Consider the following 72,089-nt stretch of genomic DNA (forward strand, 5'->3'; position numbering starts at 1 on the left):
CGGTTTCAGGCTCTGATCTGCGCTCTGCAGATCAGAGCCTGAAATCGGTAAGGTGTCCTCGTGCCCCCCGATCCTCCAAGCCTTTGGTGTGCCCCTCTGTGGTCCCCCCATCTGTGCCCCGCTGACCTGTGCCACGGAGATCTGTGCCTCCTGCGCAGCTGCGCTGATCTCCTTCCTGCCCTGATGCGGTCCGCCCCCTGCATTCATTTTCTGGCCGCCGGCATCCCCCCCCCCCCAGCGCTGCCCCCGATTCCCCATTCTGTGTGCGATGGCGGCGGCTCCATTCCTGAGCCGCCGCCATCAGCAGAGAGTGTCAGCTCTATGCTGACACTCTCCTGTAACCCCATAGATGCTGCGGTTGCGGCATCCATCGGGTTAACAGAGGGAGGGGGCTCCCCCTCTCCACCATCGGGGCTGCAGCGCTGTGATTGCAGCGCCCGATGGTTGCCATGGCAACCGGACGCTTTGCAAAAGCGTCCGGTTGCCATGGCAAAGGCGTCCAGTGCTGCCACCTACAGGCAGTCTGGAAGTATTATACTTTGCAATGCAAGAGCATTGCAAAGTATAGTACAACTATCAGCCCCACTGGATCTTCAAGGTCCAAGAGGGAACTGATAAAAAAAAGTGAAAATAATAAAAGTAAAAATAAATCAATAAATAAATAAAAATGTAAAAAAAAAAAAAAAAGACATTGCCTTTTCCTATAAAAAAATGAAAAAATAAAATAAAATACACATATTAGGTGTCACCGCGTCCGTAACGACCGTCTCTATAAATATATCACGTGATGGACCCCGTCCGATAAACACCATAAAAATAAATTTAAAAAAAACTGTGCCAAAAAAGCTATTTTTGTCACCTTACATCACAAAAAGTGCAACAGCAAGCGATCAAAAAGGCTTATGACCCCTAAAATAGTATCAATCAAACCATCACTTCGTCCCGCAAAAAATGATACCCTATTTAAGACAATCGCCCAGAAAATAAAAAAGCTATGGCTCTCAGACTATAGAGACACTAAAACATCATTTTTTTGGTTTCAGAAATGCTATTATTGTGTAAAACTTAAATAAATAAGAAAAAGTATACATATTAGGTATTGCCACGTCCGTAACGATCTTCTCTATAAAACTATCACATGACCTAACTCCTCAGATGAACGCTGTGAAAATAAATAAATGAAAACTGTTCCAAAACAGCCAATTTTTGGGTCACCTTGCCCCATAAAGTGTAATAATGAATGATCAAAAAATCCTATGTACCCAAAAATGATACCAATAAAAACCTCAACACTTTCTGCAAAAAACGAGCCCCTGCACAAGACGATCGGCAAAAAAATAAAAAACATATGGCGTTCAGAAAACCAATCCAGCACAATCTGCCTTCCAAAAACCGTATGGCATTCCTTTCCTTCTGCGCCCTGCCGTGTGCCCGTACAGCAGTTTACGACCACATGTGGGGTGTTTCTGTAAACCGCGGAATCAGGGTAATAAATATTGAGTTTTGTTTGGCTGTTAACCCTCAATGTGTTAAAGAAAAAAAATATATAAAATGGAAAATCTGCCAAAAAAGTGAAATTTTAAAATTTCATCTCCATTTTCCTTTAATTCTTGTGGAACGCCTAAAGGGTTAACAAAGTTTGTAAAAATCAGTTTTGAGTAACTTGAGGGGTGTAGTTTCTATAATGGGGTCATTTATGGGGGTTTCCACTATGTAGGCCCCACAAAGTGACTTCAGACCTGAACTGGTCCTTAAAAAGTGGGTTTTGGAAATTTTCTTAAAAATTGTAAGAATTGCTTCTAAACTTCTAAGCCTTCTAAGGTCCTAAAAAAATAAAATGACATTTCCAAAATGATGCCAACATAAAGTAGACATATGGGGAATGTTAAGTAATAAATATTTTATTAGGTATGACTTTCTGTTTTAGACGCAGAGAAATGGAAATTTGGAAAATTGTGAATTTTTCCTAATTTTTGGTAAATTTGGGATTTTTTCATAAATAAAGGTGAAATATATTGACTCAAATATATGACTATCATGAAGTACAATGTGTCACGAGAAAACAATCTCAGAATGGCGTGGATAAGTAAAAGTGTTCCAAAGCTATTACCACATAAAGTGACGCATGTCAGATTTGTAAATTTTGACCTGGACATTGGGGCATCAATGACCCTTGGTCATGAAAGGGTTAAGCCCTTAGCTAATACTTTATGCTGTAATGGAGTTAAAACATGTGAACAAATATTTACCACGGTGTCCATATTGGTTAATTCTTCTGTTTCTGGGCTTTCTGGCTCCTGGTTCTTTTGTTGTCGACATCTTCTCCTCCCACCTCTTATGGTTGGTTTCTTCTTCTTTTTGCTGTATTTGTCACAACCCCTTAAAAAAGAAGAGGAAGAATCTGCTCCTATATAGTTGTTGGTTTCAGATGATGATTTGTCCCTTCTCACAGGCTTAGAAAAAGATGAACCAGATTGTTGGTTGTTGGTTTTCCAATTATATACGGTGTCATTGTCATAATCAAAAGTGTTGCATTGCCATTAGTTGCGCCTGGTGTCTTGAATGTCTTTCCTCATCTTCTCCAATAAGGATGTAGATTTAGAGACATACTCCTGGTATTCGTCCCCTGACATCAAAGAGGTTAAAATAGTTTCCAGTTCTGTTTTTCTATCCACCATGATATGACAGGCTGGTTAAAACTGTAGAAAAACAGATGTGCGCACCATAGGGTAATTCTGTGAGTATAAAATTATAGGCAGAGAGAACTTGCAAGGCTCACCTTACGTGGTTGTGCAAATGTAGGCACAACACTAATGAGGGGTTATCTGACAAGCCTGGACGTCTGGATATAGCGGTCTGCAGCCACGGGACCACGGGAAATCTTCAAATGGAGAATCCTGGAGCCCCCAAGAAGATGATGAATGCAAGAAAACAAAATACGTCCCACGGCGCGAAATACCGTCAACCAGTCACCAGGATCAAGAAGGAATCTTTTATTGCAGCGATACAAAGCGTTTCGGGGAATCACTCCCCTTCATCAGGTACAGCTTGGTGCAGCTTTTTTGTACCTGATAAAGGGGAATGATTCCCCGAAACGTGTTGTATCGCTGCAATAAAAGATTCCTTCTTGATCCTGGTGACTGGTTGACGGTATTTCGCGCCGTGGGACGTATTTTGTTTTCTTGCTTTCTATCCACCATGTCAGATAAGTCCTTTTGCAAAAATTCAATATTAAGCAAAAGAAGGTCAAAAGAAGACTTATTCGCAATTGACTCATATTTAGATCGAAAGTCATTTTCAGTCATATACATAGTGGGTTGAGAATGTGTTAGAAATTCCCCTTGGAATGCGTTGCGCTTTGTGATACTCCGCTGTGCATAAACATGACAAAGTGGTTGCCGACGGCGATTTCCTTTTCTTTTTCTTTTATTTGCTTTGGCATAGGGAACACGTTTATGGCTGGCATCTTAGACCGGGAGGTCAGCAGTGGCTGTTTTTCCCTTTTCACGGCGGTATTATGTTGCGGTTGCCGCACAGTCTCCGCCCAGTGTTGCCTTTATTATAATGGGGCCCATAATGTTGTCCTCTATTATTAATAACTACAGTAAGTTTATAAAGTGAAGGTTCTGATGACTGGACAACTGCGCATGTCATTGTATCATGCTATGCTTTATTATAACACCCCATATATGTTTTCTTCTAGTTGTTTCCCCCTCTTTGATGTGGTGGCTGCCCTCTGTCGCTACGGTGATCAGACGCCCATGGGTAATGGGGTCTGTCCGCTCGATTGGGCTCCACCAGACACTGAGATGGCGGACTTAATGTTATGCATCAGATTGTTAGGGATTTGTTTCCAACACATAGGGCCAAATTTATCATTAGCTCAAGTCAAAATAATAGAATGAAAAAGTCCAAAATTTTTGCGCAATTGCTAAAACTGCGCAAAAATTTGCGACTTTTATTGGCGCTGCGCTATGCTCACCAGTTTTCTGAAAGTGGGCGTGTTTTCTTATGTAAATGAATCTCTAGACAGATTTACTATTCCGACAATTTAAAAAATTGCGCAAAAAAATTACGCAATTTCACTCCAGTAAGGACCATGCTTATCTTGTGCGACTTTTTAATAGAACATGGAACTTTTTTGCAAAGGCGCTCACTGAAGGATAAACTGCTACCGTCAAACCACATTTATCACAGTATTAGTTCACACGGGCGAGATTTCCGTGCGGGTGCAATGCGGGAGGTGAACCCATTGCACCCGCACTGAATCAAGACCCATTAATTTCTATGGGGCTGTTCACATGAGCGGTGATTTTCACGCATCACTTATGCGTTGCGTGAAAATCACAGCATGCTCTATATTGTGCGTTTATCATGCAGGCCCCATAGAAGTGAATTGGGCTGAGTGAAAATCGCAAGCATCCGCAAGCAAGTGCGGATGCGGTGCGATTTTCACGCAATGTTGCTAGGAGACAATCGGGATGGAGACCCGATCATTATTATTTTCCCTTATAACATGGTTATAAGGGAAAATAATAGCATTCTTAATACAGAATGCATAGTACAATAGAGCTGGAGAGGTAAAAAATTTTTATTTATTTAACTCACCATAATCCACTTGCTCGCGCAGCCGGCATCTCTTCTGTCTTCTTCTTTTCTGTGTACAGGAAAAGGACCTGTGGTGACGTCACTCCGGTCATCACATGGTCCATCACATGATCTTTTACCATGGTAATGGATCATGTGATGGACCATGTGATGACCGGAGTGACGTCACCACAGGTCCTTTTCCTGTACACAGCAAAGAAGAAGACAGAAGAGATGCCGTCTGCGCGAACAAGTGGATTAAGGTGAGTTAAATAATATATTATTTTTTTTAACCCCTCCAGCGCTATTGTACTATGCATTCTGTATTAAGAATGCTATTATTTTCCCTTATAACCATGTTATAAGGGAAAATAATGCAATCTACACAACCCCGATCCCAAACCCGAACTTCTGTGAAGAAGTTCGAGTTTGGGTACCAAACATGGTGATTTTTCTCACGCGCGTGCAAAACGCATTACAATGTTTTGCACTCGCGATGAAAAATCGCGCATGTTCCCGCAACGCACCTGCACCTTTTCCCGCAACGCCCCGTGTGAACCCAGCCTTAAAGGACCATTAATAAATTTGACTTAGACAAAAGTGACTTTGGACATATGTAAAAGTGGAGTAAGATGTAAGTGTAATGACAAATCTAGCCCATAATGTTTATATTGCTCCCTTGTGGAGATTGCGATTGCGTGATCTGAACGTGTCCCGTGATCGCTCTCTCCACATACAATGAATTACCTAGCTGTGATTGTATACAGCGTCTCCATAGTGATTGCGGTATTGCGGTCATGTGACCTACTTGGATCACGTGATCGCTCTCCTGTGACGCGTTTACTTCCTGACATACGCAATCTCGGCACAGAGACGCCAAGCCACATGCAGGACTCAATGCTGGTCAGGTATTGTCCTTCCTCCCTCTATCCATCAATTATGTTTTAATTCAGCACATATGGGAACTAACAAGTGTATGGATTTTATTAATAATGAGTCATTATTCGCTTTTGTATGTTTTGGATATTTTTACCATATTTACAATGGATTTTATGGATGTCTTCACTATACAGTTGTAACACTAGTGATTGTTTGCTATACGTTTAAATTGTTATGCAATATTCTGAGCACTACTGCACTTTATATGTTAATTATTTTAATTATTTCATTACCACGTGGGCGGTACTTATACATGTACTATGCACCATTATTGCACCATTATTGTCACTGCTTGAAAAAGGTTCCATTGAGAGGACCGAAACTTCTCATCTGGTGTAATAAAATAGTTACGCTTTTTTTGGAAGAGCCATGGAATTCCCTCCTTTTTTATCTATCTATCTATCTATCTATCTATCTATCTGTCTTTCTATCTATCTATCTATCTATCTATCTAATATCTATCCTCATATCTATCTATCATATAATGGATATGCAATATACAGTATTTTTATATTTTTTTCTACATTGTTACAATTCACATTGCCAACATTAAAAACTTAATGGAAGTAATCTTTACTTCCGCCTGGAACAGATGATCAAAAAATCTTGACCGTTTGTAAAATGAAGCAGCCTGCGCCACAACAGAATATAATAGTCTTTGGTGCCAGAAATATTTATTATTTCTGTACAAATAATCCATAAAAATAATCCCAAGAACAATTCTCCAGGAGTCTCTGGAAGCGGCGGCTAGATTTGAGTGGATTCTTTCACACAGATGTTGTGTATAAAGCAATCCGTGCTGCGTCCTATCAGCCTGTGTGATGATGAGCCCTCCATGGATGTAATCTTTAAACCTCCTTTACTGAATAAAGCAGCATATGCGGTTTATGTGAGATCCTCACTAATGCTGACATATCACAGCAGAACTCTACAATGTCCCTTTCAACTCTCGAAGCAGGAAAGGAATGGTCCACCGTAGTTTCAAACGGGCATATTCAGGACCGGATATACTGTAGGCAAAAAAGGCCCGTGCTTATGAGCAGCCGTGGTGGAAAGACGTGTGCAGAAGTGAAGATTGAGATGGCTGCGTGACCTGTCACGTCATCTATACAGGGACAAGGCCCTACCCATTCTTGTGACCAATGATGGTCCTATCAGTTGGAGCCCCACTGATCAGATGCTTATCTCTTCTTGTATGGATCGGGAATACGTTTGTATTGTGGGAAAACCCCTTCAAAATGTGACCTACTTGATTGGTGGAGGCTAAGGTACTAGACTGTCTGTGTGTACCTACAGACGTAGTTGCCAACTGTCCCGAAATTGACCGGGACTGTCCCTGATTTTCATAGACAGTCACAGCAAATTTGTGCAGTCCACAAATGGGTGTGGCTAATGCAAACCATACCCATCAGTGGGTACTCCAGGGCGGGTTAGGGTGGGCCTACATGTCCCGATTTTATTTGGACAAAGATTCTGATACTGGTCTTATCGCACCTGTATTTAACAGTCTGAATTGAGACCTAGCCTTGTGTTGATTTAAAGGGGTTGGCCTGCAAACATTTAGCACTTATCCACACTGTAGGTGATAAGCAGGGTCGGCCTGGCTTACCAGAGTACTAGAGGATTCTCCGGTGGGCCCAGGCTCTGATACCATAGTGGGCCCCAAAGTTCCAGGAGAATAAAATCCATTTGGCGCTGATCACTTGCCACTAGGGTCTATTTCCTTGACTCAAAACCTATTAGACTTTACCAATATATGGGGTTGGGCCCTGAGAGTAATTTCCTTTGGTGGACCCAAGGAACCCCAATCTGACACTGGTGATAAGTCTATGATCGCTGGTGGTCTAATCCCACTAGTCATGAAAATAAGGGTACCAGAGTCCCTTTTGTAAATGGAGAAGTAATGCATATGTGACCTACTCCATTCACTGTCAATGGGACTGCCGGAGATAGCCGAGTGATTATGGTGGATTTATATGGGGTAATAATCGGGGAAATTATCAGGAATGAACGTTCCTGCAAACACTCATTCCCGACAATCTGCCCGTGTAAACGCTCGTTCATTGGGTGATCCTGTCGTTTGTGCAGGCACCTAATTTATCGTTTCTGGGCAGCAGATCATGGAGTCTATACAGAGATCTGCTGCCCAGATTAAATGCAGCTGTATGAGGATGCATACTGTAGAGGAGATCTCTGCATGTAAATCCGCGGTCTTCTCCACTGAATGAAGAGCTGACTGTCAGGAAGGAACACTTCCTTCGTGATGATCTGCTGCTGAACGGCGCATATGAATGCGCCTTAACTTGCCGATTCCACACATGTGCACGACAGCTCCATTTACACAGAGGACCCCTATTCTTGTGATTGGCCGTGGTCCCAGTGGCTGGATCACCATTGATCAGCCCTTGATATCTATCCTTTGACAGATGATAAATGTTGTTTGTGGGCCAACCCCAGGGGCATACTGAGAAATTAAAGTGGCCCTGGAAAAAATACTAAAAGTGGCCATGTTTTGTATCTGGGTCCAATTAATGGAAGGCAGAGCCAGCAATACCATATTGTGGCACATTATCCCACCCCAACAGAGCCAAATACCACAGTCCATCACAAAATACATCCCTAAAAACTTCAACTGGCCGGCTGTGAGGAGGGCTCAGGTGGCCCCCTGGGCGTCGGCCTACCGGTAAATTTCCCTGAAAGTTCTATGACCAATCTGCCCCTGGCCAACCCCATTAAGTTCAGTTCAGTAAAACCGTGCAAAGTCCTGATGTCGCTGTTATACTGATCCTTAAATGCAGTTGTATTATACTAGCGTTAAAGGGGTACTCCCAACACAGACAATGGAGGCATATCACTAGGACCCGCACCTACAATGAGAATGGAGCGGTGAAATGAACAGAGGGCACACTGCGCATGTCAGCCGCCCTCCATTCATTTCTATGGGGCCAACGAAAATAGCCGAGCGCTGGCTCGGCTATTTTCGTCTGCCCCATAGAAATTAATAGGAGCAGGGGCCTCGCGGTGCACTTCCATTCACTTTTATGTTTGCCACAGCTCTCCCCGCTCCGTTCTCATTGTAGGTGCGGGTCCCAGAGGTTGAACCCGCACCTATCAGACAATGGTGGCATATCCTAGCGATATGCCCCCATTGTCTGTAATGGGAATGCCCCTTTAAGCTCACTTGCCACAAAATGAACCTTTTAATTTGGGGCCTGTTATAGTTCTACTAGTACAGGGAAGTGAGTGCCTCTGTCAAACCCACCACATGTCAAAAGCTATAAGAGCCGGAGGAAATGGAATGACTTTGCTGGGGCAGACTTTCAAAGTGCAGCGAACCGGACTGCAGGGACAATCTGCGAGCTCACGGTGGGATGATGGGGGTAGTAGTCATATTCATGATTTTTGTAGCTCCCTGGGCTGGCGTGCAGTGATGGGGAAGACAGCACTAAATCCTCTGGGGCACTCTCTAGTACAGGAATCACCAGCCAGATGGTAGTTGAGGTGCCCTTGATGGTATAGGTGTTTAGGGTGCTTTTGAGGCTGGGACCCCAGTTGTTCGCAGCAACCCGGTCCGCAGGGGCAACACGTGAGCTACGGTGGGCCGATGCGAGTAGTAGTAGTTTACTTACAGTTAGCAGAGCATCCCTGGGACGGCGTGCAGTGATGGGAAGGATAGCACCAGTTCCTTTGGGGCAATCTCTGTTTGTCCAGGGATTCCCAGCCAGATGGTAGGGAGGTGCCCTTGGTGGTGTAGGTGTTTAGGGTGCTTTTGAGGCTGGGACCCTGGTTGTTCATGACGCCAGTACCGTTAGATGCCAAGGGTAGGTGGTGGAAAAGATGAGGAGTCGGTTGTAGTAAAACAGTTGAACTTTTACTTAAATCACTTGTCTCCAGGTAGTCTAAAATTAATACAAATAAGTCACAGGGGCCTGATGTGATACACTCAAAGCTATTAAAAGAGCTTTGTGGTGTACTAGCAAAACCATTAACAGATTTATTTAACCAATCACTGGTAACAGGAGTCGTCCCACAAGATTGGAAATTAGCAAATGTTGTGCCCATTCACAAGAAAGCTGGTAGGGAGGAATCGGGCAACTATAGGCCAGTAAAATCCCATGGATTGAAAGATGAAAAACAGCATGGGTTTACTTTAGGGAGATCATGTCAAACTAATCTTATTGATTTTTTTTATTGGGTGACTAAAATAATAGATGGAGGAGGTGCAGTAGACATGGCTTATCTGGACTTTAGTAAAACTTTTGATACTGTCCCACATAGAAGGCTTATCAATAAATTGCAGTCTTTGAGCTTGGACTCCCATATTGTAGAATGGATTAGGCAGTGGCTGAGGGACAGGCAACAGAGGGTTGTAGTCAATGGAGTATATTCAGACCAAGGTCTTGTTACCAGTTGGGTACCTCAGGGATCTGTTCTAGGACCGGTATTGTTTAATATTTTTATCAGCTAAATTGCAGAAGGCCTCGATGGTAAGGTGTGTCTTTTTGCTGATGACATAAAGATTTGTAACAGGGTTGATGTTCCTGGAGGGATACACCAAATGGAAAAGGATTTAGGAAAACTAGAGGAATGGTCAAAAATCTGGCAACTAAAATTATATGTTGATAAGTGCAAGATAATGCACCTGGGGCGTAAAAACCTAAGAGCAGAATATAAAATCAGCGATACAGTCCTAACCTCAGTATCTGAGGAAAGGGATTTAGGGGTCATTATTTCAGAAGACTTAAAGGTAGGCAGACAATGTCACAGAGCAGCAGGAAATGCTAGCAGAATGCTGGGGTGTATAGGGAGAGGCATTACCAGTAGAAAGAGGGAGGTGCTCATGCCGCTCTACAGAGCACTAGTGAGACCTCATTTGGAGTATTGTGCTCAGTACTGGAGACCATATCTCCAGAAGGATATTGATACTTTGGATAGGGTTCAGAGAAGAGCTACTAAACTGGTACATGGATTGCAGGATAAAACTTACCAGGAAAGATTAAAGGACCTTAACATGTATAGCTTGGAAGAAAGACGAGACAGAGGGGATATGATAGAAACTTTTAAATACATAAAGGGAATCAACAAGGTAAAAGAGGAGAGAATATTTAAAAGAAAAAAAAACTGCTACAAGAGCACATAGCTTTAAATTAGAGGGGCAAAGGTTTAAAAGTAATATCAGGAAGTATTACTTTACTAAGAGAGTAGTGGATGCATGGAATAGCCTTCCTGCAGAAGTGGTAGCTGCAAATACAGTGAAGGAGTTTAAGCATGCATGGGATAGGCATAAGGCCATTCTTCATATAAGATAGGGCAAGGGGCTATTCATAGTATTCAGTATATTGGGCAGACTAGATGGGCCAAATGGTTCTTATTTGCCGACATATTCTATGTTTCTAGTCAGTACAGTTAATTTATATGGCATAAAGATATGACTCATATATTGGTTTAGCTATAATCCTTGTAACAGGCTTGGCGGCAATTGTAATGTAAGGAGTTTTCCTTCTTACTACAGTATATCTGTCTACAGTCGTGGCCAAAAGTTTTGAGAATGACACAAATATTAGTTTTCACAAAGTTTGCTGCTAAACTGCTTTTAGATCTTTGTTTCAGTTGTTTCTGTGATGTAGTGAAATATAATTACACGCACTTCATACGTTTCAAAGGCTTTTATCGACAATTACATGACATTTATGCAAAGAGTCAGTATTTGCAGTGTTGGCCCTTCTTTTTCAGGACCTCTGCAATTCGACTGGGCATGCTCTCAATCAACTTCTGGGCCAATTCCTGACTGATAGCAACCCATTCTTTCATAATCACTTCTTGGAGTTTGTCAGAATTAGTGGGTTTTTGTTTGTCCACTCGCCTCTTGAGGATTGACCACAAGTTCTCAATGGGATTAAGATCTGGGGAGTTTCCAGGCCATGGACCCAAAATGTCAAAGTTTTGGTCCCCGAGCCACTTAGTTATCACTTGTTGGAAGAAGTTGCTGTTGGAGGGTGTTTTGGTACCATTCTTTATTCATGGCTGTGTTTTTGGGCAAAATTGTGAGTGAGCCCACTCCCTTGGTTGAGAAGCAACCCCACACATGAATGGTCTCAGGATGCTTTACTGGTTGCATGACACAGGACTGATGGTTGCGCTCACCTTTTCTTCTCCGGACAAGCCTTTTTCCTGATGACCCAAACAATCGGAAAGAGGCTTCATCGGAGAATATGACTTTGCCCCAGTCCTCAGCAGTCCATTCACCATATTTTCTGCAGAAGATCAATCTGTCGCTGATGTTTTTTTTGGAGAGAAGTGGCTTCTTTGCTGCCCTTCTTGATACCAGGCCATCTTCCAAAAGTCTTCACCTCACTGTGCGTGCAGATGCGCTCACACCTGCCTGCTGCCATTCCTGAGCAAGCTCTGCACTGGTGGCACTCCGATCCCGCAGCTGAATCCTCTTTAGGAGACGATCCTGGCGCTTGCTGGACTTTCTTGGACGCCCTGAAGCCTTCTTAACAAGAATTGAACCTTTTTCCTTGAAGTTCTTGATGATCATATAAATTGTTGATTGAGGTGCAATCTTAGTAGCCACAACATCCTTGCCTGTGAAGCCATTTTTATGCAACGCAATGATGGCTGCACGCGTTTCTTTGCAGGTCACCATGGTTAACAATGGAAGAACAATGATTTCAAGCATCACCCTCCTTTTAACAGGTCAAGTCTGCCATTTTAACCCAATCAGCCTGACATAATGATCTCCAGCCTTGTGCTAGTCAACACCTGAGTTAACAAGACGATTACTGAAATGATCTCAGCAGGTCCTTTAATGACAGCAATGAAATGCAGTGGAAAGGTTTTTTTGGGATTAAGTTAATTTTCATGGCAAAGAAGGACTATGCAATTCATCTGATCACTGTTCATAACATTATGGAGTATATGCAAATTGCTATTATAAAAACTTAAGCAGCAACTTTTCCAATTTCCAATATTTATGTAATTCTCTAAACTTTTGGCCACGACTGTATACTTTGTCCACATTCTGGCACTCAGGTACTAGATATAATATCTATGCATTTCAAGAAAGGTTGGGACTTAACGTATTGATCACTAAGATTTTATATGGGCCGGTATGTTAATATCAGATGCTATTAAATTCATAAAAAAGATACATTTTCTGAAAATAGCATAATTGGTGGAAATACTTAGTCATGCATGTATTTTATGCACCTATATTGCGCATCGCTTTACAGATATTAGCATGAAGCTGTCATCAATGGAGCTCACAATCTATGTTCCCTAGTATGTCTTTGGAGTGTGGGAGGAAACCCTTGCAAACACGGGGAGAACATACAATATCCATGCAGATGTTGTCCTTGGACAGATTTGAACCTAGGACCGCAGCATGGTAAGGCACCAGTGTTAACCAATGAGCAACCATGCTGCCCACATTCCTACAGGATCTTTAAAGGGATTGTCCCATGAAAAATATTCTACATTTTTCAATCCAGCATCTGTATCTGAATACTTTTGAAATTGCATGTAATTAAATATTTAGTATAGCCACTGAGATATTCAATAAAATGTATCTGTATAGCTCGCTGAGATGGTCGCACATGCTTAGTTCCATCCTTCAACTGTCACCAGCTATATCTTCTGTTAGAAACTGTGACACTTACAGGGAGAGAGATGCAGCAGAAAGGACATTCAGCCTGAGCTATTATAGGGAAAGAGCTTAGGGTGGCCACTAGTGTTGATCGAGCACCAAGGTGCTCGAGTAGAACACTTCACGATGCTCGGGTGTTCTACTGAGCACCCAAGCACAATGGAAGTCAATGGGAGAACCCCAGAGCCACCCCCTGCTCTGGAGAGGGGAGGGTGTCAGGACTCTAGTTCGGCTTAGGAGTTCCTGCTCTGATTCCATATATAGCTATATCCATATATGGAGTCAGTGCTTGGGGGACACCCCAGTGTTTTTAAATCTAATTTCTGAAAAGTTTCTGCTCCCAACATTGTACATTAGAGGCAAGTATCTTTTCCACCCAGCTATAAAGCTGAATGCTAAACTGTGTCGGAAAAACCTCATAGTAGTTTCTGATCTACTGAGTATTCCTATTCAGCAGAAGACTTATTTTATATTTTTGTGCAGGTTACCTTGTAGATGTACAATGTAGTGGTTAACATCCTTTCCGCTAATGTACAAGGTAGAGAGTTCGAATTCGAGCAGAAATATTTATTTATATATATATACATATAATTTTTTAGCCATAATATATTTACATATATTATATATTTAGAATATATAATATATTATAATATATTTAAATATATTATGGCTAAAAACATCAGTAGTAGTTTCCCACATATTATGTATTCATATATATCAGAAATATGATTATATATACAGTTGCAAGAAAAAGTATGTGAACCCTTTGGAATGATATGGATTTCTGCACAAATTGGTCTTAAAATGTGATCTGATCTTCATCTAAGTCACAACAATAGACAATCACAGTCTGGTTAAACTACCGTATTTTTCGCTTTATAAGACGCACCTGATGATAAGACGCACCTAGGTTTTTGAGGAGGAAAATAAGAAAAAAATATTTTGAACCAAAAGGTGTGCTTTTGGTAGGTTTTGAACTAATGGTGGTCTGTGGATGACGCACTGTTATGGGGATCTGTGGATGACGCACTGTTATGGGGGGATCTGTGGATGACGCACTGTTATGGGGGGATCTGTGGATGACGCACTGTTATGGGGGGATCTGTGAATGACACTGAGGGGGGATCTGTGGATGACACTTATGGGGCTCTGTGGATGACACTAAGGGGGGCTCTGTGGATGACACTGAGGGGGGCTCTGTGGGTGACACTGAGGGGGGCTCTGTGGGTGACACTGTGGGGGGCTCTGTGGATGACACTGTGGGGGGTCTGTGGATGACACTGATGGGGGATCTGTGCATTACACTGATGGGGGATCTGTGGATGACACTTATGGGTCTCTGTGGATGACGCTTATGTCATCTACAGATCCCCCATCAGATGGTTCAGTGTGGAGGGAGGAGGCGGGGACACTCATGACTCTACTCTAATACACCGGGCCCCGCAACTGTTAAACATTCAATTTGATCTCTATATCTAATTGTATACGCGCTGTATGGTACTTACTGTAGTACCAGATGTATAACATTAAGACGGCGCAGACCGGCATCTCCCTCGGTCATGCGCCGCCTGTCGCAGCTCCCTCCTGATGCGCCGCCTGCCCCAGCTCCCTCGGTCATGCGCCGCCTGCCCCTGCTCCCTCCTCATGCGCCGCCTGCCTGCTTATCTCACTTTATGAATGAACAGGCAGGCGGCGCATGACAGAGTGAGCTGGGGCAGGCGCCGCATGACAGAGGGAGCTGGGGCAGGAGGCGCATGAGGAGGGAGCTGCAGCAGGCGCTGCGCCGTCTTAATGTTATACCTCCGGTACTACAGTAAGTACCGTACAGCGCGTCTACAATTAGATATAGAGATCAAATTGAATGTTTAACAGTTGCGGGGCCCGGTGTATTAGAGTAGAGTCACTGCACCGGGCCCCGCCATAAGTGTCCCCGCCTCCTCCCTTCACACTGATTCTTCGCTGGCCGCGCTGTGCAGCATAGCGGCCAGCGAAGTATTCGCTTTATAAGATGCACGGCCATTTCCCACTTTTGGGGGGGGAAAAGTGCGTCTTATAAAGCGAAAAATACGGTAATAACACACAAATAATTTAATGTTACCATGTTTTTATTGAACACACCATGTAAACATTCACAGTGCAGGTGGAAAAAGTATGTGAACCCTTGGATTTAATAACTGGTTGAACCTCCTTTGGCAGCAATGACTTCAACCAAACGTTTCCTGTAGTTGCAGATCAGACGTGCACAACGGTCAGGAGTAATTCTTGACCATTCCTCTTTACAGAACTGTTTCAGTTCAGCAATATTCTTGGGATGTCTGGTGTGAATCGCTTTCTTGAGGTCATGCCACAGCATCTCAATTGGGTTGAGGTCAGGACTCTGACTGGGCCACTCCAGAAGGCGTATTTTCTTCTGTTTAAGCCATTCTGTTGTTGATTTACTTCTATGCTTTGGGTCGTTGTCCTGTTGCAACACCCATCTACTGTTTAGCTTCAGCTGGTGGACAGATGGCCTTAAGTTCTCCAGCAAAATGTCTTGATAAACTTGGGAATTCATTTTCCTTCGATGATAGCAATCCGTCCAGGCCCTGACGCAGCAAAGCAGCCCCAAACCATGATGCCCCCACCACCATACTTCACAGTTGGGATGAAGTTTTGATGTTGGTGTGCTGTGCCTCTTTTTCTGCACACATAGTGTTGTGTGTTTCAACTCAACTTTGGCTTCATCTGTCCACAAAATATTTTGCCAGTACTGCTGTGGAACATCCAGGTGCTCTTGTGCAAACTGTAAATGTGCAGCAATGTTTTTTTTTGGACAGCAGTGGCTTCCTCTGTGGTATCCTCCCATGAAATCCATTCTTGTTTAGTGTTTTACGTATCGTAGATTCGCTAACAGGGATGTTAGCATATGCCAGAGACTTTTGTAAGTCTTTAGCTGACACTCTAGGGTTCTTCTTCACCTCATTGAGCAGTCTGCGCTGTGCTGTTGCAGAAATCTTTACAGGACGGCCACTCCTAGGGAGAGTAGCAGCAGTGCTGAACTTTCTCCATTTATAGACAATTTGTCTTACCGTGGACTGATGAACAGCAAGGCTTTTGGAGATACTTTTAAAACCCTTTCCAGCTTTATGCAATTCAACAATTCTTAATCGTAGGTCTTCTGAGAGCTCTTTTGTGCAAGGCATCAATTACATCAGGCAGTGCTTCTTGTGAAAAGCAAACCCAGAACTGGTGTGTGTTTTTTTATAGGGCAGGGCAGCTGTAACCAACACCTCCAATCTCATCTCATTGATTGGACTCCAGTTGGCTGACACCTCACTCCAATTAGCTCTTGGAGATGTCATTAGTCTAGGGGTTCACATACTTTTTCCACCTGCACTGTGAATGTTTACATGATGTGTTCGATAAAAACATGGTAACATTTAATTATTTGTGTGTTATTAGTTTAAGCAGACTGTGATTGTCTATTGTTGTGACTTAGATGAAGATCAGATCACATTTTATGACCAATTTGTGCAGAAATCCATATAATTCCAAAGGGTTCACATACTTTTTCTAGCAATTGTATATATATATATACTGTATATATATTTTGTATTTACACATTTATTTTGTGCCTTACATTTTTCACAACTACAAAAAAAAAAAAAAATATATAGATTTAATCTCTATTTCTGAAATGCTTCTGCCAGGATTTGAACTCCCAACCTTGCACGTTAGAGGCAAGGCCTTTATCCACTCAGCTATAAAGCTGAATGCTGAACTGTGTTAGAAAAACCTCATAATAGTTTCTGATCTAGTGAGTGTTCCTATTCAGCAGAGGATTTATTTTATATTTCTGTGCAGGTTACCTTGTAGCTGTATAGTGTAGTGGTTAACATCCTTGCCTCTACTGTACAAGGTTGGGAGTTTTGAATCCTGGCAGAAACATTTCAGAAATAGAGATTCAATTTATATTTTATATTTTTTTTAGTAATTGTAAAAATTGTATGGCACAAAATAAATGTGTAATTACTAAATATAAATATATATATATATATAATATATAATCATACTTCTGATATATATGAATGCATAATATTTGGGAAACTATTACTGATGTTTTTAGCCATAATATATTTACATATATTATAATACATTACAAATATATAATAATATATGTAAATATATTATGGCTAAAAACGTGTATATGTATGTATATATATATATATATATATATATATATACATACAGTACAGACCAAAAGTTTGGACACACCTTCTCATTCAAAGAGTTTTCTTTATTTTCATGACTATGAAAATTGTAGATTCACACTGAAGGCATCAAAACTATGAATTAACACATGTGGAATTATATACATAACAAAAAAGTGTGAAACAACTGTAAATATGTCATGTTCTAGGTTCTTCAAAGTAGCCACCTTTTTCTTTGATTACTGCTTTGCACACTCTTGGCATTCTCTTGATGAGCTTCAAGAGGTAGTCACCTGAAATGGTCTTCCAACAGTCTTCGAAGGAGTTCCCAGAGATGCTTAGCACTTGTTGGCCCTTTTGCCTTCACTCTGCGGTCCAGCTCACCCCAAACCATCTCGATTGGGTTCAGGTTCGGTGACTGTGGAGGCCAGGTCCTCTGGTGCAGCACCCCCTCACTCTCCTTCATGGTCAAATAGCCCTTACACAGCCTGGAGGTGTGTTTGGGGTCATTGTCCTGTTGAAAAATAAATGATGGTCCAACTAAACGCAAACTGGATGGAATAGCATGCCGCTGCAAGATGCTGTGGTAGCCATGCTGGTTCAGTATGCCTTCAATTTTGAATAAATCCCCAACAGTGTCACCAGCAAAGCACCCCCACACCATCACACCTCCTCCTCCATGCTTCACGGTGGGAACTAGGCATGTAGAGTCCATCCGTTCACCTTTTCTGCGTCGCACAAAGACACGGTGGTTGGAACCAAAGATCTCAAATTTGGACTCATCAGACCAAAGCACAGATTTCCTCTGGTCTAATGTCCATTCCTTGTGTTCTTTAGCCCAAACAAGTCTCTTCTGCTTGTTGCCTGTCCTTAGCAGTGGTTTCCTAGCAGATATTCTACCATGAAGGCCTGATTCAGTGGCGTAGGGATCGCCATAGCAACCATAGCAGTGGCTATGGGGCCCTACGCCACTGGGGGCCCGTCCGGACCGCATAATTATATATATTTTTTAATTAACACACACATGCACTGGCAGCCAGGCCCGCCCGCCCGCCCGCCCAGTGTAGTGGGCGGGGCGTGGGCGGGCGGCAGTAGCGTAGCTATAGGGGGCCCCCCAGGAGATAAGCAGTACAGCCCTGGCACGGGTAGTTTACAACACTTGCGCGCTGCAGGCGGCGCCGGCGGCTAAGTTCACAGAGGGGCGGAGGCTCAGCCAGAGGAGGGAGGTCCCGCTCCAGTGGCAGTACTGGCCGGACGTGGAGGAGAAGATGTGACTCGCAAGTGAGTGAGGTGGTGGCCTCCACTGCTCAGTGTCGATGGAAGGGCGGTCCGCTGCTCGGGCCTGGCTGGGGATTGGGAAACAAAGGAGTAGTCAGGTCATGTGCTCCGCCTCCTTGTCTAAGACTCCCGGCGGCCGACGTCGTAACGTCACTCACTCCGACGTCACGCGCCTGCTCCGCCTGCTTCTAAAGTGGGAGGAGCATGCGCGTGCGGCGTGACGGAGTGAGTGACGTCACGCGGCTGCCGGCTGCCTATTTTGAATGTGGAGAGTGGGAGCCTGCCTGCCCGCCCGTGCCCAGTGTGCTGGCATTCTGATGATCTTCTTTTCTGCACTGCCAGCAGTCTGCCACAGTAAAAAGAAAAAGTCTGGAGTGGAGAGGAGTCCTGACTGTCCCCGACTCCCCAGTAAGTTAGTGAAGTGTCAAGTGATAGATAAGGATTATTAGATAGTAGTATACATACTAGTACATACTTTGCACAAGTTTATTATTTACAACTTAAAGGGAACCTGTCACCAAAGAAATCGCTTATTAAGCTGTTAATACTATTAACAGCTTAATAAGCGATTTTTTTGGTGACAGGTTCCCTTTAAGTTGTAAATAATAAACTTGTGCAAAGTATGTACTAGTATGTAGTACCTTATAGTGCTGCAGAGTAGTTTCCTAATGCACTTTTTCTTCGTTTAGCCGCATTTAGCCTCCTTGAGAAATCAATGTTTTATTCAGTCGCTGCCCCGTGCTTCAAGTCAGGTTTAAAGTCAAGGGGGCAGCGGCCTAGGTGTCTCCAATGCTGCTCTCCCCGCCTCCCGCCGCCTTTATTGACAAGCCGGATCTCAGTGCTGGGACCGTTCTCCCAGCCCGCATGCGCAGTAAAGGGCTGCTGTAGCCTGTAGCGCGATCCCGGCTCCAGCTCGTACACTCAGCCGGCTTCAGTTTCGCTACTGTGCATGTGCCCGGCATCTTCTGTAACTGCGCTAGTATGTAAGGCTGGCGGGCGCATGCGTAGTAGCGAAACTGAAGCCGGCTGAGTGTACGAGCCGGAGCCGGGATCGCGGTACAGGCTACAGCAGTCCTTTACTGCGCATGCGGGCTGGGAGCGCGGTCCCGGGACTGAGATCCAGTGTGTCAATAAAGGCGGCGGGAGGCGGGGAGAGCAGGATTGGAGACGCCTAGGCCGCTGCCCCCTTGACTTCAAACCTGACTTGAAGCACGGGGCAGCGGCTGAATAAAACATTGATTTCTCAAGGAGGCTAGATGCGGCTAAACGGAGAAAGTGCATTAGGAAACTACTATGCAGCACTATCAGGTACTATTTACAGCTTAATAAGCGATTTTTTGGTGACAGATTCCCTTTAAGATCACTTACATAAGGAACGCGGCGTCCGTCTTACAATAGTTGCCGGGGTCAGTCACTATCAGGGACACTGTTATTGGGGGGGGGGGGGGGGGCCCATAATTTTTTTTTGCTATGGGGCCCATGCATTTCTAGCTACGCCCCTGGCCTGATTCACACAGTCTTCTCTTAACAGTTGTTCTAGAGATGTGTCTGCTGCTAGAACTCTGTGTGGCATTGACCTGGTCTCTAATCTGAGCTGCTGTTAACCTGCGATTTCGGAGGCTGGTGACTCGGATGAACTTATCCTCCGCAGCAGAGGTGACTCTTGGTCTTCCTTTCCTGGGGCGGTCCGCATGTGAGACCGTTTCTTTGTAGCGCTTGATGGTTTTTGTGACTGCACTTGGGGACACTTTCAAAGTTTTCCCAATTTTTCCGACTGACTGACCTTCATTTCTTAAAGTAATGATGGCCACTCGTTTTTCTTTACTTAGCTGCTTTTTTCTTGCCATAATACAAATTCTAACAGTCTATTCAGTAGGACTCTCAGCTGTGTATCCACCTGACTTCTCCACAACGCAACTGATGGTCCCAACCCCATTTATAAGGCAAGAAATCCCACTTAATAAACCTGACAGGGCACACCTGTGAAGTGAAAACCATTTCAGGTGACTACCTCTTGAAGCTCATCAAGAGAATGCCAAGAGTGTGCAAAGCAGTAATCAAAGCAAAAGGTGGCTACTTTGAAGAACCTAGAATATGACATATTTTCAGTTGTTTCACACTTTTTTGTTATGTATATAATTCCACATGTGTTAATTTATAGTTTTGATGCCTTCAGTGTGAATCTACAATTTTCATAGTCATGAAAATAAAGAAAACTCTTTGAATGAGAAGGTGTGTCCAAACTTTTGGTCTGTACTGTATATATATATATATATATAAATTATTCTGCCGGGATTCGAACTCCCTACCTTGTACATTAGAGGCAAGGACGTTAACCACTACACTATACACAGAAATATAAAACAAGTCTTCTGCTGAATAGCAATTTTCACTACATCAGAAACTATTATGAGGTTTTTCTAACACAGTTTAGCATTCCGCTTTACAGCTGAGTGGATAAGGTCCTTGCCTCTAATGTACAATGGGGGGTTGGGAGTTCAAAGCCTGGCAGAAACTTTTCATAAATAGATGCTAAATTACATTTAAATACACTGACTTGAGCATCGCATTCGAGCACACGTGGTGTTCGGCCGAGCATGCTTGATCAACACTAGCAGCCACTGGCTTCACCCCAGAAAGCTGGACCTCACTGGCCACGCCCCCAAACAGATAAACCACACCACTGGCTCCATGAAGCTACATCCCCAATCGCAGGACAGGGAAGAACTTTCTGAGGGGAAGGTGAGCTGGGGGCAGCCGGGGGGCTTCTCTCCCCCTCAGTCAGCCACAGGGAGCTGACAGAGAAACCTCAGTCAGTTGCTGCAGCTCACGCTTAGACAGCAAACTGCTGCTGTCTGAACGTGAGCTACTGAAAAGGTGGATGTTCCAGGCCCTGTGCCGGACGGAGGACAGGGAGCCTAAAAACCGGACGTCTGGCCACCAGCTGCAACAGAAAGGAGGCTGTCAAAGATAGAGAGCTTCAGCAGAAAGGACATGTCCCTTGAGAAAGGACATGCCCCTTGAGCTGGCAGCTTGAAATAAATGTAGCGAATCAATGAATGGGGAGATCTCTGGATCCACGTGAGGTACAGGGTTGATTCTAGCTTTGTTAGTAAGAGATTGTCATGTACTACATTTCATTCTTTACATTAATCATGGAACTAAAGGAATTCCGGCATTACCTTTTCAGTATGCAATATTACACCAGCTAATGTAAAATGTACAGAACATGTACTCTGTGGGCTGCGTGCTACAGGCTATAGCAAGCCTGCACAGATCATACTGGTGTATCAGCTCCTAATTATTATCTATACATAAATTGCTAAAACTCCTTATTACATGGCTGCAGACTGGTGGCGGCTCACAGCTGGACCTAAATATATAATGAGCGACAATGGATATTAATATTTTAGTGGAAATAATGCCATAGTGCCATGTCATCGTGTAGGTAGCAATAGAGACAGAAACTCCCTGTGTCTGGGAAACCTGCCGCACCATTCTCCTGCCTAAAATCGGCTTTTATCATCCTTATAGTGTGCGTTCGGTCTGTTCAGCTGGTGAACAGCTGCCGCCCCCCTTATGTTCTGTCTGCTTTACTTGTTAAATGTTTTCATTTTACTTTAGATTGAACTCCGAGAATACATATTTTTCGTGTAGTTTAGTTGGGACATAAATTCCATCTTGTTTGAAGAATCCCCCTAAGGAGAAGTCATTAGCCATGCGTCACAGACAGTAGAACTAAAAGGGTCCTGGAAGTTGCTGCAGGTGACTCATTCCATATTTATTAAAAAAGCAGAGATACTTTTTGAAACTGCTAAGAATAGTCATGATTTTTGTCTTTTTCTAAAGGGGTGTGACCAGTGTCGAAACTAGGGTCCTACGAGCCACCCCGAGGGGGTCCATCCTCCATCTGTACAGAACATGTCCTCTATTAATGGCATTGTAATCTTGGTAGTTGTCATTGTACACACAGTATCTTCAATAAAATCTAATAGCTTATTCGTGACTATAGTGGTAAGTGGTTGCCTCCATTGTCACTTCCAATTGGGGTTGTCCTATTCTTCTTCTTTTGGGACCTTTTTTGTATCATACAGAGACACTTCTCAAGCATCTGACTCCTATGCATGGCCAGCACTGAGTGCCAGATCTTTGGTCAGAGACACGGGAAAGGATATTTGTCCAGGACCAGAAGTGGGTAACGAGGGTATGGAGTGTGGTGGAGCAGCCTGGCCTTAGAAAGTCACCTTCGGTGCTCTGGGAGAAGTACTATAGTTGGTAGTAGAGACCACACACACCCTAGTTGTGCATCAGAAAGTGAGTTGGTTTGATACCGGAGTTCTGAGCAGTTACAGGGACCAGCATGGGTTCATAGGAAGAATGGAAGTGGAGGCTAGAATAAGGGCACCTGGTCTATGGAGCCTCTTATATACAAGGAAGTATAGAGAGATCTAAGGAAATATTAAACTTGGATGTTTGTTAAAGTTTTTAACAAAGTTTCATTTTATATATCATTCGATCATACATTTTCAGCACAAAATTAAAAAAGCAACAACTTTGTTTGCCAGATTAGATGTTAAAAATGAGCAAATGACCAATGGCCTCTACATTGACCTGTGAGAAGCCAGAGCAGAGGATGGGAGTAGTAGCGGCTCCTTTTATAACTCAGTCTGTCACAGTGGCTGTTTTCTCACTACAGGGCAAGTGCAGCATAAGGAAGGTGCACACTTTCTTCTCTCAGGACAGAACCTGGTTCTGGGGATTCTGCGTGATGATAGCTGGGGTGCCCTTGATGGTGAGTTACTGGATGGTTGCAAGGCAGGGTAGCATGCAATGGCCAACGTATAGTGCAAGAGTCAGTAACCAGGCCAGAGTAAACAGACTAAATAACTGAGGGCAACTTCCTAAAAATTTACTTTTAATCAGTATATCAAAAAATACATGAAGTAAGACGGGTCCCACCAGGACCAATATAGGCGTAGTACAGTGAAAAAAATCAGAAAGCTGTCAAAACAAGGACTGTTAGCAGCTAAGTAGGCCAGGTAGCACAGATGGAACAACACATCAGAGAGACTAATGCCTTTCCCTATGCTTACCCTAAAAAGAATCTGCTCAGCCCAGAGATACACCTTGATGGTAGGAGTACTCTGTCCACGTGCCTCGGCTAGCCTGTCCTTATGCAGCCCTATCACCTATCTGATACAATATACAAAGTTCCAATGTGTTTCTCGTTATAGTAAACAAGGCTCATCAGGGGGCAAATGGTGTCAGTCTGGTAATGGTATACCAAAGTAACCGATAAAGATACAAAACATAGGTAACACGAAGCTGGAGCGCCCCAAACCTGCAGTAGTCTGTGATGAGATAAAGAGACTATGATTGGCCTTTGATACAGAGACACAATGTGAAACTCAACTGTAACGAATATCGCACCTTGCTGCCTCCGGACGTTAACTACGTAGAGCCAACAAGATACAATATGGTCACTGGTTGCCAAGGCGTGACGTTACGCCCTCCTGGAAGAGCAGGTAAGGTCAGCTTGATACAGTTTACACAGACACCTCCATAGAGGTCATAGAGAGGCAACAAGCTGAGAGAGCCTTTTCACTGCCTCAGTCAAACAGCGCTTTCTTAGCCCGGGTATACTGCCACCAGCTTCTCGTTTGATATAAGCGCGGTCCGCTAATGGGATTATATAGGGTGAGAAACCAACCTGCAGTAGCGTATAACTAGGCCGAAACACGGACGTGGGGATTTGTGATCGAGATACAGAAGATTAAATTATATATTTAATCGCCTTAAGGGCTCACTAGAAATAACACTATACACAAAGAATATATACAGTGGTCTGAGGTTACAAGTAGAGATGGCGTGGTACAAACAGGGTTAAGCAGAACAAAAGTCAGTTTACCAGGTATACAGTAGGAGTCCTTTGAGTTGTGATTAGTTCTTAGCTGTGGTCCATGGGAAACAGTGATGTCAGCTGATTGCAGGTCCCTCTAAACACATGGCACGATGTGACCTCCCTGCAGAAAAAGACACGCCCGCTTGCTGGCACAAGCCTTTTAACCTGTAGCCTGCCCCTCCTCTCCCGGCCTCTGGGAGGGGTCCAGTCCCCCTCTGCTGGGCTGCCAGCACATGAGCAACAAAACCGATTAGGGATCATGGCTTCAGACCAGAATGTCGCAGGGAGGTGGTTCTGGGACCAATGGATCCGCCTCCGACTACCAGTAGAGTCCAAGCATGGTATCATTATTTGGTTTCCCTGGCATCCCACCACCAAACTATGACCACGTGCCTGTTCATCGCGGCCACAGGGACACAAATATGCATCTAGTTTATGTCTGTGATGGACGGGCGATTCATAATTCCCTATAAATCGCCGGTTGCATGATGTCTGATAATGTTCATTGAACTGGGGAATGGCCTAGACCTCTGCAGAGAGGTTTTTCCTGTTCCATTAGCTGGGTTCCTGGCTGGCTGAATGGAGGTGAGAAATTGTAAACAAAGGTGGCCTGCAAGAAGTTCTTTGTCATTTGGCTGGGCTTTGAAGCAGGGCCCCCCTGTGGAGTTTAATACCTCTGCTATCTGACATAAGATGGCTGGTGTGGGAACATGGCTGACATAAAATAATAATCCATATTCCTCACATCAACCAATTCAGAAATGACCAAAAAGACCACTAATTAAGAACAGTTAACTTATCTGATAAAAGTAGGAGTGGATGTCATCCTCACACAGACCAGCCATGCACGGTTGGAGGGCTCCAGGGGGCTAAAGCTGCATATTTGCCCCCCTGGAGCCCTCCAACCGTGCATGGCTGATCTGTGTGAGGATGACATCCACTCCTACTTTTATCAGATAAGTAAGGCTACTTTCACACTTGCGTTTGGTGCGGATCCATCATGGATCTGCACAGACGGATCCGCACCGATAATATAACCACATGCATCCATTCAGAACGGATCAGTTTGTATTATCTTTAACATAGCCAAAACAGATTCGTTTTAACCACGTCAGCTCCCCTAGCTTAAACCCCCTTAATGACCAGACCACTTTTTACAATTCTGCACTACACTACTTTAACGGTTTATTGCTCGGTCATACAACTTACCACCCAAATGAATTTTACCTCCTTTTCTTCTTACTAATAGTGGTTTCATTTGGTGGTATTTCATTGCTGCTGACATTTTTACTTTTTTTGATATTAATCGAAATTGACCAAATAAAACTACATTTCTATATACATTTTTCTCTAAATTTATTGTTCTACATGTCTTTGATTTAAAAAAATGCAATAAGTGTATATTTATTGGTTTGGGTAAAAGTTATAGCGTTTGAAAACTATGTACAAACTATGGTGCAAAAAAATTAATTTACGCACTTTGACTTTCTGAGCACCTGTCATGTTTCCTGAGGTTCTACAATGCCCAGACAGTAGAAACACCCCACAAATGACCCCATTTCGAAAGTAGACACCCTAAGGTATTCGCTGATGGGCATATTGAGTTCATGGAAGTTTTTATTTTTTGTCACAAGTTAGCGGAAAATGTTTTTTTTTTTTCTTACAGTCTCATATTCCACTAACTTGTGACAAAAAATAAAATTTTACATGAACTCAACACACCCCTCACACCCTTGGGGTGTCTTCTTTCCAAAATGGGGTCACATGTGGGGTATTTATACTGCCCTGGCATTTTAGGGGCCCTAAATCGTGAGAAGTAGTTTGGAATCCAAATGCCTAAAAATGCCCTGTGAAATCCTAAAAGTACTCATTGGAATTTCGACCCCTTTTCGCACCTAGGCTGCAAAAAAGTGTCACTCATGTGGTATCGCTGTACTCAGAAGAAGTGGGGCAATGTGTTTTGGGGTGTATTTTTACATACATGTATTTTCCAGCCACTGATGAAGGAGTCGTAGTTAACTCCGAAACATGTTTGGTAACTACCCCATGGAATAAAGCATTATACCGGAGGACCTAAAGCGCTAAAAGAAAAAGGAAAAAGGAAATATAAAGAAAAAAAAGGGATCGCTGATTTTCCAGCTTGAAAAATCCAAGACAAGCCGGATACCTGTTTGTTTGGAGAGTCGGCCTTGTGGCAGAGTCCACTCCTGTAAAGTATCTATCCAAAGACAGAAGGAACATATCACCGACTGATCCCCAAACACAGTACGGCTATATGAATAATATCAAGGATCCCAAAGCCGCATCACTCTTATTTGCTGCAACTTGTGCAATTATCGTTTACCACACGTGGGACGCCACCTGTGATTGACCAAAGCCGACAATACTACACTACAAACTGTGAGTATAATTGCTTCGGCTCTCTTGTACTATCAAGCAGCAAGAGTGTATCGATAATATAGCGACCATTGAGTCGCAACAGCCGCAGTGACTATTCAAAAAAGCCCTCATTCAAAAAGACTTTAGAAGCAGGTGTAGCCCCGATTCCATCTTTGGGGTATCGATTGGGTGAAAGCACCCATCTGGAAGGACATTACCTACCATACAGTTGAATTATTGAAATTATACAAATATCCAAATATTATTCAATTATTATTATATTGGGTTTTATTGTATTCAATGCCTTTTTAGTATTTTAGTATTTTATTAATTTTAAGAGTGTTATATTTTATGTATGTTTATTCAACAGTGTATATCACAAATAAATAAAATATTGGTATAACCATCTGTGTGGTACCGAATATTGGTGTGCCCTACCATTTTTTGCTCGTATTTTTACATATACCCATGCTGGGTGAGATAAATATCTCTGTAAAAGACAACTTTTCCCATTTTTTTATACAAAGTTGTCATTCTACAGAGATATTTATCTCACCCAGCATGGGTATATGTAAACATACACCCCAAAACACATTGCCCTACTTCTTCTGAGTACGGTGATACCACATGTGTGACACTTTTATGCAGCCTAGGTCCGCAAAGGGGCCCAAATTCCAATGAGTACCTTTTAGGAGGGCATTTTTAGGCATTTGGATTCCAGACTTCTCACGCTTTAGGGCCCCTAAAATGCCAGGGCAGTATAAATACCCCACATGTGACCCCATTTCGGAAAGAAGACACCCCAAGGTATTCCGTGAGGGGCATGGCGAGTTCATAGAAGGTTTTTTTTTGGCACAAGTTATCGGAAATTGATATATATTTTTTTTTCTCACAAAGTCTCTCTTTCCGCTAACTTGTGACAAAAAGTTCAATCTTTCATGGACTCAATATGCCCCTCAGCGAATACCTTGGGGTGTCTACTTTCCGAAAATGGGGTCATTTGTGGGGTGTGTTTACTGTTCTGGCATTTTGGGCGGGGCTAAATTGTGAGCAACCCTGTAAAGCCTAAAGGTACACATTGGACTTTCAGCCCCTTTACACACCTAGGCTGCAAAAAAGTGTCACACATGTGGTATCGCCGTACTCAGGAGAAGTAGGGCAATGTGTTTTGGGGTGTATTTTTACATATACCCATGCTGGATGAGAGAAATAGCTCTGTAAATTGACAACTTTGTATAAAAAAAAACTAAAAAGTTGTCATTTACAGAGATATTTCTCACACACAGTATGGGTATATGTAAAAATACAGCCCAAAACACATTGCCCTACTTATTCTGAGTACGTCAATACCACATGTGTGACACTTTTTTGCAGGCTAGGTGCACAAAGGGGCCCAAATTCTAATGAGTACTTTTAGGATTTCACAGGGCATTTTTTACGCATTTGGATTCCAAACTACTTCTCACGCTTTAGGGCCCCTAAAATACCAGGGCAGTATAAATACCCCACAAGTGACCCCATTTTGGAAAGAAGACACCCCAAGGTATTCCGTGAGGGGCATGGCGAGTTCCTAGAATATATATTTTTAGGCACAAGTTAGCGGAAAATGATTTTTTATTTACAAAGTCTCATATTCCACTAACTTGTGACAAAAAAATTTAATTTTACATGAACTCGCCATGCCCCTCACAAAATACCTTGGGGTGTCTTTCCAAAATAGGGTCACATGTGGGGTATTTATACTGCCCTTGCATTTTAGGGGCCCTAGAGCGTGAGAAGAAGTCTGGAATATAAATGTCTAAAAAAATTTACGCATTTGGATTCCGTGAGGGGTATGGTGAGTTCATGTGAGATTTTATTTGTTGTCACAAGTTAGTGGAATATGAGACTTTGTAAGAAAAAAATAAAAAATAAAAAAAAAATTCCACTAACTTGTGCCAAAAATAAAAAAAAATCTTCTATGAACTCGCCATGCCCCTCAAAAGTGATCTTTATAGCGCCGCAGCGATTTTAAAGTGTTTTTGCAGTGATCAGAAAAAAAATTCTGTCACTGCGGTGGGGCGGACTGAACGCAAGTGTGCGCACAAGATCAGGCTTGATCGGGCGAACACTGCGTTTTTTGTAGAGCCTATAGAACATGTCCTATTCTTGTCCGCAAGTGCAGATAAGAAAAGGCATTTTCTTTATAGTTCTGGCAATGTGCGGATCCGCAAAATGCGGAAAGCACATTGCCGGTGTCCGTGTTTTGCGGATCCGCGGTGTCCGTGTTTTGTGGATCTGCGAAATATGCAAAACACATACGGACGTCTGAATGGAGCCTTACAGGGGGGTGATCAATGACAGGGGGGTGATCAGGGAGTCTATATGGGGTGATCAGGGGTTGATCGCCGCTGGCAGGCTGTAGATCAACTCGTTTACCTTGCGATCCTGTGAACGCGCGCTCCTGTGAGCGCACGTTCACAGGAAATCTTGCGTCTCGCAAGATGACACGTAGATGCGTCAAGGAGTAACAAACTGACCGCCAGGACGGATCTGTGTGCCAGGACGGATTTGTTTGCCTCCGCATCGTCAGGCGGACACCAAAACGCTGCAAGCAGCGTTTTGGTGTCTGCCTGCAGAGGGGAATGGAGGCAGAACGGTGGCAAACTGATGCATGCTGAACGGATCCTTATCCATTCAGAATGCATAAGGGCAAAATTGATCCGTTTTGGACCGCTTGTTAGAGCCCTGAGACGGATCTCACAAACGGAAACCAAAACCCCAGTGTGAAAGTAGACAACTGTTCTTAATTAGTGGTCTTTTTGGTCATTTCTGAATTGGTTGAATATCACATTGTGTATCTGTATCAGAGGCCGATCATAGTCTCTTTATTTCATCACAGACCACTGCAGGTTTGGGGCGCTCCAGCTTCATGTTACCTATCTTTTGTATCTTTATCGGTTACTTTGGTATACCATTACCAGACTGACACCATTTGTCCCCTGATGAACCTTGTTTACTATAACGAGAAACACGTTGGAACTTTGTATATTGTATCAGATGGGTGATAGGGCTGCATAAGGACAGGCTAGCCGAGGCACGTGGACAGAGTACTCAAGGTGTATCTCTGGGTTGAGCAGATTCTTTTTAGGGTAAGCATAGGGAAAGGCATTAGTCTCTATGACGTGTTGTTCCATCTGTGCTACCCGGCCTACTTAGCTGCTAACCGTCCTTGTTTTGACAGCTTTCAGATTTTTTCGCTGTCCTATGGCTATATTGGTCCTGGTGGGACCCGTCTTACCTGATGTATTTTATGATATACCTATTAAAAGTTAATTTTTAGGAAGTTACCCTCAGTGATATTTGTATTGTTATAGCAACTGTCTGTGAGATATTATTTTCATTGATTTTGTTAAACAGAATAAATGTCTCTCTTTACTGTAGTGAAAAATAGGAGTTGCAGTGCATCCAGCTATAGCAAAACACAGTTGAAATTGTACACAGTGCAATTGCAGTGGCCAGGTTTCGGGTGGCCCCAATGCTACGCTGGGTCCCCCGGACACCGTTGAGGTGTCACAACGTGTTGCTTCTCTCTGGAAGGTTCCTCAGTGGGAAATAAGAGAGTCTAGAGAGTCAGGGTCTGCAGTAAACCAGTGTGCTTTTTTACTGGAGGAATTCAGGTGTAAAACAATACAGGCAAGGCATAGGGCTGCCTTCTCCAGTCTCTTCCTGGCAGAAGAAGGGTTGATGCTAAGGAAAGGCCTGAGCTAGCTGTCCCTCTCTCTCTCTATCAGAAGACTGGTACCCTGGCCAAAACATGCTTCTTTAAAACGTATAGTAGCTGTGGAAAATTACCATATCCTCATTATTAGCTAGAAATTCCCAAAAGTCTCTTAGTATTCATTAACCTTTTCCATAATGCTGTGGAAACACAGTGGAAATGAGCAGGATATATATCACAACAAACATATATAATGCAGTTACCTTTTAAAGTGAACTAAAGTGAGGAGTTAATGACTTTGTATAGGAGAAACAAGGGCAAATGTCCAGACTTCAAAGTATCCCTGCTTCAGGGCACTACACAATTCTCTGCCAGATAGCAGTGTAAGGCCCCTTGCAGACGAGCGTGTCCGGATTAGGTCCAGATGCGTCCCGGTGCATTGAGGCAAACCCGCGCGAGTAGGAACGCAATTGCAGTCAGTTTTGACTGCGATTGCGTTCCGATGTTCAGTTTTTATCACGCGGGTGCAATGTGTTTTGCACACGCGTGATAAAAAACTGACTGTGGTACCCAGACCCGAACTTCTTTACAGAAGTTCAGGTTTGGGTTAGTTGTAGTGTAGATTGTATTATTTCCCCTTATGACATGGTTATAAGGGAAAATAATAGCATTCTTAATACAGAATGCATAGCACAATAGGGCTGGAGGGGTTAAAAAAATATCAATAATAATTTAACTCACCTTAATCCACTTGTTCACGCAGCCGGCATCTTTTCTGTCTTGTTCTGTGAGGAATAGGACCTTTGATGACATCACTACGCTCATCACATGGTCCGTGTTCATGATTCATCACTATGGTGGATTAAGGTGAGTATTTTTTAACCCCTCCAGCCCTATTTTACTTATATACTTACCATGTTATAAGGGAAAATAATAATGATCGGGTCTCCATCCCGATCGTCACCTAGCAACCGTGCGTGAAAATCGCACCGCATCCGCACTTGCTTGGCAAGGATGAGAGTTAAGCCCTCTTGGTGCACTATCCTGCTAAAGTCTCTCTCTGTAGAATCTATTACAGGTGAATTTACTTTTGCAATTATACCTATGATGCACATATCTGCATACAGGCTGAATGATACGACTGGCCAGGTCGTTCCTTAATTGTGTAGCGTGTCCCAACTGTAGTCTATCCATAGCAGCAAAGTCTGTATTGCCCTCAACCAGGGATGCACCTAGCCTTTCTGCTGCCTGAGGCGAAAATTGAAATGGGGCCTGCCCCTTGCCAAATTCCCAACCTAACCTCTTCCCTCTGAACATTTTATACAGCACTACAAAACATACAGGGTAGCACAGCACCACATACTTCATACATCCAGTGAAGTCTCCTCTAATGTAGATATTCTCTTTCGTCATCTTGTCCTTCAGACCAGACTGCCCTGATTTCTGTCACCCATGTCTCGTCTCTGCAGAGTTTGACAATCAGAAATCTTAGCTTCCTACTTTTCCATCATCCTCCCACCTTCTGAATACCCCATCCTGCCACCCTCAGTACTGTGCTCACTGTGCTCCCCAATACTATACTGCAGAAAAAGATAATCTACCAGAAAATATTAGTATCACACTTATAGCACCCCCTTCAATAATTATTGGCACATAAGACCCAAAAAATAACTGCGCCCAGCAAATAGTGTTCCGGAATAAAATTACCCTATATAGTGCCCCCAGTAGATGCCCCCATAATTCTCCATCCCCCACCTTCCCGATTTTGACCAAACAGCATAGTACCATAGTACATAACATAGTACATAAGGCCGAAAAAAGACATTTGTCCATCCAGTTCGGCCTGTTATCTTGCAAGTTGATCCAGAGGAAGGCAAAAAAAAAAAATGTGAGGTAGAAGCCAATTTTATAGTGTCAAATGAAAAAAAATAAACACATATACTTACCTCCATGCGGCTGTCAGCTATGTGGTGCAGTCCTCTTCCAGCCTATGTCCCGTTCTGTAGGCTGCCCGGCTTAGGCAACACGATGATAAGGACTAGAGATTAGCGAATCAAAGCTGACGAAGTGGAATTCGTTTAAAATTTCAGGAAAAATTTGATTCGCAACGAATGCTAATTTCCTCACGCTTCATGGTAACGAATTGCAATTTTCCTAAAATGGGAACGTTAGCTTAACTGGGGGCATTACAAGGGGGTATGTTTTGCACATTATAAGGATAATTATTTCTACTGGGGGGTATTATGGTGGGCTTTATTACTCCCCCATGGCATGACCCCCTAGTAGCAGCACCAGGCTCTCCCTGCTCTGATATCCCTCTGCCCTTTCTCCAAATCCTTATTATTAAATCTTTCTCATTAGGATAAAACACAACATCAGCTCCACCGAGCCCCCGGCCAAAGTGTGGAAATGGTGCCCGAGATCCCCAAGGGCCAAGCCAAGAAATTGTAAGTTTTCATGTGAAATATGTTTATGTTATGCACATATAGCCTACACTGTGCCCCACAATATACAGTATACCTCTACACTGTGTAGGGGTTATACTGTTTATTGTACAGCATGGCGCAGGAGTTATATTGTCCGGCATGGTGTAACCTCCATACATTTTATGTACAGTATACAGTAATCGGCCTTGCCATCTATGCTTTGAATCTGGTTTTATATGTTACTTGGTTTTTGTACATTTACTTGCGTGTGCTAGTTGAGACCTGCTGTGATTGAGTTTTAGTCATTTATTAAATGCTAACATGAATTTTTTTTGGTTTTGCACATTATTGATGATTGTATTTCATGACTACTCTTCTAAGGGTATTGCCTTCCTTTATACTGCAGTTCTCCTGTACCACTCTGCCTGCGACTTTTAGCAGTTTAAGCAGTAGTTTATGATTTTCTTTTGCTCTCAATAAATCTTGTGTTAAGCATAAAAAAAAAAAATAATAATATGGTGAGACGGTTGCAAGAACTCTTCTGATATGATTTCATCGAGCAGTTTTGATGGGGGGGGAGTTTTTTTGACACTCGCCCTCAGAGAAATTTTACCTAGAAACTGCACTGACTCTAGGAAGGCAGGATCACCCAGATTGACATGCCTGCATGCAGCCAATAAGCAGCCAGCCAGCCCTGTGATGTCACAGCCCTATAAATACAGCAGCCATTTTAGATTCTGCCATTTTCCAGCGTTCAGAGTGCAGGGACAGACATGTAGAGGCACTAGGGACAGCTATTGGAACAACCTCTCTGCTTAAAAAATTAAATAAAAAAGGATTTATAAGTGCGGGGAAAGGATAGGGAGGAATCATTTCACAGCATCTTAGTTTGCAGGGAGAAACATCAGAAGGCGCTAGGGACATTGATAGGAAAGTGATTTACAAGTGCAGGGAACGATTATTTGGGGATCCAAATAGTCATTAGACAGCTCAGTAATTCCAGCTTTTTGTTATTGGACTGCAAGTGTTATGTTAGAAAGCCATTAGTGGCTTATATCTTATTATCTTATGCAGTTATTTCTGTTGAAAGCGTATAGGGGCGTATTACAGTGCAACAAGAAAAATGTATATGCACTGTTGCAATTATCTCTGGTCAAAGCATATAGGGGCTTATTACAGTAAAAAACGAAAAATATATTCTCAGTGCATTTCTGCAGTTAATTCTGGTGAAAGCGTATAGGGGCATATTTCAGTAAAATAAGGAAAATATATACGCACTGCACTATTTAATTTTTTTCTGGTTAAAGTGTATAGTGACCTATTTAATTCAAACTTTTGCAGTTATTTCTGTTAAAAGCTTATAGAGGCGTATTACATTAAAAAAATAAAAATATATACGCCTGCACAGTTGCAGTTATTTCTGGTGAAAGCGTATAGGGGCGTATTTTAGTAAAATAAGAAAAATATATACGCACTGCACTGTTGCAGTTATTTCTGGTGAAAGCGTATAGGGGCGTATGTCAGTAAAATAAGAAAAATATATATGCACTGCACTGTTGCAGTTATTTCTGTTGAAAGCGTATAGGGGCGTATTTCATAAAAAAAAGGACAAATATATATGCACTGCACTGTTGCAGTTATTTCTGGTGTAAGCGTATAGGGGCCTATTTCAGTAAAAAAAGAAAAATTTATACACACTGCACTATTTAATTGTTTTCTGGTTAAAGCGTATAGTGGACTATTTCATTCCAACAAGAAATATACTGTATATTCTCAGTTCACTTCTGCAGTTTTTTCTGTTGAAAGCGTAGTGGGGCTTATTACAGTAAAAAAAGAAAAACATATACGCATTTCACTGGTGCACGTATTTGTGGCAAAAGGGTTTAGTGGCCTATTTCAGTACAGAAAGAAAAATATATACGATACTTCACTGGTGCATTTATTTCTGCTGAAAGCGTTTACTGGCCTATTTCAGTAGAAAAAGAAAAATATATTCTCAGTTCACGTCGGTGGTTATACAGACGTGGACAAAATTGTTGGTACCCTTTGGTCAATGAAAGAAAAAGTCACAATGGTCACAGAAATAACTTTAATCTGACAAAAGTAATAATAAATTAAAATTCTATAAATGTTAACCAATGAAAGTCAGACATTGTTTTTCAACCATGCTTCAACAGAATTATGTAAAAAAATAAACTCATGAAACAGGCATGGACAAAAATGATGGTACCCCTAGAAAACACAGAACATAATGTGACCAAAGGGACATGTTAATTCAAGGTGTGTCCACTAATTAGCATCACAGGTGTCTACAACCTTGTAATCAGCCATTGGGCCTATATATATGGCTCCAGGTAATCACTGTGTTGTTTGGTGATATGGTGTGTACCACACTCGACATGGACCAGAGGAAGCAAAGGAAAGAGCTGTCTCAAGAGATCAGAAAGAAAATTATAGACAAGTATGTTAAAGGTAAAGGCTATAAGACCATCTCCAAGCAACTAGATGTTCCTGTGAGTACAGTTGCACATATTATTCATAAGTTTAAGATCCATGGGACTGTAGCCAACCTCCCTGGACGTGGCCGCAGGAGGAAAATTGATGACAAATCTAAGAGACGGATAATCCGAATGGTAACAAAAGAGCCTAGAAAGACTTCTAAAGAGATTCAAGGTGAACTTCATGCTCAAGGAACATCAGTGTCAGATCGCACCATCCGTCGTTGTTTGAGCCAAAGTGGACTACATGGGAGACGACCAAGGAGGACACCATTGTTGAAAACGAATCATAAAAAAGCAAGACTGGAATATGCCAAACTACATGTTGACGAGACAAAAATCGAAGTTTTTGCCAAGGCACATCAGCTGTATGTTCACAGACGAAAAAATGAAGCATATCAAGAAAAGAACACTGTCCCTACTGTGAAACATGGAGGAGGCTCTGTTATGTTCTGGGGCTGCTTTGCTGCGTCTGGCACAGGGTGTCTTGAATCTGTGCAGGGTACAATGAAATCTCAAGACTATCAAGGAATTCTAGAGAGAAATGTACTAGCCAGTGTCAGAAAGCTTGGTCTCAGTCGCAGGTCATGGGTCTTGCAACAGGACAATGACCCAAAACACACCGCTAAAAACACCCAAGAATGGCTAAGAGGAAAAAATTGGACTATTCTAAAGTGGCCTTCTATGAGCCCTGACCTCAATCCTATTGAGCATCTTTGGAAGGAGCTGAAACATGCAGTCTGGAAAAGGCACCCTTCAAACCGGACACAACTGGAGCAGTTTGCTCATGAGGAGTGGGCCAAAATACCTGCTGAGAGGTGCAGATGTCTCATTGACAGTTACAGGAAGCGTTTGATTGCAGTGATTGCCTCAAAAGGTTGCGCAACAAAATATTAAGTTAGGGGTACCATCATTTTTGTCCATGCCTGTTTCATGAGTTTATTTTTTTACATAATTCTGTTGAAGCATGGTTGAAAAACAATGTCTGACTTTCATTGGTTAACATTTATAGAATTTTAATTTATTATTACTTTTGTCAGATTAAAGTTATTTCTGTGACCATTGTGACTTTTTCTTTCATTGACCAAAGGGTACCAACAATTTTGTCCACGTCTGTATGTGTTGAAAGCATGGCTGGGAGTCAGCAGGGTGACAGCAGTGGGAGGTCGGGAGCCACACGTGCCGGGGTAGAGCACCTGCTTCGCAGCAGCCTACCTTCCCGGGAAGTAGTGGTGCAGGGGTTCACGGAAGTAGCGGCTGTAGCAGTCAGTCAGTGCGGCGGTTATATGTGTTATTTTGTATTTCAGTAAAAAAAGAAAAATGCATTCGCAGTTCATGTCGGCAGCAGTTATATGTGTTGAAACCGTTTAGTGGCCTATTTCAGTACAAACAGAAAAATGCTTTCTCAGTTCACGTTGGCGGTTATATGTGTTTAGTGCTATAAAATTCTAAATGAAAGGTTGGAGGGCACTCAGATCTCTAGAGTGCATTATATTTCTATTAAAATATATTTATTATTAAAATTTAAATTAAGGGTCAGCAACATTCAGAAAAAAGCCGCCGGGAAGCAGAGATTCCTGCAACATAGCAAGCTTCCACGGAGTGGTAACGTACATACCATTATATTCAAGCGTGGCTATATGTGTTCCGAACTGTCACAATTGCGAACCCTATTTTGTACTCAGCTATATGGAATTCACACTCAGCTTCATTAAGCTTGCCACATAAACTTTGTACTCAGCCATACTGAGTTTATTATACTAACTTTGTACTCAGCTATACGGAATCTGCCACATCTTGCATTCAGCTACATCGTGCCCACCATATTCATCTTTGTATTCAGCTATACTGGGCCTGTCGAAAAAGACTATAAGTCTATTATAGCTTTGTTGTTGAATCATACGATTAACTATCTGCAAAAAGGACTTCAGTGTTGCTGCCGATAATTCAAAGGGTTGACCTTATGATCATTAACTTATATGTTTTAATTTTACCACTTTTTATTAATTTTATTGTTATTTTTATTGATGTGGATTTGTGAGCCAACATTCAGTAACCTTTTGGCATATTTAGCCAATGATAGCGGACCATCATTAGCATAGGAAGCTGGGTGTTTACATTATTTACATTTTCTCCACAAATCGATAACGGGTGTATCGAGGAGTATGCACCTTTTTGTATTTGTTATAACTTTTGGGGAATATACACCCCTAATTGAATAGTATAGGTGGAATAGGAGATTATAGTCTGAAAACACTGCATTGCAGATACATCACATAGTGTGTACCGTTGCACCAATTTCCATAGGGACTATTGAAATTAGAATATATTGTATTGTATTTGTGCGTACCACATTTTATGCTTGTTTCTAGATGTTGTTGACCCTTAATTTTAATTTTAGCAATAAATGTATTTTAATAGGAATATAACGCACTATATCTCCCTATGAAATATAGAGATCTGAGTGCCCTCCAACCTTTCATTTTGACTTTTGTAGCACTAATTTCATAGGGCTTTGGGTGTTGCCCTTGGAGAGAGCACCTTCCAAGATAACACCTACTGGTGATCCACTGTTATTTCATTCACTCTTCAAAGGTTATATGTGTTTAAAGCATGGCTGGGATTCAGCAGGGTGGCAGCAGTGGAAGGTCGGGAGCCAAACGTGCCTGGGGTAGAGCACCTGCTTCGCAGCAGCCTACCTAACCGGGAAGTAGCAGGGGTTCATGGAAGTAGTGGCGGTAGCAGTCAGTCACTGCGGCGGTTATAGATAGATGCCGGATGACCGGGACGCTCCATGACCTTCCCAGGAGCTGTTGTCAGGAGCAGCGGTTCATTTCTGAGACGTCCGTATAGTGTAGGGGGAATACGAAGACCCTTTCCATCTCCGTGCTCCGTTATATGTGGTAAAATCTTTATTTAAGTATTTTGGTGGAAAAATAAATTTTATTCAGCGTTCAGCGCTGCACTTATATGCGTTAAAATCTTTTGTGAATTATTTCGGTCGAAAAACAAATTTCATTCAGTGTTCAGCGCTGCAGTTATATGTGGTAAAATCGTTTGTGACTTATTTCGGTGGAAAAAAAATATTGTATTCAGCGTTAAGTGCTGCACTTATATGCGGTAAAAATTTTTGTGAATTATTTTGGTGGAAAAACAAATTTCATGCAGCATTTAGCGGTGCAGTTACATGTGGTAAAAGTCAGTTGGCCGCTGCCTATCTGCGCCATCGTCCATCCTCTCGCAGGTCTGACCGGGGGGAAGGGGGCACATTCCACTGCCATGGTTGCTGGGGAGGGGTGGGGTGGCAGGAGCAGTACCAGCTATATCAGCAGCAGCCTGAGTCTACAGTCGCTGATTAGTAGCTTTCTTCACCTGCATAGTGAAGAAACTACTCACCAGCAGCAGCAGGTAGACCTGGAGCAAGACCTGAATCAGCAGGTGGTGGCATACTTGGACAGCACTCTGCCACCCCACATTGAAGATCCGCTGGACTACTGGGTAGCCAAACTTGATTTGTGGCCATAACAAGCAGAGTCTGCCCTGCAAAAGCTGTCTTGTCCGGCTAGTAGTGTGGCATCAGAGCGGGTGTTTAGTGCGGCGGAGGCCATAGTTACCCCAAAGAGAACTTGCCTGTCCACCCAAAATGTGGAGAGACTGATCTTTGTCAAGATGAATCAGGCGTGGATCAGTCAGGATTTCCAAACACCAATTCCTAAAGCATCAGACTAAATCATCCATGATGCTACACCAACACTTTGATAAAAGAAACCGGTTTCTTCTGACTACCTGTCTGAACTACTACTCTGATGCTGCAACCGACCTGATGCCATACATCTGATGCCAAGTGCTCCTTCTTGCACCCACCTTTGTCAGCGGGTACTGGTATTGCCACCCAGTGCACCACTCTGTTTCCAGGTCAATTTGTGGTCTCCTGATGCAGCTGCTGCTGCCATCTCCAAACGATGTCACCTTGCCACTCTGCTGCCATATTCACGCTATGTCACCTTTTCACTCTGTGATATCCTGATGCTGCTGCTGTTACTGCGCTCTCCACATTATGTCATCTTGCCACTCTGTCGCCTCGTGATGCTGCTGCTACTGCCATCTCCATACTATGTCACCTTGCCACTCTGTGGTCTCCTCATGCTGCTGCCATCTCCACACGATGTCGCTTTGCCACTCTGTGGTCGCCTCATGCTGCTGCCATCTCCACACTGTCACCTTGCCACTCTATGGTATACTGATGCTGATCCTGCCATCTACACACTATGTCACCTTGCCACTCTGTGGTCGCCTCATACTGCTGCCATCTCCACACTATGTCACCATGCCACTCTGTGGTATCCTGCTGCTGCCATATCCACACTATGTCACCTTGCCACTCTGTGGCCTCCTGATGCTGCTGCCCTCTCCACACTATTTCACCTTGTCACTCTGTGGCCTCCTGATACTGCCACTACCTCCAAACTATGTCACATTGCCACTCCGTGGCTATCTCATTCTGCTGCCATCTACACACTATGTCGCCTTGCCACTATGTGGTCTCCTGATGCTGCTGCTACTGCGATCTCCACATCATGTCACCTTGCCACTCTGTCGCCTCCTGATGCTGCTGCTACTGCCTTCTCCACACTATGTCACCTTGCCACTCTGTGGTCTCCTCATGCTGCTGCCATCTCCACACGATGCCACCTTGCCACTCTGTGGTCGCCTTATGCTGCTGCCATCTCCACACTATGTCACCTTGCCACTCTATGGTATGCTGATGATGCTGCTGCCGCCATCTACACACTATGTCACCTTGCCACTCTGTGGTCTCCTCATGCTGTTGCCATCTCCACACTATTTTACCTTGCCACTCTGTGGTATCCTGCTGCTGCCATCTCCACATTATGTCACCTTGCCACTCTGTGGTCTCCTGATGCTGCTGCCATCTCCACACTATGTCACTTTGCTACTCTGTGGTTTCCTGATGCTGCTACCATCTCCACACTATGTCACCTGGCCACTCTGTGGTATCCTGCTGATACTGCCGCCACCTCCAAACTATGTCCCTTTGCCACTCTGTGGTTTCCTGATGCTGCTGCTGCCATCTACACACTATGTCACCTTGCCACTCTGTGTTCTCCTCATGCTGCTGCCATCTCCACACTATGTCACCTTGCCACTCTGTGGTATCCTGCTGCTGCCATCTATACAATATGTCACCTTGCCACTCTGTGGCCTCCTGATGCTGCTGCCACTTCCAAACTATGTCACCTTGGCACTCTGTGGCCTCCACGTGCTGCTGCCATCTCCACACTATTTCATCTTCCCACTCTATGGCCTTCTGATACTGCCGCAACCTCCAAACTATGTCACCTTGCCACTCTGTGCTCTCCTGACGCTGCTGCTGCCATCTACACAGTATGTCACCTTGCTACTCTGTGGTCTCCTGATTAGTGATGTCTCGAATAGTTCCCGGCGAACATAGCTTGTTCGCGTTCGCCGCTGCGGGCGAACATATGCAATGTTCAGTCCGCCCCCTATACATCATCATTGAGTAAACTTTGACCCTCTACCTAACAGTCAGCAGACACATTCCAGCCAATCAGCAGCAGACCCTCCCACCTCCTGGACAGCATCCATTTTAGATTCATTCGGAATCTGCATTCACAGTGAGAGGAGGGAGAGTACTGCTGCTGCTGATTCAATAGGGAAAGCGTTAGCTAGGGCATTGTTCTGTGTCCACAGACTCATCTGCTGTAAGGACAGCATCCAGACAGCACCCCAAAAAGCCCTTTTCAGGGCTGGTACATCAGTCTGCTTTTTTTTTTTTTTCATATATATATATATTGCAGTTGCCTGGCTGCCCGTGTGTGAGAAGCTGCAGGCTCAGTCATAGACAGCACTGTGTGCACAGTGCACACCATTCATACAGGGTGTGACAGAAAATACCTTGCAGATAAAAAAAAATTCTTATATAAGTTCGGGCGGCCGGCGGCGCCCCTCATGCTGCGCCTCATGAGTCGCCTAGCGTTTGCCACTCTAAAGAATCTCCGGCCGCCGGCTCAGTGCTGTGCAGCCTGCCTGCGCCTGCTGTGTCTGCTTTCTGCTGTTGTTAATGTAGCGTGGCCGAGCTCTGTTCGGTCCGCGGTACAGGGGCTTTTGTTTCCTGTACCCGGCCGGACTGACAGGAAGTGCTCGCTTAGTGTGCACTTCCTTTCAGTCCAGCCGGGTACAGGAAACAAATGCTCCTGTACCGCGGACCGAACAGAGCTCGGCCACGCTACACTAGAGGTGACAAGGGGGGGGGGGGGAATGAGAGTGACAAGGGAGGGAGGGTAGAATGAGAGCGACAAGAGGGGGGTAGAATGAGAGTGACAAGGGAGGGGGGTTAGAATGAGAGTGACAAGGGAGGGGGTGTAGAATGAGAGTGACAAGGAAGTGGGTGTAGAATGAGAGTGACAAGGGGGGTAGAATGAGAGCGACAAGGGAGGGGGGTAGAATGAGAGTGACAGGGGGGGTAGAATGAGAGTGACAAGAGAGGGGGTGTAGAATGAGAGTGACAAGGGAGGGGGTGTAGAATGAGAGTGACAAGGGAGGGGGGGTAGAATGAGAGTGACAAGGGAGGGGGTAGAATAAGAGTGACAAGGGAGGTGGGTAGAATGAGAGTGACAAGGGAGGGGGGGAAGAGAGTGACAAGGGAGGGGGGGAAGAGAGTGACAAGGGAGGGGGGGGGGGAAGAGAGTGACAAGGGAGGGAGGGGGGGGAAGAAGAGAGTGACAAGGAGTCCCCAGAGCCAGAGCCACAATGCCAGCACTAAGAGAATATGCCTATTCTTGTCCGCTATTGTTGACAAGAATAGGACATGTTCTATTTTTTTCAGGATCGGAATTGCGGATCCGGGTCCGCAATTCTGGATCGGGGCCGCACGTCGTGCGGCCCCATAGAAATGTATGGGTCCGCAATTCCGTTCCGCAAAAAGAGACAGCTACAAGAAGCTGGATTAACCGTACGGGAAACATAGCAGTTCTTTTAATTTAAAAGCTGAGAAAGGGGTGGAACATGATATGGGCAGATCATCTGATAAGGAAGGGGCGGCAATTTTTATCTTGCCTAGGGCGGCAAAAATCCTTGCACCGGCCCTGGTTGGCTCATAGAGGGTGGACTCTATAATTGGGGGCCCCGCCAATGATACTTACTGTGTATGCTCTGATGTTTTGGCTGAAGTGGTGGTATCTCATATAATGCTGCAGCCAATCACTGGCTTATGTGGCGCACAGCACAAGACCACAGTGTATATGGGACATCACCATTGCATCCAAATCAATATGTCACAGCTGGTAGCTCAGTGAATAGTTGACCCAGTGATGTGCCGCTCTGATGAATTACATGTCTAGCCAGTTATTGGTTGCAAAGGCACATGTGACCCTCATGCATTCTGGAAGCTGACAAGCAGGGATCGGAGCTCGGTGGACCAAGGAGCTGGACCCAAGCAGATGGGACCAGATAAATATGCTTCTCTCCATAGGGATGGGGAACCACCCAAAAAGTGATTCAAATTTGGAAACCCCTTTAATATGTATAGCTGGCGGAAAGGAGAAAGAGAGCCAAATACAATTCAGGAGGGATGTGTTTTTAATAAAAAATAAAATAAAACACAAGAACAAAGGACCACAATCCCAAATTAATTGGGGTTTAAGATCAGAAGCAATGACAGAAAATATAATTGTACTGAAAGATCTTCCACAGATGTGGTTGAAAATCTACAGTATGTGAATATAGACCTGCCTGGGATACACAGATACACATATATATCTATCCTATGAGAAAAATAATAATGAAATCATATAAGGCCATGTAGACGGGCCATGGAGTATTTTTCTGACGTCAACTGAACCAGATGGGAGCAGCAGTGCTTACTGGCTTCTGTGGACAGAGGTTCTGAAAAATAGTGACAAAGGGGGACATTTACTAGTCTATTTATGCCACTTTTGTGGCGTAAATAGGTCACAAATTTTATGATATGTCAGTTGTTAAAATTTGTGACTTTTCCCTTCTCACGACACTTTTCAAAAGCGGGCGTGGTGTGGGTGGGGAAGCAGGCGGGCTCATTTATCATTTTTCACGTCAGTTTTTGGTGTGGAAAATTCCTTAAATCTATACTAGCAAGAGGGCTGGAGTAGAGAGAAGTCTGTTACATGGCCTGCCGGACAAAGAGCCAAACTTATGTAGAGTCCTGCACCTCTACATAACTTTGACAATTCCTATGGCATCACAGAGGGACTTGAGACCAGTGTAGAAAATGTCTGTCTTAATAAATGTCCCCCAAAGTATTTACCCGGAATGTTGTTTATAGGGAAATACACTCACCTAAAGAATTATTAGGAACACCATACTAATACGGTGTTGGACCCCCTTTTGCCTTCAGAACTGCCTTAATTCTACGTGGCATTGATTCAACAAGGTGCTGATAGCATTCTTTAGAAATGTTGGCCCAGATTGATAGGATAGCATCTTGCAGTTGATGGAGATTTGAGGGATGCACATCCAGGGCACGAAGCTCCCGTTCCACCACATCCCAAAGATGCTCTATTGGGTTGAGATCTGGTGACTGTGGGGGCCATTTTAGTACAGTGAACTCATTGTCATGTTCAAAAAACCAATTTGAAATGATTCGAGCTTTGCTGGAAGTAGCCATCAGAGGATGGGTACATGGTGGTCATAAAGGGATGGACATGGTCAGAAAGAATGCTCAGGTAGCCCATGGCATTTAAACGATGGCCAATTGGCACTAAGGGGCCTAAAGTGTGCCCAGAAAACATCTCCCACACCATTACCCCACCACCACCAGCCTGCACAGTGGTAACAAGGCATGATGGATACATATTCTCATTCTGTTTACGCCAAATTCGGACTCTACCATTTGAATGTCTCAACAGAAATCGAGACTCATCAGACCAGGCAACATTTTTACAGTTTTCAAAAGTCCAATTTTGGTGAGCTCATGCAAATTGTAGCCTCTTTTTCCTATTTGTAGTGGAGATGAGTGGTACCCGGTGGGGTCTTCTGCTGTTGTAGGTCACCTTTCTTTCCCATTCTGACATTTAGTTTGGAGTTCAGGAGATTGTCTTGACCAGGACCACAACCCTACATGCATTGAAGCAACTGCCATGTGATTGGTTGACTAGATAATCGCATTAATGAGAAATAGAACAGGTGTTCCTAATAATTCTTTAGGTGAGTATATTTTAATTATATGTGCTAAAAGAAAAGTCTGAAGAAGCTTACAAAAAATTCCACCAGTGTCAACTAAATTAGGGCCACATACAAAAGGTCCTCCACATTGCCTTTGCATTACAACTATTCCTAATTCCTATTTCTAATTCCAGTAGTTTTCGTGAGCATGGATATTTCTACATATAGATTGCAGTGGTTGTCCTGATACAAGAACTTCTCAAATGGATGCATTTTCTATCACAGTCACCATCCTGGGACGGGCTATCCACTAGTTTTTTTTTATATGGTGGTGGAGAGCAGAATTAGCTTGTAAATATAGAGATGGGGGCATTAACTTCCCGACATGCAGAAAATGATCAATTATTTATGAGAAACTTCATTTCAGCTCTGTTCCTTCACAAGAGGACATTTTTATATTTCTCCCTCGCAATAATAAACTATATTAGTCCAAACCATGGGAAGAAACACCCATCATCAATGTACAGACTGGCGAATCCTTCATCTTGGCAGGATAGTCCCACTCTTTACTATGGCAACCTGAGAAGTTTCTCACCTTGGCAATATGCCCCAAGTTTCTGGATGGATAAGGGAAGTCCTTCCAAGATGTATTCACTCATCAACACGCTACGGGTGGGACAGGAACCTTCAACTTCTTGGGTCTTGGGCAGGGAGCCAGCTTGTAGGCTTTGTTTCTAAAGATGAAGCAAAGAAATGGCTATTAATCCTAATGCCTAGATGGTGCAAGAATCTCATCTATTACAGAAAGGCCATATAAATAACCCTTTATTGCAAATTGTTTGTAGTTGTTTTGTACTTTTTACCTAAAACTTGAATTATCACACAAAGTTTTTTCTCCCACAAACTGTAGAAGCAGAAAACCATATATACCACTTATTTAAAAAAAAACTAATAAATACAGTATACAGTACCCCAGACCAGGATATCTGAAAATTTGTTTTGTTATTTAATGTTATGTCATTTTATGCCACGTATATTCCCACTTTGGTTATGTATGGAAGTGATAGAGTTAACCAACTCTGACAAAGCCTCTGCAAGAAGTTGTGTGAGGATCCTGATCTGCCCCTAGCTTAGTTTAGTTAGTTGATTGTTAGTAGAGGGCGAGAGAGAAAGGTGTTACGTGTACTGTTCAAAGGACTGGACCAAGGATCCAGAGAATCACCTTCTTTGAGAAATATCCACTGAAGAAAATAAATCAAAATTTCTACAGTACTCAAGAAAAAGAGAAAAATAAATGAGAGAGCCAAGAAGGTCGAGAATCTGCATGGCCATTGGAGTAACATTCATCTCATTATCACAAAGGCAGGATTACAGTGAAAGATAAAACCTACTGTTTATATAGATAACACAGGATCCACTATTCATAGTAAGTGATGTCAAAGGTCACAGCCTCCCCCTCCCTGCACAATGACAGGTCACAGAGCATGCCCCCAACACTCTCCCATGAAAGGCAATGAGTCATCTCCAGATTCCTATGGTCCTAGTGGCTGCTGAATGTTGTTAAAGTGGTTGTCTCACTTCAGCAAGTGTGATTTATCATGTAGAGAAAGTGAATACAAGGCACGTACTAATGTATTGTGAATTTCCATATTGCCTCCTTTGTTGGCTTGATTCATTTTTCTATCACATTATACACGGCTCATTTCTATGGTTATGACCACCCTGCAATCCTTCAGTGCTGGTCATACTTGCACACTATAGGAAAAAGCTCCGGCCTATTTGGTTGCCAGAACTGTGGGAGCGCACATAGACTAGTGCTTTTTCCTATAGCGTGCAAGCACGACCACTGCTGCTCGATTGCAGGGTGGTCATAACCAAGAAAATAAGCAGTGTATAATATTATTAAAAAAAAGAATGAAGCCAGCAAAGGAAGCAATATGGATAATCAAAATACATTAGTAAGTGTTTTATTTTAACTTCCTCTACATAATAAAGGCTATTTGCTGAAGTGAGACAACCCCTTTAAGAGCAACTCAAGCAAGATGGTTGCCTCTGTAATCATGCACATGAATAAAATAGAAAAAAAGCTACCTTCACAAAATAGATAAAAAATTAAAAATATATATATTTAGAAGTATCTAATCCTAATTAGTTTTTTTTTTTTTAATTACACAAACCTTTAAGTGTGCAACTATCCTGCTTTACAATAATTTTCCAGATTTTTTACCTGAGCCTCATTGGAGACAGTCGCAATGCTTGCAATGCTGCCCTGAAAAGCCAGAAGAGGAGATGTAAATATTGGTTCAGGACAAGAAGACATCACTCGCTGGCCTACACCTAACCCATGGTTTGATGTTCAGACGTTTTCCACCACCAAAAGAAACATAAAAAAAAAAAGAGAAAAGCAGATGAACTAAACATGAAACAAAAGGCTCAGCGCGGGGAAGGCCATGTTTGCACATTTCATTTTGAAATATTGTTCATAAAAGACCTTCTTTCTTCTCTCCGGCTTTTGTCTCTGCTCTTGTAAATTCACTTTTATCTTTGCTCGGCCCTTTTTTTTTTTCTCCCTGATTGCTTCTTAAGGACGGTCCGTTAGCTCCTTACATGATTTACATGTCCTCATTTGTTTACCTTATCTTTTATTTCCCTTTCAATTTTCTCTTCTCTATTCAGAGCCGACAAATAGCAGGAAACATGAAGGCTTCTTTCTAAGAATCAGATCACGCTCCGTTCCCTGTGGCATATGGATATCTTCCTTTCAAGGGGCTGGAGCAGCCAGGTGAACATCTGTTGCTCAGTGCTTTTTTTTTTTTTATCTAAATGGGCAGCAAGAACTCTGATAAAGTCAGCTTAAGAAAAGAGATTAAGCCGGTCCCCTGCAAGAACTGAATCATTTTTCCCCACATGTCTGGGCCCACCATGGCGCAATTGTTTATGCCTTGTGCTGGGCCTGTACCTCTGACACCATTATTCTTTGCCAAACTCAACATTTGTTTTGAGGCATCTTTGGAGCCTAAAAAAAAAACAGGCCATCTTCTCCAGGTATTTTTATGGTACTTTATATGGGAATAAATATGTGAATATGAGCCAAAAATAATACATTGGCAGTGTTTTCAATCCTTATTTGCATTAATTATGTGTGGTCTACATGGTGTTTGCAAGAAGTAGCCATCTGTATACCATTCAACACAGATGCAGCCCACGATGACACTGGAAGGATATATGTGGTAGATGGTGCAATAGTGTTACAGATGCCTCCACAATGAAGTACCTGCCACAGGTACCCTAGAACAGAGTGCTGGCCACTGTTGACTCCATAAACATGCCAGAAGCTCCCCAATAATAGAGTCCCTGTCACATCAGCTCCTATAATAGTGCAGCGCACCGGACCTCAGGAAAGGAGGTTGTTTGGAGAGGATGGGAGTAGTAGCAGTGAAAGTTAGAGTTATCATAGTCCTCACAGTGGCTAATCCCTCTTCCTGGCACTTCTCCAAGCTGTGCTTGGAGGGGCACAACCCTTCTTCCACTCAGAGCACACCCTGGACTTTTGGGTTCTCCTGCCTGGTGGTGGCTAGGGTGCCCCTGATGCTAGGTGGATAAGTAGCAGAGTGTAATGCAGGAGAGCAGGCATAGGGCCATCGGATGGATGGGGTAGTCAATGACCAGAGTAGCTAATTGGCTATAATTAGGCTTGAGCGAATTGAGCTTCGGATCACATATCCAAAGTCCATTCATTCAAAAACGTTGTTGGAAATCCTGTTTCCATAGAGCATTAAAATGTATGGGCTCCGTGGAGGAAAACGTAATCTTCAGTAAATAACGACAGTCTTGCTATCTGCTTACGTAAAAACATTTTAAAATAGGAATCCTAAGTGGGCTTTGGTCCCGAGGTACCAGCAAGGGCCGAACTCTACTTCGGATTCCTATTTTAAAATGATTTTAAAGATAGGAATACCGAAGTTATTTTCTGAAGTCTCGCGCAACTTCGGGGGCGAGACAAAGTTTTCCTGCACGGAGCCAATATATTTAAATTTTGTACTGAGAAGGCATTTCAAACTAAGTTTTTGAACAAATTGATTTCGGATCTACGATCCGAAGCTTGATTCACTCAAGCTTAGTTATAAAGAATAAAGCCTCGTTTAATGAGTAGATGAGGGGAATTGTAGTACAGGTCTCCTGGCGGGGTAATGGGTGTAGAACACGTGAAGCCCATAGCAAACAAGAGGATCCACTACTCTGATAACCCATATATCAGTAGCTGCATGGATTGCATCCCAAAAGTGGGATAGGGATATATGCAGTAGGTATAGTTCTGAGGTATATTACACAGTAGACTTTTCCCAAAGGCTGCATATAGGCAGTAGCAATGATGGTAGTAATACTCCCTGAGTCTCCCTCTCTCAATATATTTTGAAATCTTAACAAATAAACACAGGCATGCAATTCCATTCTCATTAACACATTCTGCAGGTCCCAGTCTGCAAGGTACAGAACTTAGATGCGGATGGCCAATCCATCTCAAAAGAAGTGGAGGATGCCAGAGGCAATTAACCTTTTCCACATGCAGTAAAGTCTGTTACCATAAACGTGTCTTTACCTTACTGCCTCTGTCCAGCACAGCCTTTTTAGTCATTTTCAACCATCTATGAATGCCTGTTCTCAATATCTCAGTGGTAGTCTTTCAGTTCTGTTGCTTCTCCAGCAGCTTTTTCTCTCAGTGATGAAGGTTCCCTAGACTAGCCATAGTTGCTAGCAGCTCCCACACTTCCTTACTTCAGGCCTGCTCTGCCAAGACTCCTAAGTAAGTTGATAGGTCCAACCTATCACCACAAAGCTGTCAGTTAACTATTTGCTGCCTATCCATCACCTTTTGACATTTACAGCACACAAAAAAGAATATTTTAACTATTTAAGTACTGTGGCAAAAAAAAGGTTTTAACTGCAATAGCATATCTGCTACAGATGCCTTTGTAAAAGTCAAATAAATATACATAATAAAAACATCTTTTGCACCACATATATTCTTATTTCATAGGGGGGCTGCAACCAAGTTGAAGGGTGCATAATGCCCATCAAAATCAATGAGTCAATTTACATGACCGATTTTCGTGTTGATCCCTTCCGAGAAAAGTGCAACATGCACAATCTTGTTCCATTTTTTTCCACAAGACTCCTTCACTCAAATGGCCGCCAAATTCAGTTAAAAACTGATCATCAACTTCATCATCTGGAACACAGATGAGTTTTCTATCGTCCATCTCAATAAGCCTCAAGGGCAGTGGAGAGGTTCGAAATGCGTCAGGGGATGTATACTAACAGTATTATATAAGTACTTAATAAATTCCATTATTTAAAATTTATGGTCGTGGGCATTTTTTTTACCTTTCGAGATGCTTCTGACAATGACCTTGCCAAACACACATGCACTAATAACACTATGTCTCCCACAGATGGTGCTAAATTAATGTACCAAATTAGTGTCCCCATCAGAGATGCCCAAATAAATATATGTCTGCCACAGATGCCGCCAAATCAGTGTACCTACAACAGTAACAAGATGGTGGCTTAATGGATATCAATGTTGGGGGCGTCCTGGGTTCCAGTCTTGCTTGAGAAACATCTATATCAATTTTTTTTATGTTCTCCCGATGTTTATCTGGGTTCCCTCTGGGTACTCTGATTTTCTTCAAAAATATGCTCAAGGTTTAATTGGCTCCTTATGAATTTATGAAATTGAGCCCTTGCGGGTGTAATCTCAGAATACGATTGTGATGATTGTCGGAGAAGCAGAGGTAAGCAGATGAAAGACCGCTGCACTTCTGAAATGTTTCATATCAGCAGATATTAGAGGATGTAACATAAGACCAAAACTCAATGCATGGTTTGTGCTAGTAAATGCATTGGAAGCTAGATTTGCTGGAGGTCCCTCCGTATTCCACTTTTGGAATGCAGTCCATACAGCTACTTATGGGTTATCAGAGTAGTGGATCTTTTTGTTTGCTACACTGATTACCCCCGTGGACTTTTCCACAGTGTTACTTATTTGGAGTAGCCTCTGCTAGCAGTTTTGAGGAGACAGAATACGTTGTCATCAGACAGATTAAGTTCTTGCAACACAAGGATTAGGCAGCAGGTTAGGGGAGGTGGTAGGCAGGAGTTTAAGGTAAGGAACAAGGCACATCAATACCAGGAATCACAGTAGGGAAAATACCTTAGCACTGGTGTTGGACCCTTAGGAAATCTGATGAGGGAGAGGACCCCAAAGAAAGAAGCTTACTAAGTAGCAAAATAAATTGTAGTGTTGCATAGCCACAGAACACAGAAAAAGTTAATCTTGCTTTATTTACAGCAGTTGGGTGTGGTTGAGTTGGATTTGCAAATCTGACCAGGAGAAATCCTATCCTATCAGCAGGGAAGACATGTTCTGCCTCAACAGAAATGATGGGTGGTGAGCATGACAGCTATGCACTGTAGTGGTGGCTTTACATGCGTATACCCTTTCTACTGAAGTCTATGAATGTTATGGAGACTTACTTTTCTCAGCTGGATACAATAACTCAACGAACGGTCATCAGGGAGGATGGGTGGTGGACGCTTCTAGATATTCATGGAGGTTGAGACTCCATTACATGTACCATATGTGCTTTCTCTTGCTCACATAAGCCAAGAGACGTCTAACAGTCACATAACAGAGGATTTAAATCAGGGACCACCTCACTCATTTGATAATTTGATTGAATCAATATGGGCTGAAGTTCCCAGTCCACTAATGTCACAATAGGTTCTATGGATATGAGTGATAGTCTCTTGACCAAACCCTTCAAGTCAACTCAAGATGGAAAGTAAATGATTATTACAGGTGGGGATACTCCATGTCCAAAAGACATGGTCCATTATTTGAGAGGCTTGAGTATTGGTTAACTGTATGTCATTGGACGTGCATCAAAACATTTTATTTTGCAATTTCGGAGACAATAAAAGCTCATATTATATAACCAAAAAGAGAAGGGGCATCTCTGTGGAACAATACATTTTCCTGTACAGACACTGAATGTAATGGATCAAAGGAAATTGCAATGATGTTTTATGTTAATGTCTGCCAGATCTTTCTAAAGAAAACCTCTTCTGTTCGAATGTGAACTAAGGAGTCTTTACAAACAAAGCCGAGCAGCCTTCCAAATCTTTGATCTCCTTTCTGCATCCTCTTTATTTGCAAAATGAAGAACCAACTAATACATTATATGAACAACATACAATTACCACTGAATTGCCCCTGCACAGAGTTCCTTTATTAATATTCTTTAACCTCTTCTTGGCCACAGGTCCAACAAAGATGTCTTAGGATAAAATGTAGTGAAAAAGCAAAAAAAAAGGTATAATAATGCCTTCAGAGGCATTTCGTTATTCATTCTGTCATAATACAATTCTACGGGCTGCAAAACGGATCCGTTTTGCAGCCCATAAAATTCTATTATGACGGAATAAATAACGGAATGCCTCTAAAGGCATTCCGTTATGCATTCCATCATAGAATTGCATTATGGTCTGTGGTAATGGAATCCATAACGCAATTCACCTTTTACCCCCAAACAAATTGTGAACAAATTTCAAAATATGAAATTCGCTCATCTCTAATGGTTACCTCCAAGAAAACACATGCAGTCATTATTGCTTTGCATCAAACGGGCTTCACAGAAAAGGGCAGCACCTAAATCTACCATTTATCAGGCCATCAAAAACTTCAAGGTGATAAGTTTAATTGCCATGAAACTCCAACAAGTGCCAGGGTCGTTTCCTAAAGAGGATTCAACTACAGGATCAAGTCACCAGTACAGTGCTTGCCCCGGAATGGCAGTAGGCAGGTGTGAGTGCATCTGCGCGCACAGTGAGACAAAGGCTTTTGGAGGATGCGCTGGTGTCAATAAGGGCAGAAAAGAAGCCACTTCTCTCCAATAAAAATCTCAAGGACAGATGGACATTCTGCAGAAAGTACAGGAACTGGACTGCAGAGGACTGTGGTAAAGGTATTTTCTCTGATGAAGCCCCCTTCAGACTTTTGAAAGACCTGGAACAATTATTGTCTGAAGAAGAAATGCTGAGTGCTACTATCAGTCCTGTGTCATGCCAAAAGTAAAGCATCCTGAGACCATCCATGTGTGGGGTTGCTTCTCATCCAAGGAAGTAAAAAATGGCCAAGGAAAGAAAAAGGCGCTCAAGCCGAGCCTCCAAAGTAACAGGAAGAGTGGTACTGCTCACCTGTTGTTGTTGCACCTATTGTTGTCACGACCATGTTTATGGCCGTGACTCCTTGGGAGCCGCATACAGTTGCCCGCGGTTTGGGTTGTTGTGTCAACCACAGCTGGAGGCATTTTGCTGTTTGCCTCAGGTGCGGTTGCCGTGGACAACAGGTATGTGTGCGGTTGCCTTGGAGTTGTGTGCGTGTATGTATGCACTTTTGTATGTCTGTGTGCACTCTGTTTTATGTGTGGTGTGCACTGACATCTTCCCTTCACTGTGGTTGCCCGTGGCAACGTTTGGTTGGATGTGTACATGTGGTGGCAGTGTCCCGACCTTCGGGCTGACTCTCAGGACATGGTTGCCACCCATGTCGTTGCCTACGGCAACAGCCACAGTGTGTTCTTGGGTTTGACACTTTCCCTTTAAGTTTGTGTCTCCCTTCCCTGGTGCTGGAAGGGTTAACTCCCTTCCCAGTGTGTATGTGCTCTGGGTGTGTTTGTTGGGTGTGGCTACTTGGGCCTATAAAGCCTCAGTGTTTAGCACATGTCTGAGGGTTGCTTCAGCCATGCTTAGCTGGAGTAGCCTCCTGTGTTTTACACCTGCCAGTGGGGGCCACCCTTGTGGTCATAAGATTTATGTCACATTAAGTTTATGTCATGTTTATGTGTGATGTCTATGTGATGTTCAGTTGGGATTTTCCTTTTGTTGTTTGGTGCAGCTTATGGATTTGGATTCCTGTGTGTGGATATGTCTTTGCTGGGTTCATTTCATGTTCTGTGGACATCAGCTTGCCAGCACAGGGACCCAGTCAGCATGGCTGTGGCAGGTAGGTGGAACTAGTTCAGTTCACCTGCCATATCCGTAAGACTGTTAGTGTTCCCCTTTTCCCTGCAGCTTGGCCAGTGAGACCCCTGTTCCTCCATGTCCAGAAGGAACAGGCCGTCTTACCCTGACTCCTAGTCCAGGGACCGGTCGGAGGGTGAGTTAGGGATCCGAGGTTCCTGAGCATGGGTCCTCCTACCTTAAAGGTCGGCCCATGCAGCTAGGAGTTAGGGTCAGGTTAGGGACGCTTTAGGAGGTGACCTGCTCCCTAATCCTGTCGTCCTGGCCGAGCAGCCTAACATCTTCTGGCATCGCACAGCTGAGGGTTTTCCCCATCCTCAGCCATGACAATTGTTCGGTGCAACTGAACTGGAGGTGAATAGGAGTGATTACGTCTCACTAATTGATGCTGCCGGTTGTGTCCGCGTTCCCCTTTGGCGGGGGCCAAGCCGCCATCTGGGTCGATGAATAGGGTATATTTCCACTGGACCGGGGGTCGAGTGGAGGGGTGGACCGTAGGTGCAAAAACGCAACCACCCCTCCACTCGACCCCCAGTCCAGTGGAAATATACGCTTCTCATTCAAGGGAGCGGGCTCACTCACAATTTTGCCTAAGAACACTGCCATGATTAAAGAATTGTATCAAAGCATCCTTCAAGAGCAACTTCTTCCAACCATCCGGGAGCAATCTGGTAATGAAAAATGCGCTTTCCAGCATGGTGGAGCACCATGCCAAAAGGCAAAATTAATAACTAAGTGGCTCTGTGAACAAAACATTGAAATTTTAGGTCCATGGCCAGGAAACTCCCCAGATCCCAATCCCACTAAGAACTTGTGGTAAATCCTCAAAAACCTGGTGGGCATACAAAAACACAGAAATTATGATATACTATTGTTCTTTGAATGTTATTTAATGTTATGATGTATTGTATTCCCCGTATAAGTTTGTATGGATAAGGCTACTTTCACACTAGCGTTCGATCGGATCCGTTCTGAACGGATCCGCTCATATTAATGCAGACGGTGGCTCCGTTCAGAACGGATCCGTCTGCATTATAACTTAGAAAAATTTTCTAAGTGTGAAAGTAGCCTGAGCGGATCCGTTCAGACTTTACATTGAAAGTCAATGGGGGACGGATCCGCTTGAAGATTGAGCCATATGGTGTCATCTTCAAGCGGATCCGTCCCCATTGACTTACACTGTAAGTCGGAATGGATCCGCTCGCCTCCGCACGGCCAGGCGGACACCCGAACGCTGCTTGCAGTGTTCAGGTGTCCGCTCACTGAGCGGAGCGGAGGCTGAGCGCTGGCAGGCGGATGCATTCTCAGTGGATCCGCCTCCACTGAGAATGCATTAGGGCCAGACGGCTGCGTTCAGGGCCGCTTGTGAGCCCCTTCAAACGGAGCTCACGAGCGGACACCTGAACGCAGGTGTGAAAGTAGCCGAAGTCAGAGTTTACAATCCTAATTTCAGGAGTGTAGGAGTTGGACCTAGGTCCGCTACTTGTTTAGGGCTTGTCTACACGACCGTATGGCTTTTTCAGGCCGTTTTTAACGGATTCGTTTTTCAGTTTTTTGTTTCAGTAGTGTTTCTGGTTCCGTTTTGTTTTTTCCGTATGGCATATACAGTAAGTTGAGCGGACACCTGGATGTTTGAGTTCGATGGGTTCGGCCGAACTTCAAAAAAAAGTTTGAGTTTGTGACCCAGACTTGACCCGAACTTGACCCCGAACCGAACCCCATTGAAGTCAATGGGGACCCGAACTTTGGAGCACTAAAATGGCTCTAAAAAGTAATGGAAAGGGCTAGAGGGCTGCAAATGGCATCAATATGTGGTTAAGAGCATGACAGGTGCTCTGCAAACAAATGTGGATAGTGAAATGACTTAAAATAACATAAAATACATAAAAATTAAAAAAAATCTTGATCTATGAGGGCGAGGTCCATATGGAGTAGGAGGTTGAGGTGGCGGTGTTGGTGGAAGCGGTGGTGGAGGAGGAGGTAGCAAACACTGGTTTTTGGTTTTAATTTTTTATTATTTTTTTGTTTAAATTAGGGTACACCCCAAAACATTGGGAAATATAACCTGTGATAACCCCCTCCAACCATGCTAAACAAATGTTCAGACAATACACTGGCTGCAGGGCAGGCCAGCACCTCCAAGGTGTAAATGGCAAGCTCAGGCAATGTGCCCAATTTGGAGACCCAGAAGTTGAAGGGGGCCGACCTATCAGTCAGTAAGTGTAGGCGTGTGCACACGTGCGAATCAGGGTTCCTTGCCGGAGAGGGAGCGTGAGAAAGGGATGCCACATCCAAGGGAGATCAATGGCTGAAATGTGATCGAGCGGAAATGTGGGACAAGTTGTTAAAGCGGAAGGATCGAATGAAAGGAGGTGGGGTGCGTCAATTAAAGGCGAATTTTAGAAATTTAAGTCCCTGTCACCTATGCAGAGCGGGGGTTTTTCATCGGCAAAAAAGGGTTAATGTCACCCACCAGTGGAAAAGACGATTTTTTAAAAATTCGGGCCCTGTCAACTATGCAGAGCAGGGGTTTATTCACGGCAAAACTGTGTTCATGTCAACCACCAATTGAACAGACGATTTTACAAAAATTAGGTCCCTGTCACCTATGCAGAGAAGGGGTTTGTATACAGCAAAATGGGTAAAATGTCACTTGACAATGTAACAGATGATTTTTTTTTACTTATTTATGTAACTGTCACCTATGTAGAGCAGGGGTTTATTCACGGCAAAAATGGTAAAATGTCACCCAAGAATGTAACAGACGCTTTTGCACCCTGCTCCCTCTTTTTGCTGTGCTGGTGCCTCTGTGCGGCCACCGCCTATTCCTCCAAACTAGACAGGTCACTCACATGACCTTGAGTCCATGTGGGGTCTAGTATCTCATCATCCTCCACATCATCTTCCACCCACTCTTTACCCCTGCCCTCCTTGTCGGTCTGCATACTGCAGAAAGCCGCAGCAGTTGGCACCTGTGTTTAGTCATCATCAGAGACATGCTGCTGTGGTCTTCCATTATCCTCATCCTGAAACATAAGTGGTTGGGCATCAGTGCACTCAATCTCTTCCACTTCTGGTGCAGGGCTAGGTGGATGGTCCATAGAAACCCTGCCAGCAGTCTCATCAAACATCAAAAAGCATAACAGACTGCTGCATGACTTGGGGCCCAGACTGCTTGGCTGATTTGCAAGGGGGTGAGTTGAAAGACAGATGGCCATGGGCTGTAGGTGCCAACTCTGATCTTTCAGCAGGGGACTGGGTGGGAGACAATGCGAAGGAACTGTAGGCACTGTCAGCCCCCCAATCTACTATAGTCTGTACTTATTCTGGCCTCACCTGATTCGTACTGTCCTAAATGCAGTGTAGACCGCAAATGTACTTTCTAGCGCAAAAGATGAGCATTTGTCACCCAACAATGTAACAGACAAATTAGTGAAATTTATTTTCTTGTCCACTAGGTAGAGCAGGAGTATATCACAGCCACAAATTGGTGAATTTCACCCGACTATGTAACAGACAAATTTGTGAAATGTATTAACCTGTCTACTAGGTAGAGCAGGGGTATATCACAGCCAAAAATTGGTGAATTTCACCCGACAATGTAACAAACAAATTAGTTAAATTTATTAACCGTGTTGGTGGAGTACTCAAAATAGCACAACAAGGCACACAGGTCTCGCATGGAGGCCGACCATGAAGTGGTGCTGTTCCGCAGAGCGACTCACCCGTGCGTGCTGCAGCTGAAACTCCACTATGGCCTGCTGCTGCTCGCACAGTCTGGCCAGCATGTGCAAGGTGGAGTTCCACCTTGTGGGCACGTCGCATATGAGGCGGTGAGCGGGAAGGCCGAAGTTACGCTGCAGCGCTGACAGGCGAGCAGCAGCAGGGTGAGAACGCTGAAAGCGCGCACAGACGGCCCGCACTTTCTGCAGCAGCTCTGACATATCGGGGTAATTTTTAAGCAATCTATGCCCGACCAAATTCAGCACATGCGCCAGGCAAGGGATGTGCGTCAAATCGGCTAGTCCCAGAGCTGCAACGAGATTTCGCCCATTATCGCACACCACCAGGCCGGGCTTGAGGCTCACTGGCAACAACCACTCATCAGTCTGTTGTTCCATGCCCGTCCACAGCTCCTGCGCAGTGTGGAGTTTGTCCCCCAAACAGATAAGTTTTAAAACTGCCTGCTGTCGTTTACCCCTGGCTGTGCTGAAGTTGGTGGTGAAGGTGTTACGCTTACCGGATGAGGAGGCGGTAGAGCATGAGGAAGGGGAGTAGGAGGAGGAAGCAACAGTAGGCAAACTGAAGCGCCCTGCAATCCTCGGTGGTGGAAGGACATGCGCCAAACTGCTATCCGCCTCATGCCCAGCCGCCACTGCATTTACCCAGTGTGCTGTTAGGGAGATATAACGTCCCTGACCGTGCTTACTGGTCCACATAGTTAGGTGGACCTTGCCACAGATGGCATTGCGCAGTGCACACCTGATTTTGTCCCCCACTTGGTTGTGCAGGGAAGGGATGGCTCGCCTGGAAAAGTAGTGGCAGCTGGGCACGACGTACTGTGGGACAGCCGCCACCATAAGGCTTTTAAAAATCTCTGTCTCCACCAGACGGAATGACAGCATTTCAAAGACCGGTAATTTTGAAATGCTGGCATTCAGGGCCAGGGATCGCAGGTGGGTAGAGGGGTACTTCCTCTTCCGCTCCAGTGTTTGGGAGATGGAGAGCTGAACGCTTTTGTGGGACATTGTGGAAATGCTTGGTGACCCAGATGGTGGCGTTGCTGGCAGATGCTCTGTTTGCGGGGTGGCAGGTGCCACTGTCACTCCAGACTGCAGCAGAAGAGGAAGCAGGAGGAGCCAGAGATTTTTCTTTGTTTTTGAGGTGTCTACTCCACTGCAGCTCGTGCTTAGCACTTAAATGCCTGGTCATTCAGGTTGTGTCAGGTTGAGAACGTTTATGCCTTGCTTCAGATTCTGATTGCACAGCGTGCAAACCACTTGTGTCTTGTCGTCAGCACATTGTCTGAAGAACTGCTACGCCAGGGAACTCCTTGGAACTGGCTTTGGTGTGCTCGGTCCCTTGCTGCAGTGGGCAATAGCAGGCATACTGTCTAGGGGATGGCCGCTCCGCTTTTGCACTCTGCTCCCTCTTCTGCTGTGCTGGTGGCTCTGTGCGACCACCGAATCTTCCTCCGAACTACACAAGTCACTCGCATGACCTTGATTCCATGTAAGGTCGAGGACCTCATCGTCCTCCACATCATCTTTCACCCAGTATTCACCCCTGCCCTCCTTGTCGGTCTGCACACTGCAGAAAGCCACAGCAGTTGGCAACTGTGTTTCGTCATCATCCGACACGTGCTGCGGTGGTCCTCCCATGTACTCATCCTGAAACATAAGTGGTTGGGCATCGTTGCACTCAATCTCTACCACTTCTGGGGCAGGGCAATGTGGATGGTTCACGGAAACCCTGCTAGCAGAGTCATCAAAAAGCAGAAGAGACTGCTCCATGACTTGGGGCTCAGACTGCTTGGCTGATTTGCAAGGGGGTGAGGTGAAGGACTAATAGACATGGACTGCAGGTGCCAACTCTGATCTTTCAGCGGGATACTGGGTGGGAGACAATGTGAAAGAACTGGAGGCACTGTCAGCCACCCAATCTACTATCGCCTGTACTTGTTATGGCCTCACCATTCGTAGAGCCGCATTTGGCCCTACCAAATAACGCTGAAGGTTCTGTCGCCTACTCAGACCTGAGGAAGGTGTTTCACTTGTGCGTGTAGCTGGCACAGATCGACCACGTCCTCTCCCTGCAACAGGAGCTCCACCAGCAGCACCACGACCCGGGCCACGTCCCTTATTTGACGCTCTCCTCATTCTTTGCGTTCACCCACCAAACTAACAGATGGTTTATGTCAGGCGACAATGTAACCGCCAATAGTCAACAATTACGTTCTCTGAGAGTAAAGCAGTGCTGGTGTCATAAAGAGAAAACATTTCTTGAGGTCACACAACAGTGTGCCAGGCGAATTTTTTACAATTACTTCATGGTCACAATTTTTTTAAATTTGTCAACCAACAATGTAACTGCAGTATTGACTAGTTGTATTTGACTGTGACAAATGCAGCAAAGGCTCCAGATGTAGGGTCTTGCCCAAAATTAGTGTTTTTTTAAAACCAGTATATAACAGCAGTATCTAACACTTGTATTTCACTGTGACAAATGCAGCAAAGGCCCCAGATGTAGGGTCTTGCCCAAACTGGGTGTTTTTTTAAAACCATAATATAACAGCAGTATCTAACGCTTGTATTTGACAGTGACAAATGCCGCAAAGGCCCCAGATGTAGGGTCTTGCCCAAAATGGGTGTTTTTTTAAAACCAGAATATAACAGCAGTATCTAACACTAGTATCTGACTGTGAAAAATGCAGCAAAGGCCCCAGATGTAGGGTCTTGCAAAAAATTGCTGTTTTTATAAACCAAGACTATACCTGCAGTATTTAAACTTTGTATTTAATTGTCACAAATGCAACAAAGGCCACAAATGTATTATCTTGCCCAAAATGGGTGTTTTTTAATACCAGAATATAACAGCTGTATATAACGCTTGTACTGAACTGTCAGAAATGCAGCAAAGGCCGCAAATGTATTATCTTGCCCAAAATGGGTGTTTTTTTTAATACTAGAATATAACAGCACTAGCTAATGCTTCTATTTCACTGTGACAAATGCAGCAAAGGCCCCAGATGTAAGTTCTTGCAAAAAAAATGTGTTTTTTTAAACCAGAATATAATTGCAGAGTTTCAAGCTTGTATTTCACTGTGGCAAATGCAGCAAAGGCACCAGATGTAGGGTATGGCAAAAAATTTGTGTTTTTTTAAACCAAGAATATAACTGCAGTATTTAAACTTTGTATTTGACTGTCACAATTGCAACAAAGGCCACAAATGTATTATCTTGCCCAAAATGGGTGTTTTTTTAATACCAGAATATAACAGCGGTATTTGACGCTTGTATTAGACTATCAGAAATGCAGCAAAGGACTCAACATGTATTTTCTTGCAAAAAAAAAAGGTGTTTTTTTAAACCTTGAATATAACTGCAGTATTTAAACCTTGTATTTGAATGTCACAAATGCAAATATGCTTTGCTGGTGCACTGAACTTGCATAAAATTGCCGCCAATGCCCACCTAACTAACAGATGGAAAAAAAAAATAATTTCTGTCACTGGGCTCAGAGCAGGGTAAAACAATTGTGCACTGCACCCAGAAAAAAAAAATCGCTGTAGATCACTGATTTAACAAGAACTTTTGATAACTGATTCTTTCCTATTCTCTCCCTCACAGCAGCAGCATCCTATCACTACACTAATAAGAGCAGAGTGACATGCAGCGCTACGTGACACCAGCTTATCTAGCGGCTGGGTCACATGCTGCTCTGGCCAATCACTGCCATACCATTAGTAGCCATGGCTGTGATGGCTTCTAAGGGCACAAGAGTTAAACGCTTGTTGATTGGCTGCTCTGCAGCCTTTCAAAAAGTGCCATTAACTCGCCGAACACCGAACCAGAACCTGAACTTTCACTGAAAAGTTCGAGTTTGGGTCCGGGGTCCAAAAATCTTAAAGTTCGGTACAGACCCGAACTTTACAGTTCAGGTTCGCTCAACAATAGTAATTACATAAAAAAATTGGGCTGGGCATAAAATTTTCAATAGATGGTTCCGCAAAAACGGAACGGATACGGAAGACATACGGAGTACATTCCGTATGTGTTCCATTTTTTTTGCGGACCCATTGACTTGAAGAGAGCCACGGAACGTGATTTGCAGGCAAAAATAGGACATGTTCTATCTTTCAACGGAACGTAAAAACTAAAATACGGAAACGGAATGCATACGGAGTACATTCCGTTTTGTTTTTTTGCGGAACCATTGAAATGAATGTTTCCGTATACGGAACGGAAAAAAATGGTCTGTATACGGAACGCTAAAACGTTTGTGTGAACAAGTCCTTAGTGTGAGTGTAGTGTTTGCTGAGGAAGAAAGAAGAACTGAATGTGCACACTCCTCAGAAGACTATGTCTGAGTCCCAGTGAATCACTACCTTGAGATGTTTGCATAAAAAAATCCACCTCTACTTTAGAGTACTCTAGAGAAAGGAAAAAAGAACTAGAAGGTCCATAATCTGTATGGACACAGTCAGTAAGATATTTAACTGCTCAAGACTGATAGAAACTTTACTGCAGTGAAAGGGACATTGCTAATACACACAGTGACATTGTCATGGTCAGCCATACTTTAATCCTGTATCCCTCAACTTGCTAATTGCAAAGCTTTATTGTCAGCCTTAGATTCTGTGGAGAGATCATTTGGAAAGATAGAGAGAAGGAGCACTACAACCCCCATCTTTGCCTATATTAATATAGGGAAGATTTGTACCTTGAATTCTTTGGAACTATGTTTGATACCGTGTTTTACTACAACTCCCATTCTGTAAAGATAGACTTGTCTGTTTTCTATGACTGGCCTGGTTACTGACTCCAGCACCGTTCGCCAGCCACAGCACCTACAGTCGTGGCCTAAAGTTTTGAGAATGACACAAATATTCGTTTTCACAAAGTTTGCTGCTAAACTGCTTTTAGATCGTTGTTTCTGTGATGTAGTGAAATATAATTACACGCACTTCATATGTTTCAAAGGCTTTTATCGACAATTACATGACATTTATGCAAAGAGTCAGTATTTGCAGTGTTGGCCCTTCTTTTTCAGGACCTCTGCAATTCGACTGGGCATGCTCTCAATCAACTTCTGGGCCAATTCCTGACTGATAGCAACCCATTCTTTCATAATCACTTCTTGGAGTTTGTCAGAATTAGTGGGTTTTTGTTTGTCCACCCGCCTCTTGAGTATTGACCACAAGTTCTCAATGGGATTAAGATCTGGGGAGTTTCCAGGCCATGGACCCAAAATGTCAACGTTTTGATCCCTGAGCCACTTAGTTATCACTTTTGCCTTATGGCACGGTGCTCCATCGTGCTGGAAAATGCATTGTTCTTCACTGTTGTTGGATTGTTGGAAGAAGTTGCTGTTGGAGGGTGTTTTGTTACCATTCTTTATTCATGGCTGTGTTTTTGGGAAAAATTGTGAGTGAGCCCACTCCCTTGGATGAGAAGCAACCCCACACATGAATGGTCTCAGGATGCTTTACTGTTGGCATGACACAGGACTGATGGTAGCACTCACCTTTTCTTCTCCGGACAAGCCTTTTTCCTGATGCCCCAAACAATCGGAAAGAGGCTTCATCGGAGAATATGACTTTGCCCCAGTCCTCAGCAGTCCATTCACCATATTTTCTGCAGAAAATCAATCTGTCGCTGATGTTTTTTTTTGAGAGAAGTGGCTTCTTTGCTGCCTTTCATGACACCAGGCCATCTTCCAAAAGTCTTTGCTGTGCGTGCAGATGCACTCACACCTGCCTGCTGCCATTCCTGAGCAAGCTCTGCACTGGTGGCACTCCGATCCCGCAGCTGAATCCTCTTTAGGAGACGATCCTGGCGCTTGCTGGACTTTCTTGGACGCCCTGAAGGCTTCTTAACAAGAATTGAACCTCTTTCCTTGAAGTTCTTGATGATCCTATAAATTGTTGATTGAGGTGCAATCTTAGTAGCCACAACATCCTTGTCTGTGAAGCCATTTTTATGCAACGCAATGATGGCTGCACGCGTTTCTTTGCAGGTCACCATGGTTAACAATGGAAGAACAATGATTTCAAGCATCACCCTCCTTTTAACAGGTCAAGTCTGCCATTTTAACCCAATCAGCCTGACATATTGATCTCCAGCCTTGTGCTCGTCAACATTCTCACGTGAGTTAACAAGACGATTACTGAAATGATCTCAGCAGGTCCTTTAATGACAGCAATGAAATGCAGTGGAAAGTTTTTTTGGGGATTAAGTTAATTTTCATGGCAAAGAAGGACTATGCAATTCATCTGATCACTTTTCATAACATTCTGGAGTATATGCAAATTGCTATTATAAAAAATTAAGCAGCAACTTTTCCCATTTCCAATATTTATGTAATTCTCAAAACTTTTGGCCACGACTGTACATCTCCTGCCTTGCACCCGTAGTAGATTCCAATATTTATGTAATTCTCAAAACTTTTGGCCACGACTGTACATCTCCTGCCTTGCACCCGTAGTAGACTCATAACACCAAGGACACCCCAACTACCATCCGGCAGGAGCCCAACATCAGAGCGCGCTTCCAGGGGAAGAAAGGGTGTGCCATCCTGTCACTGCCCAGCCCTAGGGGGCATTGGTGTGAGGATTGCCTCTGCAAATAACTTACATTCTAATTCTTTGCTCTGCTCCTCCAGGGCTGAGGCATTCCAAGCACTCATTAGCCAGGAATGAGTTGCCATCAGTCAGGACTTGGCCCAGAAGCTGATATCCAGCAAGCCATGGAGAATTGAAGAATAGAGATGGCCTTGCGGTTCGCCCGGTGGTAATTTAGTGGCGAACTTTGCGTGTTCGCGATTCGCCAAACATGCGAACATATGGAGAAATTCACGCCCGCCATATTCTTTTACATTATGAAGAACTTTGACCTATGACACATTCATCAGGTGGTACAGGACAGCCAATTGAGACATTTCAGCACATGGACATACCCCCTACCTTATAAATAAACCTGATCTGGCCGCCATTTTATATTCAGTGTTTTGCCAGTGTAGGGAGAGGTTGCTGTGTGGAGCAGGGACAGGCTGTTAGGGACACCAAACGCTAGCTAATAGGACCACAAAAGTCATTTTAAGGACTAGTATAGGTGTACTATCTATATGTGTGGTGGGATATATGGTTTCTGATTTGGTGCTGCCGAGCACTTGTTATTGCCTACCACATCTATGCTTTTTGCTTAAAGGGGTTCTGCACTTTGTTTTAACTGATGCTCTATCCTCTTGATAGATCATCAGCATCTGATCGGCGGGGGTCCGACACCCAGGACCCCCGCCGATCAGCTGTTTGAGAAGGCAGCGGCGCTTCAGCAGCGCCGCGGCCTTCTTGCTGTTTACCGCTGGCCCAGTGACATCATGACTAGTATCAACTAGCGTGGGCGGGGCTAAGCTCTGTTCACTTGAATGGAGTTGCCCCACCCACGCTAGTTGATACTAGTCGTGACATCACTGAGCCAGCGGTAAACAGTGAGAAGGCCGTGCCGCTGCCTTCTCAAACAGCTGATCGGCGGGGGTCCTGGGTGTCGGACCCCCACCGATCAGATGCTGATGATCTATCCAGAGGATAGATCATCAGTTAAAACAAAGTGCAGAACCGCTTTAACTTTAATAATTTAATTTATTTTCATTTTGAGGGATATCTTTTCCATTCACACGTCCGCAAAATGGGTCCGCATCCATTCCGCAATTTTGCGGAATGGGTGCAGACCCATTCATGTTCAGTGGGGCCGGAATGTGCTGTCCGCATCCGCATTTGTGGATCCGCATCCGCATTTGCGGATCCGCACTTCCACATCTGTGCTTCCGTTTCCGCAAAAAAATAGAACATGTCCTATTCTTGTCCGCAATTGCAGACAAGATTAGACATTTTCTATTATAGTGCCGGCGATGTGTGGTCCACAAATTGTGGAATGCACATTGCCGGTGTCCGTGTTTTGCGGATCCGCAAAACACTTACGTACATGTGAATGGACCCTCATAGTAACATTATTAAAGGTTACGTTTTATCTTTATGTATATTCTAATGGATTGCCTTCCTTGTACAATGTTATAATATACTTTCTATGTTAGAGTATATTATAGTGCATGTGTATTGTGCGGCAGTTGTGTGCGGTTCTGCTGCGATACTGCAGGTATATAGAGGGACAAGCGTTATTGGAACAAATAATTTCTACTGGTGGGATATGCCAGTCGTCCCCCAAAAAACAGACTGAAGCGGGGTGTTATATACCAATATACTTTCTTTATAGTGCATTTGGGTACTGTATAGTGCATTTGCGCATGCACGTACGTGAAAAATATATTGCGATATTTTGCATTGAAAAAAATAATAAATGGAGATTGTAAATTCGAATAATACATCTGGTATGTCACTGTCCATGTTGTGGGACTATTTGTGCACTTCTAGTAATTATTTCATGGCTGCAAATATGAGCTGAAGGTTTTTCAGGTTCGCCTGCCATTAGAATGAATGGGACCCGCCGCGAATTTGCGTTTCGCGAACATTTGATCGCGTTCACGTAGATGTTCTTCTATCACTATTGCATAAGTCATGAAAAAGAAGAGTCAACGCTGTAAATATTGAGTCTCTCCATAAAATTTATGGATTTGTCAATAAAAAAAACAAAAAAAAACGTATGAAATGCTTATAATTGTACTGCAGTATACCACAGAAACATATGCAAAAAGAATGAAAAACACTGAAGCAGCAAACTTTGGAAAAATCTAAATTTTGGTTATTTTTAAAACCTTTGGCTAATGATAAAACAAAAATGAATATATAACGGCTCTCACTTGCCCCCTTTTCTGCTGTGAGCACGGAAATAACCGCACTTGGATGCGGAAAATTGGTAATCCAAATAAAAGACGAAGATCCAGCTCACTCTCGCAGAGATTCACAGGTACTTTATTAGTACAGTTAAAATTACATCCAGTACAAAAACGTTCTCAGTCTACGCGTTTCGGGCTACCCAGTATGCAGGCCCTTACTCATGACATGCTACAGAACAACTGAGTGCAGTAGATATAGTGAGTCAGCACCTGAAACCCTGATTGGGTAATCACATGACCCAGAATAGATACCGCTACTCACATGCATCAAAAATCCAGTTAAAAAGTCACACTTGTTAAAAATATATTAAACTATAATAAACACATATATTGGAGTGGGAGAAAAAAGGAGGATATGCAACGTTATATTATATTTTTTACTATTGTTGTAAAATTAAATCTAATCTTCAATTTAGCCCCTCCGGATGACGGCTATTCAGCTGAAAAATCCAGAAAGACTCCCTATTAAGGAGTTTCCTCCTATGGTCTCCTCCTCTGATCGGTGCTTTAACCTTCTCAATTCCCTGCACAGACATGTCGGATGTATCTCCATCATGAAAAACCGCAAAATGCGAACTTGGTTTAATATATTTTTAACAAGTGTGACTTTTTAACAGGATTTTTGATGCATGTGAGTAGCGGTATCTATTCTGGGTCATGTGATTACCCAATCAGGGTTTCAGGTGCTGACTCACTATATCTACTGCACATCTACTGTTGTTCTGTAGCATGCCATGAGTAAGGGCCTGCATACTGGGTAGCCCGAAATGCGTAGACTCTGAGAAAGTTTCTATACTGGATGTAATTTTAACCGCACTAATAAAGTACCTGTGAATCTCTCCGAGTAAGCTGGATCTTCGTTTTTCGTTTGGATTACCAATTTTCCGCATCCAAGTGCGGTTATTTCCGTGCTCACAGCAGAAAAGGGGGCAGGTGAGAGCCGTTATATTAATTTTTGTTTTGCTCAATTTACTTGGATCTCGAGCACTCGGTACCATACACACGTTGCGGTTTTATTCACACTGTTCTGGCAATATGGCACACATATCTCTACGTCCTATGGAGGACGATGAAGATAGATTATTGAAAATGAATGCCATTTTTGACACACCAGAAGAAGTAATCCAAGAAAATTTTAATCTAAATGTGTTAATATCTTCACTTGAAAAGTTGCTGCTTAAAGAGCTCCGCACATGGTGGGACTTTACATCATTGAAAAAGTATATCGACAAGCAAATGGTCCAGCGGGGCCTCAGGTTAAAGAAAAAACCTACCATCATTTGCTCAGACACCTTTTTATCAGAGTGGGAAACCATTTTATCGGATTGCTCCCTTAAATTGATGGCGCTGATTGTACATAATGAAAACCAAGCTCTTGTGGATCTCAGAAAGGAAATCAAAATGACACAAGTTTCCCTAGAGACATATGTTAATCATCCGGATTTCCTTAAACTGGATAACAAACTTAAAGGGATTCTGTCACCTGGATTTTAGTGACAGAGCTTTTAACATCATCACATCAGTCTGCTCGTTTTGTATTAAAATATACTAGTATTACTACCGTAAGTGTTGTCCTTTGTCTAGAAAATTGCTTTTATTAATATGGTAATTACCTGAGTAAGGTGCCCAAGGGCTGTCCCTCCGGCCGTTGGAGCCCAGACGCGCCCCTTCTCCTGGAGCCCAGCACCGCTCCACTGCTAATTTATTCACTCCTCATTGCCGGCTAGCGCATGTGCAGTGCGTCCTGTGAGGCCGATTCCAGGCACTGACATGTGTATCCACGGCGCATGCGCGAGCTTATGGCACAGCGAACGCTGTGCAATCGGCCTCACAGGACGCACTGCACTAGCTGGCAATGAGGGGTGAAGAAATTAGCAGTGGAGCGGTGCTGGGCTCCAGGAGTAGAGGCGCGTCTGGGCTCCAACGGCCGGTGGGACAGCCCCTTGGGCACCTTACTCAGGTAATTACCATATTAATAAAAGGACAAAGGACAACACTTAGGGTAGTAAAACTAGTATATTTTAATACAAAGCGAGCAGACTGATGTGATTATATTAAAGCTCTGTCACTAAAATCCAGGTGACAAATCACTTTAAGGAGGACCTTCAAAAAAACGAGGATGATCTTATACGCTTTAAACAGATCAAGTACAACTGAGACCTCCATGATTACAAATCAGAGCAGGTGTATACCTGGACGGAAGCTAAGGAAAACACGCCCCGTTCAATACTAAAGAAACGCCGCATGAAGAGGAGGAACTCACAAAAGGTATCATTCAGCTCTACAGATGTGGAGACGGCGGCTCATCTGGTTGCTAATGCCTCTTCTGTCCCATTGAATAATATTTCCCATAAGGTGATTGCAAAAAACGACTGGCGGGCAGGAGACACAGAAAATCGCCGCTATCCGGCACGATACAGGAGGGACAAAAATCTGTTACAAGTCATCAATTTGTCTGCATCTATACTGTCTAATGAACAAATCTGTGTTTTAAAAAGGGGTTTAACATTCTAACCCACTTGTCATTTTGATCTCTATAACACTATCCTGGACGTCAACAGGCTAGCACGTAATCTTACGCTAAAACGGCATTTCTGGGGATCCCTCCCAGAGAATGAGAACGGGGATACCGGATATGACGACCACTTGACGTCCGAGGATACGGCAACAATGTCTAATACTGTCACCACTTTAGCTAATCTGCAAAATGAAGGTAATGATATGAGTTTTGTTGAAATGATACATGTCTGTAACTTACAGGATCTATGCATAGTGCGGGAGGATTCTGAACTGATTAATTCCTCTACTGACTTTAAAATTACAAACCGAGATTTTTATCTGGTCCAGTCAAGATTCCCCGCACTTGATAGATATCAAGAACTAGTCGAAAGGGATCTGGTTTTACTGAACAATCAAATAAAATCTAGACAGAATCACCTCCATTGTAATATTACTAAGGAAGAGCTCCAGGCACTACGGGATTTAAAGGACAGGGATGATGTGGTCATTAAGCCGGCTGATAAGGGGGGAGCTGTTGTTGTACTCGATAGTGGGATATATAAATCACAGATAGAAAATATGCTAAGTGACACTAGTGTGTATGCCGCTCTAAGAGACAACCCGATCCCCTCTTTTCAAAAAGAGATGATGGATTAATTGTCCTTGGGCCTGAAAATGGGTTTCCTTAGTAAAAAGGAAACAGATTACATCTATATTGATCATCCGGTAATCTCTAATTTCCATGCACTCCCCAAATTACATAAGGGTATTTTCCCTCCCCCCTTAGACCCATAGTGGCAGGGATTGGCTCGTTTTCGGAGAGGTTGTCGCAATGGGTGGACTCACTCCATCAACCTATAGTCCCACATATACCAGGATTTATAAGGGACACTAGATCAGTACTGCAGGCATTTAATGGGATGGAATGGTTTGAACATTGCACATGAATACAAACATACCGCATGAGTTGGCTTTAAAATCCCTGTCATGGTTTCTGGATACATACAGTGCATTTACTGATGGATTGCAGGAATATGTAGTTGCGGTGGTTGATTTCCTCCTCAGGCCCAACTTCTCCATGTTCAATGACAGATATTATCTGCAGGTTTCTGGAGTGTCGATGGGGGCCAGGTTCTCTCCCTCCATAGCCAATATATTTATGGCATGGTGGGAGAGGACCTTCCTCCTCATCGACACTCATCCATTTTGGGACAGGTGGTATGGCCGCTACATCGATGACCTGCTATTTATATGGTCTGGCGATGTGGCGGCCATACCTCTTTTTGGCCAATATCTAAACTCATGTTTGACTACTATCTCCTTCAGCGTTCATCATGAACCGTGTGAGATATCTTTTTTGGACTTGCGCCTGAGGGGGGACTCTGCCACCGCTACCGTATGCACATTCACTTTCAGGAAATCCACGGCAGGCAATACCATATTACATGGATCTTCCTGTCACCCAATACATACGGTACACAACATACCTAAGGGTGACATAATCCGTGCCAGGCGGAACTGTACAGATACTAATTCCTACTAAGAAAATATTAAAAGCAGACTAGTACAGAGAGGTTATTCCAAAAAACATATCTCTAAATGTCCATACCAGACTTTAGATATGGATACAAACCTATTAGTCTATCCCAGGAAAAGAAAGAAGGAATTTATCAAGCAACTATCCTCACCAGAACAAATTGCCAAGAGCACTTTTGTAACGCAACAACAACGGGCAGCTATAAATGTGGACATGGTAAGTGCATATGTTGTGACCATACAGTAATAGCTAAATCTTTTAGATCTACTGTTAATGACAAGGAATTTTAAATTAAATCATATCTTAATTGTAACATGACATATGCAGTTTACCTTATCACATGTGGGATTTGTAATTTACAATACATTGGTTGCACTACCTATGCCCTAAAGGTGAGGATACGTAGACACATCTCGGACGTACCTTACCATGGAAGCCGCATCGTGTCAGCAGTAAGTTTGCATTTTGCGTTTTTTCATGATGGAGATACATCCGACATGTCTGTGCAGGGAATTGAGAAGGTTAAAGCACCGATCAGAGGAGGAGACCATAGGAGGTAACTCCTTAATAGGGAGTCTTTTTGGATTTTTCAGCTGAATAGCCGTTATCCCGAGGGACTAAATAGAAGATTAGATTTAATTTTACAACAATAGTAAAAAAAATGTAATATAATGTTGCATATCCTCCTTTTTTCTCCCACGCCAATATATGTGTTTATTATAGTTTAATATATTTTTAACAAGTGTGACTTTTTAACGGGATTTTTGATGCATGTGAGTAGCGGTATCTATTCTGGGTCATGTGATTACCCAATCATGCTTCCAGGTGCTGACCCACTATATCTACTGCACTCAGTTGTTCATGAGTAAGGGCCTGCATACTGAGTAGCCCGAAACGCGTAGACTGAGAACGTTTTTGTATTGGATGTAATTTTAACCGCACTGATAAAGTACCTATGAATCTCTGCGAAAGTGAGCTGGATCTTCGTTTTTCATTTGGCTTATGATATGTATTCTTGTCACAGCTGAGGATGGGGAAAACCCTCAGCCGTGCGATGCCAGAAGATGGATGGACAGTACAAGGCCAGGACAGGAATCAGGGAGCAGGTCACCTCCTATCAATCCCTAATTCTGACCCTGTCTCCTAGCCGTATGAGCCGACCCTGAAGGTAGGAGGGCTCATACACCGGAACCTGATATTCCTGCTAGCCCTCAGGGTGGCCCTGGACTAGGAGCTGGGTAAGACTACGTGTTCCTCCTAGATACGGACGAACAGGAGTCTCACTGGCCAAGCTATAAAGAAAGGGGAACAGAAACAGTCATATGGCAATGGCAGGTAAGTGCAACTAGTACCACACCTACCTGCCACAGACACAGAGCCTGGAACCCAAGTATAAGTGCTGCTGTCCACAACAACACAAGAGACAGAGCACACACCACACAGGAACCCAGGAAACCATACGCTGCAATAAATAAGCATAACACAAACACATCCTCATAACATCAGGTATCACATTTTATGACCACAAGGGTGGCCCTCACTGGCAGATGGTATATGCGACCAGGAGAGTGCCTCCAGCTTACTACAAGGCTGGAGTACCCCTCAGACATCAGGTCTTAACTGAGGCTTTATAGCCCATGTAGTCACACCCACAATCAGACACACCCAGTGC

This window comes from Bufo gargarizans, chromosome 4, assembly GCF_014858855.1.
Source record: "Bufo gargarizans isolate SCDJY-AF-19 chromosome 4, ASM1485885v1, whole genome shotgun sequence".
Taxonomy (NCBI): Eukaryota; Metazoa; Chordata; class Amphibia; order Anura; family Bufonidae; genus Bufo; species Bufo gargarizans.